We start from the raw sequence: 72,089 nt of genomic DNA, 5'->3' as shown, positions 1-72,089 counted from the left end.
GGGGGGATTAGGACAAACGTGACCAAGCGCCGCATTCAGCACTTGGCATATGTTGGGTATAAAAAAGTCGCAATTTCAGACATGCGAATGCGTGCAGAGAGCCAGAATTTGGCTCTAAAATATGGCTCAGGCCTCGAAATTGTGATATTTGGCATATTTCGAAAACTGCAGGGGAGTTTGTGCAAAATCTGACTCATTGCCGCTCTCAGGACTTGACATATGATGGGTATAAAAATCGTAATTTCAAACTGCGAATACGTGCATAGAGCCAGAATTTGGCTCCAAAATATGGCTCAGGCCTCGAAATTGGGATGTTTGGGATATTTTGAAAATTGCAGGGGGTTTTAGGACAAATATGACCAAACGAGCTTTCAGTACTTGGCATATGTTGGGTATAAAAAGTCGTAATTTCATACTGCGAATACGTGCAGAGAGCCAGAATTTGGCTCCTAAATATGGCTCAGGTCTCATAATAGGGACATTTGGGATATTTCGAAAACTGCAGGGGAGTTTGTGCAAATTGTGACTCACTGCCACTTTCAATACTTGGCATATGTTGTGTATAAAAAGTCGTAATTTCAAACTGCGAATACGTGCATAGAGCCAGAATTTAGCTCCAAAATATGGTTCAGGCCTCTAAATTGGGATGTTTGGTATATTTTGAAAACTGCAGGGAGGTTTGGGACAAATGTGACCAAACGCTGCTTTCAGGATTTGGCATATGTTGGGTATAAAATTCGTAATTTCAAACTGTGAATACGTGCAGAGAGCCTGAATTTGGCTCCAAAATATGGTTCAGGCCTCGAAATGGGGATGTTGGGGATATTTCGAAAACTGCAGGGGATTTTGTGCAAAATGTGACTCACTGCCACTTTCAGGACTTGGCATATGTTGGATATAAAAATTCGTAATTTCAAACTGCGAATACTTGCAGAGAGCCAGAATTTGGCGAAAAAATATGGCTCAGGCCTCGAAATTGGGATGTTTGGGATATTTTGAAAACTGCAGGGGAGTTTTTGCAAAATATGACTCACTGCCACTTTCAGGACTTGGCATATGTTGGGTATAAAAAGTCGTAATTTTAAACTTCGATTACGTGCAGAGAGCCAGAATTTGGCTCCTAAATATAGCTCAGGCCTCGAAATTGGGATATTTGCTATATTTTTTAACCTACAGGGGAGTTTGTGAAAAATGTGACTAACTGCCGCTTTCAGTACTTGGCATATGTTGGGTATAAAAGTCGTAATATCAAAATGCGAATACGTGCAAAGAGCCAGAATTTGGCTCCAAAATATGGCTCAGGCCTCGAAATTGGGACATTTGGCATATTTCGAAAACTGCAAAGGAATTTGTGCAAAATGTGACTCACTGCCGCTCTCAGGACTTGACATATGTTGGGTATAAAATTCGTTATTTCAAACTGCGAATACGTGCATAGAGCCAGAATTTGGCTCCAAAATATGGCTCAGGCCTCGAAATTGGGATTTTTGGGATATTTTGAAAACTGCAGGGGGTTTTGGGACAAATATGACCAAACGCCGCTTTCAGTACTTGGCATATGTTGGGTATAAAAAGTCGTAATTTCAAACTGCGAATACGTGCTGAGAGCCAGAATTTGGCTCCAAAATATGGCTCAGGCCTCGATATTGGGATGTTTGGGATATTTCGAAAACTGCAGGGAGGTTTGATACAAATGTGACCAAACGCCGCTTTCAGTACTTCGCATATGTTGGGTATAAAAAAAGACGTAATTTCAAACTGCGAATACGTGCAGAGAGCCAGAACTTAGCTCCAAAATATGGCTCAGGCATCGAAATTGGGATTTTTGGGATATTTTGAAAACTGCAGGGGGGATTGGGACAAATGTGTCCAAACGCCTTATTCAGTACTTGGCATATGTTGGGTATAAAAAAGTCGCAATTTCAAACTGCGAAAACGTACAGAGAGCCAGAATTTTGCACCAAAATATGGCTCAGGCCTCGAAATTGGAATATTTGGCATATTTCGAAAACTGCAGGGGAATTTGTGCAAAATGTGACTCACTTCCGCTTTCATGACTTGGCATTTGTTGGGTATAAAAAGTCGAAATATCAAACTGCGAATACGTACATAGAGCCAGAATTTGGCACCAAAATATGGCTCAGGCCTCATAATTGGGATGTTCGGGATATTTGGAAAACTCCAGGGAGGTTTGGGATAAATGTGACCAAACAACGTTTTCAGTACTTGGCATATGTTGGGTATAAAAAGTCGTAACTTCATACTGCGAATACGTGCAGAGAGCCTGAATTTGGCTCCAAAATATGGCTCAGGCCTCGAAATTGGGATGTTTTGGATATTTTGAAAACTGCAGGGGAGTTTGAGCAAAATGTGACTCATTGCCGCTTACAGTGCTTGGCATATGTTGGGTATAAAAAGTCGTAATTTCAAACTGCGAATACATGCAGAGAGCCTGAATTTGGCTCCAAAATATGGCTCGGGCCTCGAAATTGGGATGTTTGGGATATTTTGAAAACTGTGATGGGGTTTGGGACAAATATGACCAAACGCCGCTTTCATTACTTTGCATATGTTTTGTATAAAAATTTGTAATATCAACCTGCGAATACGTACATAGAGCCAGAATTTGGCTCCAAAATATGGCTCAGGCCTCAAAATTGGGATGTTTGGGATATTTTGAAAACTGCAGGGGGGATTGGGACAAATATGTCCGAATGCCGCTTTCAATACTTGGCATATGTTGGGTATAAAAAAGTCGTAATTTCAAACTGCGAATACATGCAGAGAGCCTGAATTTGGCTCCAAAATATGGCTCAGGCCTCGAAATTGGGATGTTTGGGATTTTTTTGAAAACTGCAGGGGAGTTTGTGCAAAATGTGTTTCACTGCCGCTTTCAGGACTTGGCATATGTTGGGAATAAAAAGTCGTAATTTCAAACTGAGAATACATGCTTAGAGCCAGAATTTGACTCCAAAATATGGCTCAGGCCTCGAAATTGGGATTTTGGGATATTTTGAAAACTGCAGGAAGGTTTGGGACAAATGTGACCAAACGCCGCTTTCATTACTTTGCATATGTTTCGTATAAAAATTCGTAATTTCAAACTGCGAATACGTGCAGAGAGCCAGAATTTGGCTCCAAAATATGGCTCAGGCCTCGATATTGGGGTGTTTTGGATATTTTGAAAACTGCAGGAAGGTTTGGGACAAATGTGACCAAACGCCGCTTTCAGTACTTCGCATATGGTGGATATAAAAAAGTCGTAATTTCAAACTGCGAATACGTGCAGAGAGCCTGAATTTGGCTCCAAAATATGGCTCAGGCCTCGAAATTGGGATGTTTGGGATATTTTGAAAACTGCAGGGGAGTTTGTGCAAAATGTGACTCACTGCCACTTTCAGTACTTGGCATATGTTGGGAACAAAAAAAGGTGTAACTTCAAACTGCGAATACGTGGAGAGAGCCAAAATTTGGCTCCAAAATATGGCTCAGGTCTCGAAATTGGGATGTTTGCGATTTTTTGAAAACTGCGGGGGGTTTGGGACAAATATGACCAAACGCCGCATTCATTACTTTGCATATGTTTCATATAAAAAGTCGTAATATCAAACTGCGAATACGTGCATAGAACCAGAATTTGGCTCCAAAATATGGCTCAGGCCTCGAAATTGGGATGTTTGGGATATTTTGAAAACTGCAGGGGGGATTGGGACAAATGTGTCCAATCGCCACTTTTAATACTTGGCATATGTTGGGTATAAAAAAAGGCGTAATTTCAAACTGCGAATACGTGCAGAGAGCCTGAATTTGGCTCCAAAATATGGCTCGGGCCTCGAAATTGGGATGTTTTGGATATTTTGAAAACTGTGGGGGGGGTTTGGGACAGATGTGACCAAACGCCGCTTTCATTAGTTTGAATATGTTTCGTATAAAAAGTCGTATTATCAAACTGCGAATATGTGCATAGAGCCGGAATTTGGCTCCAAAATATGACTCAGGCCTCGAAATTGAAATATTTGGGACATTTTTAAAACTACAGGGGAGTTTGTGCAAAATGTGACTAACTGCCGCTTTCAGTACTAGGCATATGTTTCGAATAAAAAGTCGTAATTTCAAACTACGAATACGTGCAGAAAGCCAGAATTTGTCTCCAAAATATGGCTGAGGCCTCGAAATTGGGATATTTGGGATATTTTCAAAACAGCAGGGGAGTTTGTGCAAATTATACCTCACTGCCGCTTTCAGGACATGGCATATGTTGGTTATAAAAAGTCGTAATATCAAACTGCGAATACGTGCATAGAGCAAGAATTTAGCTCCAAAATATGGCTCAGGCCTCGAAATTGGGATGTTTGAGACGTTTTGAAAACTGCAGGGAGGTTTGGGACAAATGTGACCAAATGCCGCTTTCAATACTTGGCATATGCTGGGTATAAAAAGTTTTAACTTCAAACTGCGAATACGTGCAGAGAGCCTGAATTTGGCTCCAAAATATGGCTCAGGCCTTGAAATTGGGATGTTTTGGATATTTTGAAAACTGCAGGGGAGTTTGTTCAAAATGTGACTCATTGTCGCTTTCAGTACTTGGCATATGTTGGGTATAATAAGTCGTAATTTCAAACTGAGAATACGTGCATAGAGCCTGAATTTGGCTCCAAAATATGGCTCAGGCCTCGAAATTGGGATGTTTGGGACAAATATGACCAAACGCCGCTTTCAGTACTTGGCATATGTTGGGAATAAAAAAAGACGAAATTTCAAACTGCGAATACGTGCAGAGAGCCTGAATTTGGCTGCAAAATATTCCTCAGGCCTCGAAATTGGGATGTTTGGGATATTTTGAAAACTGCAGGGGAGTTTGTGCAAAAAGTGACTCACTGCCACTTTCAGGATTTGGCATATGTTGGGTATAAAAAGTCGTAATTTCAAACTGCGAATACGTGCATAGAGCCAGAAGTTGGCTCCAAAATATGGCTCAGGCCTCGAAATTGGGATGTTTGGGATATTTTGAAAACTGCAGGGAGGTTTGGGACAAATGTGACCAAACGCCGCTTTCAATACTTGGCATATGTTGGGTATAAAAAGTCATAACTTCAAACTGCGAATACGTGCAGAGAGCCATAATTTGGCTCCAAAATATTCCTCAGGCCTCGAAATTGGGATGTTTGGGATATTTTGAAAACTGCTGGGGAGTTTGTGCAAAATGTGACTCACTGCCGCTTTCAGTACATGGCATATGTTGGGTATAAAAAGTCGTAATTTCAGACTGCGAATGCGTGCAGAGAGTCTGAATTTGGCTCAAAAATTTGACTCAGGCCTCGAAATTGGGATGTTTGGGATATTTTGAAAACTGCGTGAGGTTTGGGACAAATATGACCAAACGCTGCTTTCAGTACTTGGCATTTGTTGGGTATGAAAAGTCGTAATTTCAAACTGCGAATACGTGCAGAGTGCCAGAATTTGGCTCAAAAATATGGATCAGCTCTGGAAATTGGGATGTTTGGAATATTTTGAAAACTGCATTGGAGTTTGTGCAAAATGTGACTCACTGCCGCTTTCTGTACTTGACATATGTTGGGTATAAAAAGACGTAATATCAAACTGCGAATACGTGCATAGAGTCAGACTATGGCTCCAAAATATGGATCAGGGCTCGAAATTGGGATGTTTGGGATATTTTGAAAACTGCAGGGGAGTTTCGGACAAATATGACCAAACGCCGCTTTCAGTACTTCGCATAAGTTAGGTATAAAAAAGTCGTAATTTCAAACTGCGAATACGTGCAGAGAGCCAGAATTTGTCTACAAAATATTGCTCAGGCCTCAAAAATGGGATGTTTGGGATATTTTGAAAACTGCAGGGGAGTTTGTGCAAAATGTGACTCACTGCCGCTCTCAGTACTTGGCATATGTTGGATATAAAAAGTCGAAATTTCAAACTGTGAATACGTGAAGAGAGCCAGAATTTGGCTCCAAAATATGACTTAGGCCTCGAAATTTGGATATTTGGGATATTTCGAAAACTGCAGGGGAGTTGATGCAAAATGTGACTCACTGCCGGTTTCAGGACTTGGCATTTGTTGGGTATAAAAAGTCGTAATATCAAACTGCGAATACGTGCATAGAGCCAGAATTTGGCTCCAAAATATGGCTCAGGCCTCGAAATTGGGTTGTTTGGGATATTTTGAAAACTGCAGGAGGTTTGGGATAAATGTGACCAAACGACGCTTTCAGTGCTTGGCATATGTTAGGTATAAAAAAGTCGCAACTTCAAACTACGAATACGTGCAGAAAGCCAGAATTTGTCTCCAAAATATGGCTGAGGCCTCGAAATTGGGATATTTGGGATATTTTCAAAACTGCAGGGGAGTTTGTGCAAATTGTAACTCACTGCTGCTTTCAGGACATGGCATATGTTGGTTATAAAAAGTCGTAATATCAAACTGCGAACACGTGCATAGAGCAAGAATTTAGCTCCAAAATATGGCTCAGGCCTCGAAATTGGGATGTTTGAGACGTTTTGAAAACTGCAGGGAGGTTTGGGACAAATGTGACCAAATGCTGCTTTCAATACTTGCCATATGCTAGGTATAAAAAGTTGTAACTTCAAACTGCGAATACGTGCAGAGAGCCTGAATTTGGCTCCAAAATATGGCTCAGGCCTCGAAATTGGCATGTTTGGGACTTTTTTGAAAATTGCAGGGGAGTTTGTGCAAAATGTGACTCATTGCCGCTTTCAGTACTTGGCATATGTTGGGTATAATAAGTCGTAATTTCAAACTGCGAATACGTGCAGAGAGCCAGAATTTGGCTCCAAAATATGGCTCAGGCCTTTAAATTGGGATGTTTGGGATATTTTGAAAACTGCGGGGGAGTTTGGACAAAAATGACCAAACACCGCTTTCAGTATTTGGCATATGTTGGGTATAAAAGTCGTAATTTCAAACTGCGAATACGTGCCGAGAGCCAGAATTTGGCACCAAAATATGGCTCAGGCCTCGAAATTGGGATGTTTGGGATATTTTGAAAATTGCAGGGGGGATTGGGACAAATGTGACCAAACGCCGCTTTCAGTACTCGGCATATGTTGGGTATAAAAAAGTCGTAATTTCAGACTGATAATATGTGCAAAGAGCCAGAATTTGGCTCCAAAATATGGCACAGGCCTCGAAATTGGGATATATGGGATATTTTGAAAACTGCAGGGAAGTTTGTGCAAAATATGACTCACTGCCGCTTTCAGTACTTGGCATATGTTGGGTATAATAAGTCGTAATTTCAAACTGCGAATACGTGCAGAGAGCCTGAATTTGGCTCCAAAATATAGCTCAGGCCTCGAAATTGGGATGTGTGGGATTTTTTTGAAAACTGCAGGGGAGTTTGTGCAAAATGTGACTCATTGCCGCTTTAAGTACTTGGCATATGTTGATTATAATAATTCGTAATTTCAAACTGCGAATACATGCAGAGAGCCAGAATTTGGCTCCAAAATATGGCTCAGGCCTCGAAATTGGGATGTTTGGAATATTTTGAAAACTGCAGGGGAGTTTGTGCAAAATGAGACTCACTGCCGCTATCAGTACTTGGCATATGTTTGGTATAAAAATTCGTAATATCAAACTGAGAATACGTGCAGAGAGCCAGAATTTGGCTCCAAAAGATTGCTCAAGCCTCGAAATTGGGATATTTGGGATATTTCGAAAACTGCAGGGTAGTTTGTGCAAAATGTGACTCACTGCCACTTTCAAGACTTGGCATATGTTGGGTATAAAAAGTCGTAATTTCAAACTGCGAATACGTACAGAGAACCAGAATTTGGCTCCAAAATATAGCTCAGGCCTCGAAATTGGGATGTTAGGGATATTTTGAAAACTGCAGGGGGGATTGGTACAAATATGCCCAAACGCTGCTTTCAGTACTTGGCATATGTTGGGTATAAAAAAGTCGCAATTTCAAACTGCGAATACGTACAGAGAGCCAGAATTTGACACCAAAATATGGCTCAGGCCTCGAAATTGGGTTGTTTGGGATATTTTGAAAACTGCAGGGAGGTTTGGGATAAATGTGACCAAACGACGCTTTCAGTACTTGGCATATGTTAGGTATAAAAAATGTCGCAACTTCAAACTACGAATACGTGCAGAAAGCCAGAATTTGTCTCCAAAATATGGCTGAGGCCTCGAAATTGGAATATTTGGGATATTTTCAAAACTGCAGGGGAGTTTGTGCAAATTGTAACTCACTGCCGCTTTCAGGACATGGCATATGTTGGTTATAAAAAGTCGTAATATCAAACTGCGAATACGTGCATAGAGCAAGAATTTAGCTCCAAAATATCGCTCAGGCCTCGAAATTGGGATGTTTGAGACGTTTTGAAAACTGCAGGGAGGTTTGGGACAAATGTGACCAAATGCTGCTTTCAATACTTGCCATATGCTGGGTATAAAAAGTTGTAACTTCAAACTGCGAATACGTGCAGAGAGCCTGAATTTGGCTCCAAAATATGGCTCAGGCCTCGAAATTGGCATGTTTGGGACTTTTTTGAAAATTGCAGGGGAGTTTGTGCAAAATGTGACTCATTGCCGCTTTCAGTACTTGGCATATGTTGGGTATAATAAGTCGTAATTTCAAACTGCGAATACGTGCAGAGAGCCAGAATTTGGCTCCAAAATATGGCTCAGGCCTTTAAATTGGGATGTTTGGGATATTTTGAAAACTGCGGGGGAGTTTGGACAAAAATGACCAAACACCGCTTTCAGTATTTGGCATATGTTGGGTATAATAGTCGTAATTTCAAACTGCGAATACGTGCCGAGAGCCAGAATTTGGCACCAAAATATGGCTCAGGCCTCGAAATTGGGATGTTTGGGATATTTTGAAAATTGCAGGGGGGATTGGGACAAATGTGACCAAACGCCGCTTTCAGTACTCGGCGTATGTTGGGTATAAAAAATTCATAATTTCAGACTGATAATACGTGCAAAGAGCCAGAATTAGGCTCCAAAATATGGCACAGGCCTCGAAATTGGGATATATGGGATATTTTGAAAACTGCAGGGAAGTTTGTGCAAAATATGACTCACTGCCGCTTTCAGTACTTGGCAAATGTTGGGTATAATAAGTCGTAAATTTCAAACTGCGAATACGTGCAGAGAGCCTGAATTTGGCTCCAAAATATGGCTCAGGCCTCGAAATTGGGATGTGTGGGATTTTTTGGAAAACTGCAGGGGAGTTTGTGCAAAATGTGACTCATTGCGGCTTTAGGTACTTGGCATATGTTGATTATAATAAGTCGTAATTTCAAACTGCGAATACGTGCAGAGAGCCTGAATTTGGCTCCAAAATATGGCTCAGGCCTCGAAATTGGGATGTTTGGAATATTTTGAAAACTGCAGGGGAGTTTGTGCAAAATGAGACTCACTGCCGCTATCAGTACTTGGCATATGTTTGGTATAAAAATTCGTAATATCAAACTGAGAATACGTGCAGAGAGCCAGAATTTGGCTCCAAAAGATTGCTCAAGCCTCGAAATTGCTATATTTGGGATATTTCGAAAACTGCAGGGTAGTTTGTTCAAAATGTGACTCACTGCCACTTTCAAAACTTGGCATATGTTGGGTATAAAAAGTCGTAATTTCAAACTGCGAATACGTACAGAGAACCAGAATTTGGCTCCAAAATATAGCTCAGGCCTCGAAATTGGGATGTTTGGGATATTTTGAAAACTGCAGGGGGGATTGGAACAAATATGCCCGAACGCTGCTTTCAGTACTTGGCATATGTTGGGTATAAAAAAGTCGCAATTTCAAACTGCGAATACGTACAGAGAGCCAGAATTTGACACCAAAATATGGCTCAGGCCTCGAATTTTGGATATTTGGGATATTTCGAAAACTGCAGGGGAGTTGATGCAAAATGTGACTCACTGCCGGTTTCACGACTTGGCATTTGTTGGGTATAAAAAGTCGTAATATCAAACTGCGAATACGTGCATAGAGCAAGAATTTAGGTCCAAAATATGGCTCAGGCCTCGAAATTGGGATGTTTGAGACGTTTTGAAAACTACAGGGAGGTTTGGGACAAATGTGACCAAATGCCGCTTTCAATACTTGTCATATGTTGGGTATAAAAAGTTGTAACTTCAAACTGCGAATACGTGCAGAGAGCCTGAATTTGGCTCCAAAATATGGCTCAGGCCTCGAAATTGGGATGCTTGGGATATTTTAAAAACTGAAGGGGGGATTGGGACAAATGTAACCAAACGCCGCTTTCAGTACTTGGCATAAGTTGGGTATAAAAAATTCGCAATTTCTAACTGCGAATACGGGAGAAAACCAGAATATGGGTCCAAAATATGGCTCAGTCCTCGAAATTGGGATATTTGGGATATTTCGAAAACTGCAGGGGAGTTTGTGCAAAATGTAACTCACTGCCGCTTTCAGTACTTGGCATATGTTGGTTATAAAAAGTCGTAATTTCAAACTGCGAATACGTGAAGAGAGCCAGAATTTGGCTCCAAAATATGGCTTAGGCCTCGAAATTTGGATGTTTGGGATATTTTGAAAACTGCAGGGAGGTTTGGGACAAATGTGACAAAACGCCGCTTTCAGTACTTCGCATATGTTGGGTATAAAAAGTCATAATTTCAAACTGCGAATACGAGCAGAGAGCCAGAATTTGGCTCCAAAGTATGGCTCAGGCCTCGAAATTGGGATATTAAGGATATTTTGAAAACTGCAGGGGAGTTTGTGCAAAATGTGACTCACTGCTGCTTTCAGTACTTGGCATATGTTAGGTATAAAAAGTCGTAATTTCACACTGCGAATACGTGCATAGAGCCAGAATTTAGCTCCAAAATATGGCTCAGGACTCGAAATTGGGATGTTTGGGATATTTTGAAAACTGCATGGGGGTTTGGGACAAATGTGACCAAATGCCGCTTTCAGTACTTGGCATATGTTTGGTATAAAAAAGTCGTAATTTCAAACTGCGAATACATGCAGAGACCCAGAATTTGACTCCAAAATATGGCTCAGGATTCGAAATTTGGATATTTGGGATATTTTGAAAACTGCAGGGAGGTTTGGGACAAATGTGACTAAACGCCGCTTTCAGTACTTCGCATATGTTTGGTATAAAAAATTCGTAATTTCAAACTGCGAATACGTGCAGAGAACCAGAATTTGGCTCCAAAATATAACTCAGGCCTAGAAATTTGGATGTTTGGTATATTTTGAAAACTGCAGGGAGGTTTGGGACAAATGTGACCAATCGCTGCTTTCAATACTTCACATATGTTGGGTATAAAAATTCGCAATTTCTAACTGCGAATACGGGAGAAAACCAGAATATGGGTCCAAAATATGGCTCAGTCCTCGAAATTGGGATATTTGGGATATTTCGAAAACTGCAGGGGAGTTTGTGCAAAATGTAACTCACTGCCGCTTTCAGTACTTGGCATATGTTGGGTATAAAAAGTCGTAATTTCAAACTGCGAATACGTGAAGAGAGCCAGAATTTGGCTCCAAAATATGGCTTAGGCCTCGAAATTTGGATGTTTGGGATATTTTGAAAACTGCATTGAGGTTTGGGACAAATGTGACAAAACGCCGCTTTCAGTACTTCGCATATGTTGGGTATAAAAAATTCGTAATTTCAAACTGCGAATACGTAAAGAGAGCCAAAATATGGCTCAGGCTTTGAAATTGGGGAGTTTGGGATATTTTGAAAACTGTAGTGGAGTTTGTGCAAAATGTGACTCTGCCACTTTCAGTACTTGGCATATGTTTGGTATAAAAAAGTCGTAATTTCAAACTGCGAATACGTGCAGAGAGCCAAAATTTGGCTCCAAAGTATGGCTCAGTCCTCGAAATTGGGATATTTAGGATATTTTGAAAACTGCAGGGGAGTTTGTGCAAAATGTGACTCACTGCTGCTTTCAGTACTTGGCATATGTTGGGTATAAAAAGTCGTAATTTCACACTGCGAATACGTGCATAGAGCCAGAATTTAGCTGCAAAATATAGCTTGGGACTCGAAATTGGGATGTTTGGGATATTTTGAAAACTGCATGGGGGTTTGGGACAAATGTGACCAAATGCCGCTTTCAGTACTTGGCATATGTTGGGTATGAAAATTCGTAATTTCAAACTGCGAATACGTTCAGGGAGCCAGAATTAGGCTCCAAAATATGGCTCAGGCCTCGAAATTGGGATATTTGGGATATTTTGAAAACTGCAGGGGAGTTTGTGCAAAATATGACTCTGCCGCTTTCAGTACTTGGCATATGTTGTGTATAAAAAGTCGTAATTTCAAACTGAGAATATGTGCATAGAGCCAGAAATTAGCTCCAAAATATGACTCAGGCCTCGAAATTGGGATGTTTGGGATATTTTGAAAACTGCAGGGGGGTTTGGGACAAATGTGACCAATTGCCGCTTTCAGTACTTAGCATATTTTGCGTATGAAAAGGCGTAATTTTAAATTGCGAATACGTGCAGAGCCTGAATTTGGCTTCAAAATATGGCTCAGCCCTCGAAATTGGGATGTTTGGGATATTTAGAAAACTGCAGGGAGGTTTGGGATATTTTGAAAACTGCAGGGAGGTTTGGGACAAATGTGACCAAATGCCGCTTTCAGTACTTGGCATATGTTGAGTATAAAAAGTCGCATTTTCAAACAGCGATTACGTGCAGAGAGCCTGAATTTGGCTCCAAAATATGGCTCAGGCCTCGAAATTGGGATATTTGGGATATTTTGAAAACTGCAGGGGAGTTTATTGCAAAATGTGACTCAGTGCCGCTTTCAGTACTTGGCATATGTTGGGTATAAAAAGTCGTAATATCAAACTGCGAATACGTGCAAAGAGCCAGAATTTGGCTCCAAAATATGGCTAAGGCCTCGATTTTGGGGTTGTTTGGGATATTTTGAAAACTGCAGGGAGGTTTGAGACAAATGTGACCAAACGCCGCTTTCAGTATTTTGCATATGTTGGGTATAAAAAAGTCGTAATTTCAAGCAGCGAATACGTGCAAAGAGCCCGAATTTCGCTCCAAAATATGGCTCAGGCCTCGAAATTGGGATGTTTGGGATATTTTGAAAACTGCATTGGAGTTTGTGCAAAATGTGACTCACTGCCGCTTTCTGTACTTGACATATGTTCGGTATAAAAAGACGTAATATCAAACTGCAAATACGTGCATAGAGCCAGACTTTGGCTCCAAAATATGGATCAGGGCTCGAAATTGGGATGTTTAAGATATTTTGAAAACTGCAGGGGAGTTTGGCACAAATATGACCAAACGCCGCTTTCAGTACTTCGCATAAGTTGGGTATAAAAAAGTCGTAATTTCAAATTGCGAATACGTGCAGAGAGCCAGAATTTGGCTCCAAAATATGGCTCAGGCCTCGAAAATGGGATGTTTGGGATATTTTGAAAACTGCAGGGAGGTTTGAGACAAATGTGACTAAACGCCGCTTTTAGTACTACGCATATGTTGGGAATAAAAAATTCGTAATTTCAAACTGCGAATTCGTGCAGAGAGCCAGAATTGGGCTCCAAAATATGGCTCAGGCCTTTAAATTGGGATGTTTGGGATATTTTGAAAACTGCGGGGGAGTTTGGACAAAAATGACCAAACCCCGCTTTCAGTATTTGGCATATGTTGGGTATAAAAGTCGTAATTTCAAACTGCGAATACGTGCCGAGAGCCAGAATGTGGAACCAAAATATGGCTCAGGCCTCGAAATTGGGATGTTTGGGATATTTTGAAAATTGCAGGGGGGATTGGGACAAATGTGACCAAACGCCGCTTTCAGTACTTCGCATATGTTGGGTATAAAAAAAACGTAATTTCAAGCAGCGAATACGTGCAAAGAGCCCGAATTTCGCTCCAAAATATGGCACAGGCCTCGAAATTGGGATATTTGGGATATTTTGAAAACTGCAGGGGAGTTTGTGCAAAATATGACTCACTGCCGCTTTCAGTACTTGGCATATGTTGGGTATAAAAAGTTGTAATTTCACACTGCGAATACGTGCATAGAGCCAGAATTTAGCTGCAAAATATGGCTCAGGACTCGAAATTGGGCGGTTTGGGATATTTTGAAAACTATAGTAGAGTTTGTGCAAAATGTGACTCTGCCACTTTCAGTACTTGGCATATGTTTGGTATAAAAAAGTCGTAATTTCAAACTGCGAATACGTGCAGAGAGCCAAAATTTGGCTCCAAAGTATGGCTCAGGCCTCGAAATTGGGATATTTAGGATATTTGGAAAACTGCAGGGAAGTTTGTGGAAAATGTGACTCACTGCTGCTTTCAATACTTGGCATATGTTGGGTATAAAAAGTTGTAATTTCACACTGCGAATACGTGCATAGAGCCAGAATTTAGCTGCAAAATATGGCTCAGGACTCGAAATTGGGATGTTTGGGATATTTTGAAAACTGCATGGGGGTTTGGGACAAATGTGACCAAACGCCGCTTTCAGTATTTCACATATGTTGGGTATAAAAATTCGTAATTTCAAACTGCGAATACGTGCAGAGAGCCAGAATTTGGCTCTAAAATATGGCTCATGCTTAGAAATTGGGATGTTTGGGATATTTTGAAAATTGCAGGGGGGATTGGGACAAATGTGACCAAACGCCGCTTTCAGTATTTGGAATATGTTGGGTATAAAAATGTTGTAATTTCAAACTGCGAATACGTGCAGAGAGCCAGAATTAGGCTCCAAAATATGACTCAGGCCTCGAAAATGGAATATTTGGGATATTTTGAAAACTGCAGGGGAGTTTATTGCAAAATGTGACTCAGTGCCGCTTTTAGTACTTGGCATATGTTGGGTATAAAAAGTCGTAATATCAAACTGCGAATACGTGCAAAGAGCCAGAATTTGGCTCCAAAATATGGCTAAGGCCTCGATTTTGGGGTTGTTTGGGTTATTTTGAAAACTGCAGGGAGGTTTGAGACAAATGTGACCAAACGCCGCTTTCAGTATTTTGCATATGTTGGGTATAAAAAAGTCGTAATTTCAAGCAGCGAATACGTGCAAAGAGCCCGAATTTCGCTCCAAAATATGGCTCAGGCCTCGAAATTGGGATGTTTGGGATATTTTGAAAACTGCATTGGAGTTTGTGCAAAATGTGACTCACTGCCGCTTTCTGTACTTGACATATGTTCGGTATAAAAAGACGTAATATCACACTGCAAATACGTGCATAGAGCCAGACTTTGGCTCCAAAATATGGATCAGGGCTCGAAATTGGGATGTTTAAGATATTTTGAAAACTGCAGGGGAGTTTGGCACAAATATGACCAAACGCCGCTTTCAGTACTTCGCATAAGTTGGGTATAAAAAAGTCGTAATTTCAAATTGCGAATACGTGCAGAGAGCCAGAATTTGGCTCCAAAATATGGCTCAGGCCTCGAAAATGGGATGTTTGGGATATTTTGAAAACTGCAGGGAGGTTTGAGACAAATGTGACTAAACGCCGCTTTTAGTACTACGCATATGTTGGGAATAAAAAAATCGTAATTTCAAACTGCGAATTCGTGCAGAGAGCCAGAATTGGGCTCCAAAATATGGCTCAGGCCTTTAAATTGGGATGTTTGGGATATTTTGAAAACTGCGGGGGAGTTTGGACAAAAATGACCAAACCCCGCTTTCAGTATTTGGCATATGTTGGGTATAAAAGTCGTAATTTCAAACTGCGAATACGTGCAGAGAGCCAGAATTAGGCTCCAAAATATGACTCAGGCCTCGAAAATGGAATATTTGGGATATTTTGAAAACTGCAGGGGAGTTTGTGCAAAATGTGACTCACTGCCGCTTTCAGTACTTGGCATATGTTGGGTATAAAAAGTCCTAATATCAAACTGCGAAAACGTGCAGAGAACCAGAATTTGGTTCTAAAATATAACTCAGGCCACGAAATTGGGATGTTTGGGATATTTTGAAAACTGCAGGGAGGTTTGGAACATATGTGACCAAACGCCGCTTTCAGTACTTCACATATGTTAGGTATAAAAAAGTCGTAATTTCCAACTGCGAATACGTTTAGAGAGCCAGAATTTTGCTCCAAAATATGGCTCAGGCCTCGAAATTGGGATGTTTGGGATATTTTGAAAACTGCAGGGGAGTTTGTGCAAAATGTGACTCACTGCTGCTTTCAGTACTTGGCATATGTTGGGTATGAAAAGTCGTATTTTCAAACTGCAAATACGTGCATAGAGCCAGAATTTAGCTAAAAATATGGCTCAGGCCTCGAAATTGGGATGTTTGAGATATTTTGAAAACTGCAGGGGGGGTTTGGGACAAATGTGACCAAACACCGCTTTCAGTACTTGGCATAAGTTGGGTATGAAAAGTCGTAATTTCAAATTGCGAATATGTGCAGAGAGCATAAATTTGGCTCCAAAATATGGCTCAGGCCTCGAAATTGGAATGTTTGGGATTTTTTGAAAACTGCAGGGAGGTTTGGGACAAATGTGACCAAACGCCGCTTTCAGTACTTGGCATATGTTGGGTATAAAAAAGTCGTAATTTCAAACTGCGAATACGTGCATAGAGCCAGAATTTAGCTCCAAAATATGACTCAGGCCTCGAAATTGGGATGTTTAGGATATTTTGAAAACTGCAGGGGGGGTTTGGGACAAATGTGACCAATTGCCTCTTTCAGTACTTGGCATATTTTGGGTATGAAAAGTCGTAATTTCAAATTGCGAATACGTGCAGAGCCTGAATTTGGCTCCAAAATATGGCTCAGGCCTCGAAATTGGGATGTTTGGGATATTTTGAAAACTGCAGGGAGGTTTGGGATATTTTGAAAACTGCAGGGAGGTTTGGGACAAATGTGACCAAATGCCGCTTTCAGTACTTGGCATATGTTGGGTATAAAAAGTCGCATTTTCAAACAGCGATTACGTGCAGAGAGCCTGAATTTGGCTCCAAAATATGGCTCAGGCCTCGAAATTGGGATATTTGGGATATTTTGAAAACTGCAGGGGAGTTTGTTGCAAAATGTGACTCACTGCCGCTTTCAGTACTTCGCATATGTTGGGTATAAAAAGTCGTAATTTCAAACTGCGAAGACGTGCAGAGAGCCAGAATTTGGCTCCAAAATATGACTCAGGCCTCGAAATTGGGATGTTTGGGATATTTTGAAAATTGCAGGGGGGATTGGGCCAAATTTGACCAAACGCCGCTTTCAGTACTTAGCATATGTAGGGTATAAAAAATTCGTAATTTCAAACTGCGAATTCGTGCAGAGAGCCAGAATTAGGCTCCAAATTATGGCTCAGGCCTCGAAATTGGGATATTTGGGATATTTTGAAAACTGCAGGGGAGTTTGTGCAAAATGTGACTCACTGCCGCTTTCAGTACTTGGCATATGTTGGGTATAAAAAGTTATAATTTCAAATTGCGAATACGTGCAGAGAGCCAGAATTTGGCTCCAAAATATGGCTCAGGACTCGAAATTGGGATGTTTGTGATATTTTGAAAATTGCTGGGGGGATTGGGACAAATGTGACCAAACGCCACTTTCAGTACTTGGCATATGTTGGGTATAGAAAAGTCGTAATTTCAAACTGCGAATACGTGCATAGAGCCAGAATTTAGCTCCAAAATATGACTCAGGCCTCGAAATTGGGATGGTTGGGATATTTTGAAAACTGCAGGGGGGATTGGGACAAATGTGACCAAACGCCACTTTCAGTACTTGGCATAAGTTGGGTATAAAAAACCGTAATTTCAAACTGCGAATACGTGCATAGAGCCAGAATTTAGCTCCAAAATATGACTCAGGCCTCGAAATTGGGATGGTTGGGATATTTTGAAAACTGCAGGGGGGTTTGGGACAAATGTGACCAAATGCCGCTTTCAGTACTTGGCATATGTTGGGTATAAAAAGTCGTAATTTCAAACTGCGAATACGTGCATAGAACCAGAATTTCGCTCAAAAATATACCTCAGGCCTCGAAATTGGGATGTTTGGGATATTTTGAAAACTGCAGGGAGGTTTGGGACAAATGTGACCAAACGCCGCTTTCAGTATTTCACATATGTTGGGTATAAAAAGTCGTAATTTCAAACTGCGAATACGTGCAGAGAGCCAGAATTTGGTTCCAAAATATGGCTCAGGCTTAGAAATTGGGATGTTTGGGATATTTTGAAAATTGCAGGGGGGATTGGGACAAATGTGACCAAACGCCGCTTTCAGTATTTGGAATATGTTGGGTATAAAAATGTTGTAATTTCAAACTGCGAATACGTGCAGAGAGCCAGAATTAGGCTCCAAAATATGGCTAAGGCCTCGAAAGTGGGATATTTGGGATATTTTGAAAACTGCAGGGAAGTTTGTGCAAAATGTGACTCACTGCCGCTTTCAGTACTTGGCATATGTTGGGAATAAAAAGTCCTAATATCAAACTGCGAAAACGTGCAGAGAACCAGAATTTGGTTCTAAAATATAACTCAGGCCACGAAATTGGGATGTTTGGTATATTTTGAAAACTGCAGGGAGGTTTGGGACATATGTGACCAAACGCCACTTTCAGTACTTCACATATGTTAGGTATAAAAAAGTCGTAATTTCCAACTGCGAATACGTTTAGAGAGCCAGAATTTTGCCCCAAAATATGGCTCAGGACTCGAAATTGGGATGTTTGGGATATTTTGAAAACTGCAGGGGAGTTTGTGCAAAATGTGACTCACTGCCGCTTTCAGTACTTGGCATATGTTGGGTATAAAAAGTCGTAATTTCAAACTGCGAAGACGTGCAGAGAGCCAGAGTTTGGCTCCAAAATATGGCTCAGGCCTCGAAATTGGGATATTTGGGATATTTTGAAAACTGCAGGGGAGTTTGTTGCAAAATGTGACTCACTGCCGCTTTCAATACTTGGCATATGTTGGGTATGAAAAGTCGTAATTTCAAACTGCAAATACGTGCATAGAGCCAGAATTTAGCTAAAAATATGGCTCGGGCCTCGAAATTGGGATGTTTGAGATATTTTGAAAATTGCAGGGGGGTTTGGGACAAGTGTGACCAAACACTGCTTTCAGTACTTGGCATAAGTTGGGTATGAAAAGTCGTAATTTCAAACTGCGAATACGTGCAGAGAGCCTAAATTTGGCTCCAAAATATGGCTCAGGCCTCGAAATTGGAATGTTTGGGATATTTTGAAAACTGCAGGGAGGTTTGGGATATTTTGAAAACTGCATGGGGGGTTTGGGACAAATGTGACCAATTGCCGCTTTCAGTACTTGGGATATTTTGGGTATGAAAAGTCGTAATTTCAAATTGCGAATACGTGCAGAGCCTGAATTTGGCTCCAAAATATGGCTCAGCCTCGAAATTGGGATGTTTGGGATCTTTTGAAAACTGCAGGGAGGTTTGGAACAAATGTGACCAAATGCCGCTTTCAGTACTTGGCATATGTTGGGTATAAAAAGTCGCATCTTCAAACAGCGATTACGTGCAGAGAGCCTGAATTTGGCTCCAAAATATGGCTCAGGCCTCGAAATTGGGATATTTGGGATATTTTGAAAACTGCAGGGGAGTTTGTTGCAAAATGTGACTCACTGCCGCTTTCAGTACTTGGCATATGTTGGGTATAAAAATCGTAATTTCAAACTGCGAAGACGTGCAGAGAGCCAGAATTTGGCTCCAAAATATGACTCAGGCCTCGAAATTGGGATGTTTGGGATATTTTGAAAATTGCAGGGGGGATTAGGCCAAATTTGACCAAACACCGCTTTCAGTACTTAGCATATGTTGGGTATAAAAAATTCGTAATTTCAAACTGCGAATACGTGCAGAGAGCCAGAATTAGGCTCCAAATTATGGCTCAGGCCTCGAAATTGGGATATTTGGGATATTTTGAAAACTGCAGGGGAGTTTGTGCAAAATGTGACTCACTGCCGCTTCCAGTTCTTGGCATATGTTGGGTATAAAAAGTTGTAATTTCAAACTGCGAATACGTACAGAGAGCCAGAAATTGGCTCCAAAATATAGCTCAGGACTCGAAATTGGGATGTTTGGGATATTTTGAAAATTGCTGGGGGGATTGGGACAAATGTGACCAAACGCCACTTTCAGTACTTGGCATATGTTGGGTATAAAAAAGTCCTAATTTCAAACTGCGAATACGTGCATAGAGCCAGAATTTAGCTCCAAAATATGAGTCAGGCCTCGAAATTGGGATGGTTGGGATATTTTGAAAACTGCAGGGGGGATTGGGACAAATGTGACCAAACGCCACTTTCAGTACTTGGCATATGTTGGGTATAAAAAATCGTAATTTCAAACAGCGAATACATGCATAGAGCCAGAATTTAGCTCCAAAATATGACTCAGGCCTCGAAATTGAGATGGTTGGGATATTTTGAAAACTGCAGGGGGGTTTGGGACAAATGTGACCAAATGCCGTTTTTAGTCCTTGGCATATGTTGGGTATAAAAAGTCGTAATTTCAAACTGCGAATACGTGCATAGAACCAGATTTTCGCTCAAAAATATACCTCAAGCCTCGAAATTGAGATGTTTGGGATATTTTGACAACTGCAGCGAGGTTTGGGACAAATGTGACCAAACGCCGCTTTCAGTATTTCACATTTGTTGGGTATAAAAAGTCGTAATTTCAAACTGCGAATACGTACAGAGAGCCAGAATTTGGCTCCAAAATATAGCTCAGGCTTAGAAATTGGGATGTTTGGGATATTTTGAAAATTGCAGGGGGGATTGGGACAAATGTGACCAAACGCCGCTTTCAGTATTTGGAATATGTTGGGTATAAAAATGTTGTAATTTCAAACTGCGAATACGTGCAGAGCCAGAATTAGGCTCCAAAATATGGTTCAGGCCTCGAAATTGGGATATTTGGGATATTTTGAAAAATGCAGGGGAGTTTGTGCAAAATGTGACTCACTGCCGCTTTCAGTACTTAGCATATGTTGGGTATAAAAAAGTCGTAATTTCAAACAGCGATTACGTGCATAGAGCCAGAATTTAGCTCCAAAATATGACTCAGGCCTCGAAATTGGGATGGTTGGGATATTTTGAAAACTGCAGGGGGGATTGAGACAAATGTAACCAAACGCCACTTTCAGTACTTGGCAAATGTTGGGTATAAAAAATCGTAATTTCAAACTGCGAATACGTGCATAGAGCCAGAATTTAGCTCCAAAATATGACTCAGGCCTCGAAATTGGGATGGTTGGGATATTTTGAAAACTGTAGGGGGTTTGGGACAAATGTGACCAAATGCCGCTTTCAGTACTTGGCATATGTTCGGTATAAAAATGTTGTAATTTCAAACTGCGAATATGTGCAGAGAGCCAGAATTAGGCTCCAAAATATGGCTCTGGCCTCGAAATTGGGATATTTGGGATATTTTGAAAACTGCAGGTTAGTTTGTGCAAAATGTGACTCGCTGCCGCTTTCAGTACTTGGCATATGTTGGGTATAAAAAGTCCTAATATCAAACTGCATAAACGTGCAGAGAACCAGAATTTGGTTCTAAAATATAACTGAAACCACGAAATTGGGATGTTTAGGATATTTTGAAAACTGCAGGGGGGGTTTGGGACAAATGTGACCAATTGCCTCTTTCAGTACTTGGCATATTTTGGGTATGAAAAGTCGTAATTTCAAATTGCGAATACGTGCAGAGCCTGAATTTGGCTCCAAAATATGGCTCAGGCCTCGAAATTGGGATGTTTGGGATATTTTGAAAACTGCAGGGAGGTTTGGGATATTTTGAAAACTGCAGGGAGGTTTGGGACAAATGTGACCAAATGCCGCTTTCAGTACTTAGCATATGTTGGGTATAAAAAGTCGCATTTTCAAACAGCGATTACGTGCAGAGAGCCTGAATTTGGCTCCAAAATATGGCTCAGGCCTCGAAATTGGGATATTTGGGATATTTTGAAAACTGCAGGGGAGTTTGTTGCAAAATGTGACTCACTGCCGCTTTCAGTACTTCGCATATGTTGGGTATAAAAAGTCGTAATTTCAAACTGCGAAGACGTGCAGAGAGCCAGAATTTGGCTCCAAAATATGACTCAGGCCTCGAAATTGGGATGTTTGGGATATTTTGAAAATTGCAGGGGGGATTGGGCCAAATTTGACCAAACGCCGCTTTCAGTACTTAGAATATGTTGGGTATAAAAAATTCGTAATTTCAAACTGCGAATTCGTGCAGAGAGCCAGAATTAGGCTCCAAATTATGGCTCAGGCCTCGAAATTGGGATATTTGGGATATTTTGAAAACTGCAGGGGAGTTTGTGCAAAATGTGACTCACTGCCGCTTTCAGTACTTGGCATATGTTGGGTATAAAAAGTTATAATTTCAAATTGCGAATACGTGCAGAGAGCCAGAATTTGGCTCCAAAATATGGCTCAGGACTCGAAATTGGGATGTTTGTGATATTTTGAAAATTGCTGGGGGGATTGGGACAAATGTGACCAAACGCCACTTTCAGTACTTGGCATATGTTGGGTATAGAAAAGTCGTAATTTCAAACTGCGAATACGTGCATAGAGCCAGAATTTAGCTCCAAAATATGACTCAGGCCTCGAAATTGGGATGGTTGGGATATTTTGAAAACTGCAGGGGGGATTGGGACAAATGTGACCAAACGCCACTTTCAGTACTTGGCATAAGTTGGGTATAAAAAACCGTAATTTCAAACTGCGAATACGTGCATAGAGCCAGAATTTAGCTCCAAAATATGACTCAGGCCTCGAAATTGGGATGGTTGGGATATTTTGAAAACTGCAGGGGGGTTTGGGACAAATGTGACCAAATGCCGCTTTCAGTACTTGGCATATGTTGGGTATAAAAAGTCGTAATTTCAAACTGCGAATACGTGCATAGAACCAGAATTTCGCTCAAAAATATACCTCAGGCCTCGAAATTGGGATGTTTGGGATATTTTGAAAACTGCAGGGAGGTTTGGGACAAATGTGACCAAACGCCGCTTTCAGTATTTCACATATGTTGGGTATAAAAAGTCGTAATTTCAAACTGCGAATACGTGCAGAGAGCCAGAATTTGGTTCCAAAATATGGCTCAGGCTTAGAAATTGGGATGTTTGGGATATTTTGAAAATTGCAGGGGGGATTGGGACAAATGTGACCAAACGCCGCTTTCAGTATTTGGAATATGTTGGGTATAAAAATGTTGTAATTTCAAACTGCGAATACGTGCAGAGAGCCAGAATTAGGCTCCAAAATATGGCTCAGGCCTCGAAAGTGGGATATTTGGGATATTTTGAAAACTGCAGGGAAGTTTGTGCAAAATGTGACTCACTGCCGCTTTCAGTACTTGGCATATGTTGGGAATAAAAAGTCCTAATATCAAACTGCGAAAACGTGCAGAGAACCAGAATTTGGTTCTAAAATATAACTCAGGCCACGAAATTGGGATGTTTGGTATATTTTGAAAACTGCAGGGAGGTTTGGGACATATGTGACCAAACGCCACTTTCAGTACTTCACATATGTTAGGTATAAAAAAGTCGTAATTTCCAACTGCGAATACGTTTAGAGAGCCAGAATTTTGCCCCAAAATATGGCTCAGGACTCGAAATTGGGATGTTTGGGATATTTTGAAAACTGCAGGGGAGTTTGTGCAAAATGTGACTCACTGCCGCTTTCAGTACTTGGCATATGTTGGGTATAAAAAGTCGTAATTTCAAACTGCGAAGACGTGCAGAGAGCCAGAGTTTGGCTCCAAAATATGGCTCAGGCCTCGAAATTGGGATATTTGGGATATTTTGAAAAATGCAGGGGAGTTTGTGCAAAATGTGACTCACTGCCGCTTTCAATACTTGGCATATGTTGGGTATGAAAAGTCGTAATTTCAAACTGCAAATACGTGCATAGAGCCAGAATTTAGCTAAAAATATGGCTCGGGCCTCGAAATTGGGATGTTTGAGATATTTTGAAAATTGCAGGGGGGTTTGGGACAAGTGTGACCAAACACTGCTTTCAGTACTTGACATAAGTTGGGTATGAAAAGTCGTAATTTCAAACTGCGAATACGTGCAGAGAGCCTAAATTTGGCTCCAAAATATGGCTCAGGCCTCGAAATTGGAATGTTTGGGATATTTTGAAAACTGCAGGGAGGTTTGGGACAAATGTGACCAAACGCCGCTTTCAGTACTTGGCATATATTGGGTAAAAAAGTCGCAATTTCAAACAGCGAATACGTGCAGAGAGCCTGTACTTTGCTCCAACATATGGCTCAGGCCTCGAAATTGGGATATTTGGGATATTTTGAAAACTCTAGGGGAGTTTGTGCAAAATGTGACTCTGCCGCTTTCAGTACTTGGCATATGTTGGGTATAAAAAGTCGTAATTTCAAACTGCGAATACGTGCATAGAGCCAGAATTTGGCTCCAAAATATGACTCAGGCCTCGAAATTTGGATGTTTGGGATATTTTAAAAACTGCAGGGGGGTTTGGGACAAATGTGACCAATTGCCGCTTTCAGTACTTAGCATATGTTGGGTATAAAAAGTTGTAATTTCAAACTGCGAATACGTGCATAGAGCCAGAATTTAGCTCCAAAATATGACTCAGGCCTCGAAATTGGGATGGTTGGGATATTTTGAAAACTGCGGGGGGGTTTGGGACAAATGTGACCAAATGCCGTTTTTAGTACTTGGCATATGTTGGGTATAAAAAGTCGTAATTTCAAACTGCGAATACGTGCATAGAACCAGAATTTCGCTCAAAAATATACCTCAGGCCTCGAAATTGAGATGTTTGGGATATTTTGAAAACTGCAGGGAGGTTTGGGACAAATGTGACCTAACGCCGCTTTCAGTATTTCACATTTGTTGGGTATAAAAAGTCGTAATTTCAAACTGCGAATACGTGCAGAGAGCCAGAATTTGGCTCCAAAATATGGCTCAGGCTTAGAAATTGGGATGTTTGGGATATTTTGAAAATTGCAGGGGGGATTGGGACAAATGTGACCAAACGCCGCTTTCAGTATTTGGAATATGTTGGGTATAAAAATGTTGTAATTTCAAACTGCGAATACGTGCAGAGCCAAAATTAGGCTCCAAAATATGGCTCAGGCCTCGAAATTGGGATATTTGGGATATTTTGAAAAATACAGGAGAGTTTGTGCAAAATGTGACTCACTGCCGCTTTCAATACTTGGCATATGTTGGGTATGAAAAGTCGTAATTTCAAACTGCAAATACGTGCATAGAGCCAGAATTTAGCTAAAAATATGGCTCAGGCCTCGAAATTGGGATGTTTGAGATATTTTGAAAATTGCAGGGGGGTTTGGGACAAATGTGACCAAACATCGCTTTCAGTACTTGGCATAAGTTGGGTATGAAAAGTCGTAATTTCAAACTGTGAATACGTGCAGAGAGCCTAAATTTGGCTCCAAAATATGGCTCAGGCCTCGAAATTGGAATGTTTGGGATATTTTGAAAACTGCAGGGAGGTTTGGGATATTTTGAAAACTGCATGGGGGGTTTGGGACAAATGTGACCAATTGCCGCTTTCAGTACTTGGGATATTTTGGGTATGAAAAGTCGTAATTTCAAATTGCGAATACGTGCAGAGCCTGAATTTGGCTCCAAAATACGGCTCAGCCTCGAAATTGGGATGTTTGGGATCTTTTGAAAACTGCAGGGAGGTTTGGAACAAATGTGACCAAATGCCGCTTTCAGTACTTGGCATATTTTGGGTATAAAAAGTCGCATCTTCAAACAGCGATTACGTGCAGAGAGCCTGAATTTGGCTCCAAAATATGGCTCAGGCCTCGAAATTGGGATATTTGGGATATTTTGAAAACTGCAGGGGAGTTTGTTGCAAAATGTGACTCACTGCCGCTTTCAGTACTTGGCATATGTTGGGTATAAAAATCGTAATTTCAAACTGCGAAGACGTGCAGATAGCCAGAATTTGGCTCCAAAATATGACTCAGGCCTCGAAATTGGGATGTTTGGGATATTTTGAAAATTGCAGGGGGGTTTGGGACAAATGTGACCAAATGCCGCTTTCAGTACTTGGCATATGTTGGGTATGAAAAGTCGTAATTTCAAACTGCGAATATGTGCAGAGCCTGAATTTGGCTCCAAAATATGGCTCAGGCCCCGAAATTGGGATATTTGGGATATTTTGAAAACTGCAGGGGAGTTTGTGCAAAATGTGACTCACTGCCGCTTCCAGTTCTTGGCATATGTTGGGTATAAAAAGTTGTAATTTCAAACTGCGAATACGTACAGAGAGCCAGAAATTGGCTCCAAAATATAGCTCAGGACTCGAAATTGGGATGTTTGGGATATTTTGAAAATTGCTGGGGGGATTGGGACAAATGTGACCAAACGCCACTTTCAGTACTTGGCATATGTTGGGTATAAAAAAGTCCTAATTTCAAACTGCGAATACGTGCATAGAGCCAGAATTTAGCTCCAAAATATGAGTCAGGCCTCGAAATTGAGATGGTTGGGATATTTTGAAAACTGCGGGGGGGTTTGGGACAAATGTGACCAAATGCCGTTTTTAGTCCTTTGCATATGTTGGGTATAAAAAGTCGTAATTTCAAACTGCGAATACGTGCATAGAACCAGATTTTCGCTCAAAAATATACCTCAAGCCTCGAAATTGAGATGTTTGGGATATTTTGACAACTGCAGCGAGGTTTGGAACAAATGTGACCAAATGCCGCTTTCAGTACTTGGCATATTTTGGGTATAAAAAGTCGCATCTTCAAACAGCGATTACGTGCAGAGAGCCTGAATTTGGCTCCAAAATATGGCTCAGGCCTCGAAATTGGGATATTTGGGATATTTTGAAAACTGCAGGGGAGTTTGTTGCAAAATGTGACTCACTGCCGCTTTCAGTACTTGGCATATGTTGGGTATAAAAATCGTAATTTCAAACTGCGAAGACGTGCAGATAGCCAGAATTTGGCTCCAAAATATGAGTCAGGCCTCGAAATTGGGATGTTTGGGATATTTTGAAAATTGCAGGGGGGTTTGGGACAAATGTGACCAAATGCCGCTTTCAGTACTTGGCATATTTTGGGTATAAAAAGTCGCATCTTCAAACAGCGATTACGTGCAGAGAGCCTGAATTTGGCTCCAAAATATGGCTCAGGCCTCGAAATTGGGATATTTGGGATATTTTGAAAACTGCAGGGGAGTTTGTTGCAAAATGTGACTCACTGCCGCTTTCAGTACTTGGCATATGTTGGGTATAAAAATCGTAATTTCAAACTGCGAAGACGTGCAGATAGCCAGAATTTGGCTCCAAAATATGAGTCAGGCCTCGAAATTGGGATGTTTGGGATATTTTGAAAATTGCAGGGGGGTTTGGGACAAATGTGACCAAATGCCGCTTTCAGTACTTGGCATATGTTGGGTATGAAAAGTCGTAATTTCAAACTGCGAATATGTGCAGAGCCTGAATTTGGCTCCAAAATATGGCTCAGGCCCCGAAATTGGGATATTTGGGATATTTTGAAAACTGCAGGGGAGTTTGTGCAAAATGTGACTCACTGCCGCTTCCAGTTCTTGGCATATGTTGGGTATAAAAAGTTGTAATTTCAAACTGCGAATACGTACAGAGAGCCAGAAATTGGCTCCAAAATATAGCTCAGGACTCGAAATTGGGATGTTTGGGATATTTTGAAAATTGCTGGGGGGATTGGGACAAATGTGACCAAACGCCACTTTCAGTACTTGGCATATGTTGGGTATAAAAAAGTCCTAATTTCAAACTGCGAATACGTGCATAGAGCCAGAATTTAGCTCCAAAATATGAGTCAGGCCTCGAAATTGAGATGGTTGGGATATTTTGAAAACTGCGGGGGGGTTTGGGACAAATGTGACCAAATGCCGTTTTTAGTCCTTGGCATATGTTGGGTATAAAAAGTCGTAATTTCAAACTGCGAATACGTGCATAGAACCAGATTTTCGCTCAAAAATATACCTCAAGCCTCGAAATTGAGATGTTTGGGATATTTTGACAACTGCAGCGAGGTTTGGAACAAATGTGACCAAATGCCGCTTTCAGTACTTGGCATATTTTGGGTATAAAAAGTCGCATCTTCAAACAGCGATTACGTGCAGAGAGCCTGAATTTGGCTCCAAAATATGGCTCAGGCCTCGAAATTGGGATATTTGGGATATTTTGAAAACTGCAGGGGAGTTTGTTGCAAAATGTGACTCACTGCCGCTTTCAGTACTTGGCATATGTTGGGTATAAAAATCGTAATTTCAAACTGCGAAGACGTGCAGATAGCCAGAATTTGGCTCCAAAATATGAGTCAGGCCTCGAAATTGGGATGTTTGGGATATTTTGAAAATTGCAGGGGGGTTTGGGACAAATGTGACCAAATGCCGCTTTCAGTACTTGGCATATTTTGGGTATAAAAAGTCGCATCTTCAAACAGCGATTACGTGCAGAGAGCCTGAATTTGGCTCCAAAATATGGCTCAGGCCTCGAAATTGGGATATTTGGGATATTTTGAAAACTGCAGGGGAGTTTGTTGCAAAATGTGACTCACTGCCGCTTTCAGTACTTGGCATATGTTGGGTATAAAAATCGTAATTTCAAACTGCGAAGACGTGCAGATAGCCAGAATTTGGCTCCAAAATATGAGTCAGGCCTCGAAATTGGGATGTTTGGGATATTTTGAAAATTGCAGGGGGGTTTGGGACAAATGTGACCAAATGCCGCTTTCAGTACTTGGCATATGTTGGGTATGAAAAGTCGTAATTTCAAACTGCGAATATGTGCAGAGCCTGAATTTGGCTCCAAAATATGGCTCAGGCCCCGAAATTGGGATATTTGGGATATTTTGAAAACTGCAGGGGAGTTTGTGCAAAATGTGACTCACTGCCGCTTCCAGTTCTTGGCATATGTTGGGTATAAAAAGTTGTAATTTCAAACTGCGAATACGTACAGAGAGCCAGAAATTGGCTCCAAAATATAGCTCAGGACTCGAAATTGGGATGTTTGGGATATTTTGAAAATTGCTGGGGGGATTGGGACAAATGTGACCAAACGCCACTTTCAGTATTTGGCATATGTTGGGTATAAAAAATCGTAATTTCAAACAGCGAATACATGCATAGAGCCAGAATTTAGCTCCAAAATATGACTCAGGCCTCGAAATTGAGATGGTTGGGATATTTTGAAAACTGCGGGGGGGTTTGGGACAAATGTGACCAAATGCCGTTTTTAGTCCTTGGCATATGTTGGGTATAAAAAGTCGTAATTTCAAACTGCGAATACGTGCATAGAACCAGATTTTCGCTCAAAAATATACCTCAAGCCTCGAAATTGAGATGTTTGGGATATTTTGACAACTGCAGCGAGGTTTGGGACATATGTGACCAAACGCCGCTTTCAGTATTTCACATTTGTTGGGTATAAAAAGTCGTAATTTCAAACTGCGAATACGTACAGAGAGCCAGAATTTGGCTCCAAAATATAGCTCAGGCTTAGAAATTGGGATGTTTGGGATATTTTGAAAATTGCAGGGGGGATTGGGACAAATGTGACCAAACGCCGCTTTCAGTATTTGGAATATGTTGGGTATAAAAATGTTGTAATTTCAAACTGCGAATACGTGCAGAGCCAGAATTAGGCTCCAAAATATGGCTCAGGCCTCGAAATTGGGATATTTGGGATATTTTGAAAAATGCAGGGGAGTTTGTGCAAAATGTGACTCACTGCCGCTTTCAGTACTTGGCATATGTTGGGTATGAAAAGTCGTAATTTCAAACTGCAAATACGTGCATAGAGCCAGAATTTAGCTAAAAATATGGCTCAGACCTCGAAATTGGGATGTTTGAGATATTTTGAAAATTGCAGGGGGGTTTGGGACAAATGTGACCAAACACCGCTTTCAGTACTTGGCATAAGTTGGGTATGAAAAGTCGTAATTTCAAACTGCGAATACGTGCAGAGCCTGAATTTGGCTCCAAAATATGGCTCAGGCCTCGAAATTGGAATGTTTGGGATATTTTGAAAACTGCAGGGAGGTTTGGGACAAATGTGACCAAATGACGCTTTCAGAACTTGGCATATGTTGGGTATAAAAAGTCGCATTTTCAAACAGCGATTACGTGCAGAGAGCCTGAATTTGGCTCCAAAATATGGCTCAGGCCTCAAAATTGGGATATTTGGGATATTTTGAAAACTGCACGGGAGTTTGTTGCAAAATGTGACTCACTGCCGCTTTCAGTACTTGGCATATGTTGGGTATAAAAAGTCGTAATTTCAAACTGCGAAGACGTGCAGAGAGCCAGAATTTGGCTCCAAAATATGACTCAGGCCTCGAAATTGGGATGTTTGGGATATTTTGAAAATTGCAGGGGGAATTGGGCCAAATTTGACCAAACGCCGCTTTCAGTACTTAGCATATGTTGGGTATAAAAAAGTCGTAATTTCAAACAGCGAATACGTGCATAGAGCCAGAATTTAGCTCCAAAATATGACTCAGGCCTCGAAATTGGGATGGTTGGGATATTTTGAAAACTGCAGGGGGGATTGAGACAAATGTGACCAAACGCCACTTTCAGTACTTGGCAAATGTTGGGTATAAAAAATCGTAATTTCAAACTGCGAATACGTGCATAGAGCCAGAATTTAGCTCCAAAATATGACTCAGGCCTCGAAATTGGGATGGTTGGGATATTTTGAAAACTGTAGGGGGTTTGGGACAAATGTGACCAAATGCCGCTTTCAGTACTTGGCATATGTTCGGTATAAAAATGTTGTAATTTAAAACTGCGAATATGTGCAGAGAGCCAGAATTAGGCTCCAAAATATGGCTCTGGCCTCGAAATTGGGATATTTTGAAAACTGCAGGTTAGTTTGTGCAAAATGTGACTCGCTGCCGCTTTCAGTACTTGGCATATGTTGGGTATAAAAAGTCCCAATATCAAACTGCATAAACGTGCAGAGAACCAGAATTTGGTTCTAAAATATAACTGAAACCACGAAATTGGGATGTTTGGGATATTTTGAAAACTGCAGGGAGGTTTGGAACAAATGTGACCAAACGCCGCTTTCAGTACTTCACATATGTTAGATATAAAAAAGTCGTAATTTCCAACTGCTAAAATGTTTAGAGAGCCATTATTTTGCTCCAAAATATGGCTCAGGCCTCGAAATTGGGATGTTTGGGATATTTTGAAAACTGCAGGGAGGTTTGGGACAAATGTGACCAAACGCCGCTTTCAGTACTTGGCATATATTGGGTAAAAAAGTCGCAATTTCAAACAGCGAATACGTGCAGAGAGTCTGAAATTTGCTCCAACATATGGCTCAGGCCTCGAAATTGGGATATTTGGGATATTTTGAAAACTCTAGGGGAGTTTGTGCAAAATGTGACTCTGCCGCTTTCAGTACTTGGCATATGTTGGGTATAAAAAGTCGTAATTTCAAACTGCGAATACGTGCATAGAGCCAGAATTTAGCTCCAAAATATGACTCAGGCCTCGAAATTGGGATGTTTGGGATATTTTAAAAACTGCAGGGGGGTTTGGGATAAATTTGACCAATTGCCGCTTTCAGTATTTCACATATGTTGGGTATAAAAAGTCGTAATTTCAAACTGCGAATACGTGCAGAGAGCCAGAATTTGGTTCCAAAATATGGCTCAGGCTTAGAAATTGGGATGTTTGGGATATTTTGAAAATTGCAGGGGGGATTGGGACAAATGTGACCAAACGCCGCTTTCAGTATTTGGAATATGTTGGGTATAAAAATGTTGTAATTTCAAACTGCGAATACGTGCAGAGAGCCAGAATTAGGCTCCAAAATATGGCTCAGGCCTCGAAAGTGGGATATTTGGGATATTTTGAAAACTGCAGGGAAGTTTGTGCAAAATGTGACTCACTGCCGCTTTCAGTACTTGGCATATGTTGGGAATAAAAAGTCCTAATATCAAACTGCGAAAACGTGCAGAGAACCAGAATTTGGTTCTAAAATATAACTCAGGCCACGAAATTGGGATGTTTGGTATATTTTGAAAACTGCAGGGAGGTTTGGGACATATGTGACCAAACGCCACTTTCAGTACTTCACATATGTTAGGTATAAAAAAGTCGTAATTTCCAACTGCGAATACGTTTAGAGAGCCAGAATTTTGCCCCAAAATATGGCTCAGGACTCGAAATTGGGATGTTTGGGATATTTTGAAAACTGCAGGGGAGTTTGTGCAAAATGTGACTCACTGCCGCTTTCAGTACTTGGCATATGTTGGGTATAAAAAGTCGTAATTTCAAACTGCGAAGACGTGCAGAGAGCCAGAGTTTGGCTCCAAAATATGGCTCAGGCCTCGAAATTGGGATATTTGGGATATTTTGAAAAATGCAGGGGAGTTTGTGCAAAATGTGACTCACTGCCGCTTTCAATACTTGGCATATGTTGGGTATGAAAAGTCGTAATTTCAAACTGCAAATACGTGCATAGAGCCAGAATTTAGCTAAAAATATGGCTCGGGCCTCGAAATTGGGATGTTTGAGATATTTTGAAAATTGCAGGGGGGTTTGGGACAAGTGTGACCAAACACTGCTTTCAGTACTTGGCATAAGTTGGGTATGAAAAGTCGTAATTTCAAACTGCGAATACGTGCAGAGAGCCTAAATTTGGCTCCAAAATATGGCTCAGGCCTCGAAATTGGAATGTTTGGGATATTTTGAAAACTGCAGGGAGGTTTGGGACAAATGTGACCAAACGCCGCTTTCAGTACTTGGCATATATTGGGTAAAAAAGTCGCAATTTCAAACAGCGAATACGTGCAGAGAGCCTGTACTTTGCTCCAACATATGGCTCAGGCCTCGAAATTGGGATATTTGGGATATTTTGAAAACTCTAGGGGAGTTTGTGCAAAATGTGACTCTGCCGCTTTCAGTACTTGGCATATGTTGGGTATAAAAAGTCGTAATTTCAAACTGCGAATACGTGCATAGAGCCAAGATTTGGCTCCAAAATATGACTCAGGCCTCGAAATTTGGATGTTTGGGATATTTTAAAAACTGCAGGGGGGTTTGGGACAAATGTGACCAATTGCCGCTTTCAGTACATGGCATATTTTGGGTATGAAAAGTCGTAATTTCAAACTGTGAATACGTGCAGAGAGCCTAAATTTGGCTCCAAAATATGGCTCAGGCCTCGAAATTGGAATGTTTGGGATATTTTGAAAACTGCAGGGAGGTTTGGGATATTTTGAAAACTGCATGGGGGGTTTGGGACAAATGTGACCAATTGCCGCTTTCAGTACTTGGGATATTTTGGGTATGAAAAGTCGTAATTTCAAATTGCGAATACGTGCAGAGCCTGAATTTGGCTCCAAAATACGGCTCAGCCTCGAAATTGGGATGTTTGGGATCTTTTGAAAACTGCAGGGAGGTTTGGAACAAATGTGACCAAATGCCGCTTTCAGTACTTGGCATATTTTGGGTATAAAAAGTCGCATCTTCAAACAGCGATTACGTGCAGAGAGCCTGAATTTGGCTCCAAAATATGGCTCAGGCCTCGAAATTGGGATATTTGGGATATTTTGAAAACTGCAGGGGAGTTTGTTGCAAAATGTGACTCACTGCCGCTTTCAGTACTTGGCATATGTTGGGTATAAAAATCGTAATTTCAAACTGCGAAGACGTGCAGAGAGCCAGAATTTGGCTCCAAAATATGACTCAGGCCTCGAAATTGGGATGTTTGGGATATTTTGAAAATTGCAGGGGGGTTTGGGACAAATGTGACCAAATGCCGCTTTCAGTACATGGCATATGTTGGGTATGAAAAGTCGTAATTTCAAACTGCGAATATGTGCAGAGCCTGAATTTGGCTCCAAAATATGGCTCAGGCCCCGAAATTGGGATATTTGGGATATTTTGAAAACTGCAGGGGAGTTTGTGCAAAATGTGACTCACTGCCGCTTCCAGTTCTTGGCATATGTTGGGTATAAAAAGTTGTAATTTCAAACTGCGAATACGTACAGAGAGCCAGAAATTGGCTCCAAAATATAGCTCAGGACTCGAAATTGGGATGTTTGGGATATTTTGAAAATTGCTGGGGGGATTGGGACAAATGTGACCAAACGCCACTTTCAGTACTTGGCATATGTTGGGTATAAAAAAGTCCTAATTTCAAACTGCGAATACGTGCATAGAGCCAGAATTTAGCTCCAAAATATGAGTCAGGCCTCGAAATTGGGATGGTTGGGATATTTTGAAAACTGCAGGGGGGATTGGGACAAATGTGACCAAACGCCACTTTCAGTATTTGGCATATGTTGGGTATAAAAAATCGTAATTTCAAACAGCGAATACATGCATAGAGCCAGAATTTAGCTCCAAAATATGACTCAGGCCTCGAAATTGAGATGGTTGGGATATTTTGAAAACTGCGGGGGGGGTTTGGGACAAATGTGACCAAATGCCGTTTTTAGTCCTTGGCATATGTTGGGTATAAAAAGTCGTAATTTCAAACTGCGAATACGTGCATAGAACCAGATTTTCGCTCAAAAATATACCTCAAGCCTCGAAATTGAGATGTTTGGGATATTTTGACAACTGCAGCGAGGTTTGGGACATATGTGACCAAACGCCGCTTTCAGTATTTCACATTTGTTGGGTATAAAAAGTCGTAATTTCAAACTGCGAATACGTACAGAGAGCCAGAATTTGGCTCCAAAATATAGCTCAGGCTTAGAAATTGGGATGTTTGGGATATTTTGAAAATTGCAGGGGGGATTGGGACAAATGTGACCAAACGCCGCTTTCAGTATTTGGAATATGTTGGGTATAAAAATGTTGTAATTTCAAACTGCGAATACGTGCAGAGCCAGAATTAGGCTCCAAAATATGGCTCAGGCCTCGAAATTGGGATATTTGGGATATTTTGAAAAATGCAGGGGAGTTTGTGCAAAATGTGACTCACTGCCGCTTTCAGTACTTGGCATATGTTGGGTATGAAAAGTCGTAATTTCAAACTGCAAATACGTGCATAGAGCCAGAATTTAGCTAAAAATATGGCTCAGACCTCGAAATTGGGATGTTTGAGATATTTTGAAAATTGCAGGGGGGTTTGGGACAAATGTGACCAAACACCGCTTTCAGTACTTGGCATAAGTTGGGTATGAAAAGTCGTAATTTCAAACTGCGAATACGTGCAGAGCCTGAATTTGGCTCCAAAATATGGCTCAGGCCTCGAAATTGTAATGTTTGGGATATTTTGAAAACTGCAGGGAGGTTTTGGATATTTTGAAAACTGCATGGGGGGTTTGGGACAAATGTGACCAATTGCCGCTTTCAGTACTTGGCATATTTTGGGTATGAAAAGTCGTAATTTCAAATTGCGAATACGTGCAGAGCCTGAATTTGGCTCCAAAATATGGCTCAGGCCTCGAAATTGGGATGTTTGGGATCTTTTGAAAACTGCAGGGAGGTTTGGGACAAATGTGACCAAATGACGCTTTCAGAACTTGGCATATGTTGGGTATAAAAAGTCGCATTTTCAAACAGCGATTACGTGCAGAGAGCCTGAATTTGGCTCCAAAATATGGCTCAGGCCTCAAAATTGGGATATTTGGGATATTTTGAAAACTGCACGGGAGTTTGTTGCAAAATGTGACTCACTGCCGCTTTCAGTACTTGGCATATGTTGGGTATAAAAAGTCGTAATTTCAAACTGCGAAGACGTGCAGAGAGCCAGAATTTGGCTCCAAAATATGACTCAGGCCTCGAAATTGGGATGTTTGGGATATTTTGAAAATTGCAGGGGGAATTGGGCCAAATTTGACCAAACGCCGCTTTCAGTACTTAGCATATGTTGGGTATAAAAAAGTCGTAATTTCAAACAGCGAATACGTGCATAGAGCCAGAATTTAGCTCCAAAATATGACTCAGGCCTCGAAATTGGGATGGTTGGGATATTTTGAAAACTGCAGGGGGGATTGAGACAAATGTGACCAAACGCCACTTTCAGTACTTGGCAAATGTTGGGTATAAAAAATCGTAATTTCAAACTGCGAATACGTGCATAGAGCCAGAATTTAGCTCCAAAATATGACTCAGGCCTCGAAATTGGGATGGTTGGGATATTTTGAAAACTGTAGGGGGTTTGGGACAAATGTGACCAAATGCCGCTTTCAGTACTTGGCATATGTTCGGTATAAAAATGTTGTAATTTAAAACTGCGAATATGTGCAGAGAGCCAGAATTAGGCTCCAAAATATGGCTCTGGCCTCGAAATTGGGATATTTTGAAAACTGCAGGTTAGTTTGTGCAAAATGTGACTCGCTGCCGCTTTCAGTACTTGGCATATGTTGGGTATAAAAAGTCCCAATATCAAACTGCATAAACGTGCAGAGAACCAGAATTTGGTTCTAAAATATAACTGAAACCACGAAATTGGGATGTTTGGGATATTTTGAAAACTGCAGGGAGGTTTGGAACAAATGTGACCAAACGCCGCTTTCAGTACTTCACATATGTTAGATATAAAAAAGTCGTAATTTCCAACTGCTAAAATGTTTAGAGAGCCATTATTTTGCTCCAAAATATGGCTCAGGCCTCGAAATTGGGATGTTTGGGATATTTTGAAAACTGCAGGGAGGTTTGGGACAAATGTGACCAAACGCCGCTTTCAGTACTTGGCATATATTGGGTAAAAAAGTCGCAATTTCACACAGCGAATACGTGCAGAGAGTCTGAAATTTGCTCCAACATATGGCTCAGGCCTCGAAATTGGGATATTTGGGATATTTTGAAAACTCTAGGGGAGTTTGTGCAAAATGTGACTCTGCCGCTTTCAGTACTTGGCATATGTTGGGTATAAAAAGTCGTAATTTCAAACTGCGAATACGTGCATAGAGCCAGAATTTAGCTCCAAAATATGACTCAGGCCTCGAAATTGGGATGTTTGGGATATTTTAAAAACTGCAGGGGGGTTTGGGACAAATTTGACCAATTGCCGCTTTCAGTATTTCACATATGTTGGGTATAAAAAGTCGTAATTTCAAACTGCGAATACGTGCAGAGAGCCAGAATTTGGTTCCAAAATATGGCTCAGGCTTAGAAATTGGGATGTTTGGGATATTTTGAAAATTGCAGGGGGGATTGGGACAAATGTGACCAAACGCCGCTTTCAGTATTTGGAATATGTTGGGTATAAAAATGTTGTAATTTCAAACTGCGAATACGTGCAGAGAGCCAGAATTAGGCTCCAAAATATGGCTCAGGCCTCGAAAGTGGGATATTTGGGATATTTTGAAAACTGCAGGGAAGTTTGTGCAAAATGTGACTCACTGCCGCTTTCAGTACTTGGCATATGTTGGGAATAAAAAGTCCTAATATCAAACTGCGAAAACGTGCAGAGAACCAGAATTTGGTTCTAAAATATAACTCAGGCCACGAAATTGGGATGTTTGGTATATTTTGAAAACTGCAGGGAGGTTTGGGACATATGTGACCAAACGCCACTTTCAGTACTTCACATATGTTAGGTATAAAAAAGTCGTAATTTCCAACTGCGAATACGTTTAGAGAGCCAGAATTTTGCCCCAAAATATGGCTCAGGGCTCGAAATTGGGATGTTTGGGATATTTTGAAAACTGCAGGGGAGTTTGTGCAAAATGTGACTCACTGCCGCTTTCAGTACTTGGCATATGTTGGGTATAAAAAGTCGTAATTTCAAACTGCGAAGACGTGCAGAGAGCCAGAGTTTGGCTCCAAAATATGGCTCAGGCCTCGAAATTGGGATATTTGGGATATTTTGAAAAATGCAGGGGAGTTTGTCCAAAATGTGACTCACTGCCGCTTTCAATACTTGGCATATGTTGGGTATGAAAAGTCGTAATTTCAAACTGCAAATACGTGAATAGAGCCAGAATGTAGCTAAAAATATGGCTCGGGCCTCGAAATTGGGATGTTTGAGATATTTTGAAAATTGCAGGGGGGTTTGGGACAAGTGTGACCAAACACTGCTTTCAGTACTTGGCATAAGTTGGGTATGAAAAGTCGTAATTTCAAACTGCGAATACGTGCAGAGAGCCTAAATTTGGCTCCAAAATATGGCTCAGGCCTCGAAATTGGAATGTTTGGGATATTTTGAAAACTGCAGGGAGGTTTGGGACAAATGTGACCAAACGCCGCTTTCAGTACTTGGCATATATTGGGTAAAAAAGTCGCAATTTCAAACAGCGAATACGTGCAGAGAGCCTGTACTTTGCTCCAACATATGGCTCAGGCCTCGAAATTGGGATATTTGGGATATTTTGAAAACTCTAGGGGAGTTTGTTCAAAATGTGACTCTGCCGCTTTCAGTACTTGGCATATGTTGGGTATAAAAAGTCGTAATTTCAAACTGCGAATACGTGCATAGAGCCAGAATTTGGCTCAAAAATATGACTCAGGCCTCGAAATTTGGATGTTTGGGATATTTTAAAAACTGCAGGGGGGTTTGGGACAAATGTGACCAATTGCCGCTTTCAGTACTTGGCATATTTTGGGTATGAAAAGTCGTAATTTCAAATTGCGAATACGTGCAGAGCCTGAATTTGGCTCCAAAATATGGCTCAGGCCTCAAAATTTTGATGTTTGGGATATTTTGAAAACAGCAGGGAGGTTTGGGATATTTTGAAAACTGCAGGGAGGTTTGGGACAAATGTGACCAAATGCCGCTTTCAGTACTTGGCATATGTTGGGTATAAAAAAGTCGTAATTTCAAACTGCGAATACGTGCATAGAGCCAGAATTTAGCTCCAAAATATGACTCAGGCCTCGAAATTGGGATGGTTGGGATATTTTGAAAACTGTAGGGGGTTTGGGACAAATGTGACCAAATGCCGCTTTCAGTACTTGGCATATGTTCGGTATAAAAATGTTGTAATTTAAAACTGCGAATATGTGCAGAGAGCCAGAATTAGGCTCCAAAATATGGCTCTGGCCTCGAAATTGGGATATTTTGAAAACTGCAGGTTAGTTTGTGCAAAATGTGACTCGCTGCCGCTTTCAGTACTTGGCATATGTTGGGTATAAAAAGTCCCAATATCAAACTGCATAAACGTGCAGAGAACCAGAATTTGGTTCTAAAATATAACTGAAACCACGAAATTGGGATGTTTGGGATATTTTGAAAACTGCAGGGAGGTTTGGAACAAATGTGACCAAACGCCGCTTTCAGTACTTCACATATGTTAGATATAAAAAAGTCGTAATTTCCAACTGCTAATATGTTTAGAGAGCCATTATTTTGCTCCAAAATATGGCTCAGGCCTCGAAATTGGGATGTTTGGGATATTTTGAAAACTGCAGGGAGGTTTGGGACAAATGTGACCAAACGCCGCTTTCAGTACTTGGCATATATTGGGTAAAAAAGTCGCAATTTCAAACAGCGAATACGTGCAGAGAGTCTGAAATTTGCTCCAACATATGGCTCAGGCCTCGAAATTGGGATATTTGGGATATTTTGAAAACTCTAGGGGAGTTTGTGCAAAATGTGACTCTGCCGCTTTCAGTACTTGGCATATGTTGGGTATAAAAAGTCGTAATTTCAAACTGCGAATACGTGCATAGAGCCAGAATTTAGCTCCAAAATATGACTCAGGCCTCGAAATTGGGATGTTTGGGATATTTTAAAAACTGCAGGGGGGTTTGGGACAAATTTGACCAATTGCCGCTTTCAGTATTTCACATATGTTGGGTATAAAAAGTCGTAATTTCAAACTGCGAATACGTGCAGAGAGCCAGAATTTGGTTCCAAAATATGGCTCAGGCTTAGAAATTGGGATGTTTGGGATATTTTGAAAATTGCAGGGGGGATTGGGACAAATGTGACCAAACGCCGCTTTCAGTATTTGGAATATGTTGGGTATAAAAATGTTGTAATTTCAAACTGCGAATACGTGCAGAGAGCCAGAATTAGGCTCCAAAATATGGCTCAGGCTTCGAAAGTGGGATATTTGGGATATTTTGAAAACTGCAGGGAAGTTTGTGCAAAATGTGACTCACTGCCGCTTTCAGTACTTGGCATATGTTGGGAATAAAAAGTCCTAATATCAAACTGCGAAAACGTGCAGAGAACCAGAATTTGGTTCTAAAATATAACTCAGGCCACGAAATTGGGATGTTTGGTATATTTTGAAAACTGCAGGGAGGTTTGGGACATATGTGACCAAACGCCACTTTCAGTACTTCACATATGTTAGGTATAAAAAAGTCGTAATTTCCAACTGCGAATACGTTTAGAGAGCCAGAATTTTGCCCCAAAATATGGCTCAGGACTCGAAATTGGGATGTTTGGGATATTTTGAAAACTGCAGGGGAGTTTGTGCAAAATGTGACTCACTGCCGCTTTCAGTACTTGGCATATGTTGGGTATAAAAAGTCGTAATTTCAAACTGCGAAGACGTGCAGAGAGCCAGAGTTTGGCTCCAAAATATGGCTCAGGCCTCGAAATTGGGATATTTGGGATATTTTGAAAAATGCAGGGGAGTTTGTGCAAAATGTGACTCACTGCCGCTTTCAATACTTGGCATATGTTGGGTATGAAAAGTCGTAATTTCAAACTGCAAATACGTGCATAGAGCCAGAATTTAGCTAAAAATATGGCTCGGGCCTCGAAATTGGGATGTTTGAGATATTTTGAAAATTGCAGGGGGGTTTGGGACAAGTGTGACCAAACACTGCTTTCAGTACTTGGCATAAGTTGGGTATGAAAAGTCGTAATTTCAAACTGCGAATACGTGCAGAGAGCCTAAATTTGGCTCCAAAATATGGCTCAGGCCTCGAAATTGGAATGTTTGGGATATTTTGAAAACTGCAGGGAGGTTTGGGACAAATGTGACCAAACGCCGCTTTCAGTACTTGGCATATATTGGGTAAAAAAGTCGCAATTTCAAACAGCGAATACGTGCAGAGAGCCTGTACTTTGCTCCAACATATGGCTCAGGCCTCGAAATTGGGATATTTGGGATATTTTGAAAACTCTAGGGGAGTTTGTGCAAAATGTGACTCTGCCGCTTTCAGTACTTGGCATATGTTGGGTATAAAAAGTCGTAATTTCAAACTGCGAATACGTGCATAGAGCCAGAATTTGGCTCCAAAATATGACTCAGGCCTCGAAATTTGGATGTTTGGGATATTTTAAAAACTGCAGGGGGGTTTGGGACAAATGTGACCAATTGCCGCTTTCAGTACTTGGCATATTTTGGGTATGAAAAGTCGTAATTTCAAATTGCGAATACGTGCAGAGCCTGAATTTGGCTCCAAAATATGGCTCAGGCCTCAAAATTTTGATGTTTGGGATATTTTGAAAACAGCAGGGAGGTTTGGGATATTTTGAAAACTGCAGGGAGGTTTGGGACAAATGTGACCAAATGCCGCTTTCAGTACTTGGCATATGTTGGGTATAAAAAAGTCGTAATTTCAAACTGCGAATACGTGCAGAGAGCCAGAATTAGGCTCCAAATTATGGCTCAGGCCTCGAAATTGGGATATTTGGTTTGAAAACTGCAGGGGAGTTTATGCAAAATGTGACTCACTGCCGCTTTCAGTACTTGTCATATGTTGGGTATAAAAAGTTGTAATTTCAAACTGCGAATACGTGCAGAGAGCCAGAATTTGGGTACAAAATATGGCTCAGGACTCGAAATTTTGATGTTTGGGATATTTTGAAAATTGCAGGGGGGATTGGGACAAATGTGACCAAACGCCACCTTCAGTACTTGGCATATGTAGGGTATAAAAAAGTCGTAATTTCAAACTGCGAATACGTGCAGAGAACCAGAATTTGGCTCCAAAATATAACTCAGGCCTAGAAATTGGGATGTTTGGGATATTTTGAAAACTGCAGGGAGGTTTGGGACAAATGTGACCAAACGCTGCTTATAATACTTCACATATGCTGGGTATAAAAAGTTGTAATTTCAAACTGCGAATACGTGCATAGAGCCAGAATTTAGCTCCAAAATATGAGTCAGGCCTCGAAATTGGGATGGTTGGGATATTTTGAAAACTGCAGGGGGATTGGGACAAATGTGACCAAACGCCACTTTCAGTACTTGGCATATGTTGGGTATAAAAAATCGTAATTTCAAACAGCGAATACGTGCATAGAGCCAGAATTTAGCTCCAAAATATGACTCAGGCCTCGAAATTGGGATGGTTGGGATATTTTGAAAACTGCGGGGGGGTTTGGGACAAATGTGACCAAATGCCGTTTTTAGTACTTGGCATATGTTGGGTATAAAAAGTCGTAATTTCAAACTGCGAATACGTGCATAGAACCAGAATTTCGCTCAAAAATATTCCTCAGGCCTCGAAATTGAGATGTTTGGGATATTTTGAAAACTGCAGGGAGGTTTGGGACAAATGTGACCTAACGCCGCTTTCAGTATTTCACATTTGTTGGGTATAAAAAGTCGTAATTTCAAACTGCGAATACGTGCAGAGAGCCAGAATTTGGCTCCAAAATATGGCTCAGGCTTAGAAATTGGGATGTTTGGGATATTTTGAAAATTGCAGGGGGGATTGGGACAAATGTGACCAAACGCCGCTTTCAGTATTTGGAATATGTTGGGTATAAAAATGTTGTAATTTCAAACTGCGAATACGTGCAGAGCCAGAATTAGGCTCCAAAATATGGCTCAGGCCTCGAAATTGGGATATTTAGGATATTTTGAAAAATGCAGGAGAGTTTGTGCAAAATGTGACTCACTGCCGCTTTCAATACTTGGCATATGTTGGGTATGAAAAGTCGTAATTTCAAACTGCAAATACGTGCATAGAGCCAGAATTTAGCTAAAAATATGGCTCAGGCCTCGAAATTGGGATGTTTGAGATATTTTGAAAATTGCAGGGGGGTTTGGGACAAATGTGACCAAACATCGCTTTCAGTACTTGGCATAAGTTGGGTATGAAAAGTCGTAATTTCAAACTGTGAATACGTGCAGAGAGCCTAAATTTGGCTCCAAAATATGGCTCAGGCCTCGAAATTGGAATGTTTGGGATATTTTGAAAACTGCAGGGAGGTTTGGGATATTTTGAAAACTGCATGGGGGGTTTGGGACAAATGTGACCAATTGCCGCTTTCAGTACTTGGGATATTTTGGGTATGAAAAGTCGTAATTTCAAATTGCGAATACGTGCAGAGCCTGAATTTGGCTCCAAAATATGGCTCAGCCTCGAAATTGGGATGTTTGGGATCTTTTGAAAACTGCAGGGAGGTTTGGAACAAATGTGACCAAATGCCGCTTTCAGTACTTGGCATATGTTGGGTATAAAAAGTCGCATCTTCAAACAGCGATTACGTGCAGAGAGCCTGAATTTGGCTCCAAAATATGGCTCAGGCCTCGAAATTGGGATATTTGGGATATTTTGAAAACTGCAGGGGAGTTTGTTGCAAAATGTGACTCACTGCCGCTTTCAGTACTTGGCATATGTTGGGTATAAAAATCGTAATTTCAAACTGCGAAGACGTGCAGAGAGCCAGAATTTGGCTCCAAAATATGACTCAGGCCTCGAAATTGGGATGTTTGGGATATTTTGAAAATTGCAGGGGGGTTTGGGACAAATGTGACCAAATGCCGCTTTCAGTACTTGGCATATGTTGGGTATGAAAAGTCGTAATTTCAAACTGCGAATATGTGCAGAGCCTGAATTTGGCTCCAAAATATGGCTCAGGCCCCGAAATTGGGATATTTGGGATATTTTGAAAACTGCAGGGGAGTTTGTGCAAAATGTGACTCACTGCCGCTTCCAGTTCTTGGCATATGTTGGGTATAAAAAGTTGTAATTTCAAACTGCGAATACGTACAGAGAGCCAGAAATTGGCTCCAAAATATAGCTCAGGACTCGAAATTGGGATGTTTGGGATATTTTGAAAATTGCTGGGGGGATTGGGACAAATGTGACCAAACGCCACTTTCAGTACTTGGCATATGTTGGGTATAAAAAAGTCCTAATTTCAAACTGCGAATACGTGCATAGAGCCAGAATTTAGCTCCAAAATATGAGTCAGGCCTCGAAATTGGGATGGTTGGGATATTTTGAAAACTGCAGGGGGGATTGGGACAAATGTGACCAAACGCCACTTTCAGTACTTGGCATATGTTGGGTATAAAAAATCGTAATTTCAAACAGCGAATACATGCATAGAGCCAGAATTTAGCTCCAAAATATGACTCAGGCCTCGAAATTGAGATGGTTGGGATATTTTGAAAACTGCGGGGGGGGTTTGGGACAAATGTGACCAAATGCCGTTTTTAGTCCTTGGCATATGTTGGGTATAAAAAGTCGTAATTTCAAACTGCGAATACGTGCATAGAACCAGATTTTCGCTCAAAAATATACCTCAAGCCTCGAAATTGAGATGTTTGGGATATTTTGACAACTGCAGCGAGGTTTGGGACATATGTGACCAAACGCCGCTTTCAGTATTTCACATTTGTTGGGTATAAAAAGTCGTAATTTCAAACTGCGAATACGTACAGAGAGCCAGAATTTGGCTCCAAAATATAGCTCAGGCTTAGAAATTGGGATGTTTGGGATATTTTGAAAATTGCAGGGGGGATTGGGACAAATGTGACCAAACGCCGCTTTCAGTATTTGGAATATGTTGGGTATAAAAATGTTGTAATTTCAAATTGCGAATACGTGCAGAGCCAGAATTAGGCTCCAAAATATGGCTCAGGCCTCGAAATTGGGATATTTGGGATATTTTGAAAAATGCAGGGGAGTTTGTGCAAAATGTGACTCACTGCCGCTTTCAGTACTTGGCATATGTTGGGTATGAAAAGTCGTAATTTCAAACTGCAAATACGTGCATAGAGCCAGAATTTAGCTAAAAATATGGCTCAGACCTCGAAATTGGGATGTTTGAGATATTTTGAAAATTGCAGGGGGGTTTGGGACAAATGTGACCAAACACCGCTTTCAGTACTTGGCATAAGTTGGGTATGAAAAGTCGTAATTTCAAACTGCGAATACGTGCAGAGCCTGAATTTGGCTCCAAAATATGGCTCAGGCCTCGAAATTGGAATGTTTGGGATATTTTGAAAACTGCAGGGAGGTTTTGGATATTTTGAAAACTGCATGGGGGGTTTGGGACAAATGTGACCAATTGCCGCTTTCAGTACTTGGCATATTTTGGGTATGAAAAGTCGTAATTTCAAATTGCGAATACGTGCAGAGCCTGAATTTGGCTCCAAAATATGGCTCAGGCCTCGAAATTGGGATGTTTGGGATCTTTTGAAAACTGCAGGGAGGTTTGGGACAAATGTGACCAAATGACGCTTTCAGAACTTGGCATATGTTGGGTATAAAAAGTCGCATTTTCAAACAGCGATTACATGCAGAGAGCCTGAATTTGGCTCCAAAATATGGCTCAGGCCTCAAAATTGGGATATTTGGGATATTTTGAAAACTGCACGGGAGTTTGTTGCAAAATGTGACTCACTGCCGCTTTCAGTACTTGGCATATGTTGGGTATAAAAAGTCGTAATTTCAAACTGCGAAGACGTGCAGAGAGCCAGAATTTGGCTCCAAAATATGACTCAGGCCTCGAAATTGGGATGTTTGGGATATTTTGAAAATTGCAGGGGGAATTGGGCCAAATTTGACCAAACGCCGCTTTCAGTACTTAGCATATGTTGGGTATAAAAAAGTCGTAATTTCAAACAGCGAATACGTGCATAGAGCCAGAATTTAGCTCCAAAATATGACTCAGGCCTCGAAATTGGGATGGTTGGGATATTTTGAAAACTGCAGGGGGGATTGGGACAAATGTGACCAAACGCCACTTTCAGTACTTGGCATATGTTGGGTATAAAAAATCGTAATTTCAAACAGCGAATACATGCATAGAGCCAGAATTTAGCTCCAAAATATGACTCAGGCCTCGAAATTGAGATGGTTGGGATATTTTGAAAACTGCGGGGGGGGTTTGGGACAAATGTGACCAAATGCCGTTTTTAGTCCTTGGCATATGTTGGGTATAAAAAGTCGTAATTTCAAACTGCGAATACGTGCATAGAACCAGATTTTCGCTCAAAAATATACCTCAAGCCTCGAAATTGAGATGTTTGGGATATTTTGACAACTGCAGCGAGGTTTGGGACATATGTGACCAAACGCCGCTTTCAGTATTTCACATTTGTTGGGTATAAAAAGTCGTAATTTCAAACTGCGAATACGTACAGAGAGCCAGAATTTGGCTCCAAAATATAGCTCAGGCTTAGAAATTGGGATGTTTGGGATATTTTGAAAATTGCAGGGGGGATTGGGACAAATGTGACCAAACGCCGCTTTCAGTATTTGGAATATGTTGGGTATAAAAATGTTGTAATTTCAAACTGCGAATACGTGCAGAGCCAGAATTAGGCTCCAAAATATGGCTCAGGCCTCGAAATTGGGATATTTGGGATATTTTGAAAAATGCAGGGGGGTTTGTGCAAAATGTGACTCACTGCCGCTTTCAGTACTTGGCATATGTTGGGTATGAAAAGTCGTAATTTCAAACTGCAAATACGTGCATAGAGCCAGAATTTAGCTAAAAATATGGCTCAGACCTCGAAATTGGGATGTTTGAGATATTTTGAAAATTGCAGGGGGGTTTGGGACAAATGTGACCAAACACCGCTTTCAGTACTTGGCATAAGTTGGGTATGAAAAGTCGTAATTTCAAACTGCGAATACGTGCAGAGCCTGAATTTGGCTCCAAAATATGGCTCAGGCCTCGAAATTGGAATGTTTGGGATATTTTGAAAACGGCAGGGAGGTTTTGGATATTTTGAAAACTGCATGGGGGGTTTGGGACAAATGTGACCAATTGCCGCTTTCAGTACTTGGCATATTTTGGGTATGAAAAGTCGTAATTTCAAATTGCGAATACGTGCAGAGCCTGAATTTGGCTCCAAAATATGGCTCAGGCCTCGAAATTGGGATGTTTGGGATCTTTTGAAAACTGCAGGGAGGTTTGGGACAAATGTGACCAAATGACGCTTTCAGAACTTGGCATATGTTGGGTATAAAAAGTCGCATTTTCAAACAGCGATTACGTGCAGAGAGCCTGAATTTGGCTCCAAAATATGGCTCAGGCCTCAAAATTGGGATATTTGGGATATTTTGAAAACTGCACGGGAGTTTGTTGCAAAATGTGACTCACTGCCGCTTTCAGTACTTGGCATATGTTGGGTATAAAAAGTCGTAATTTCAAACTGCGAAGACGTGCAGAGAGCCAGAATTTGGCTCCAAAATATGACTCAGGCCTCGAAATTGGGATGTTTGGGATATTTTGAAAATTGCAGGGGGAATTGGGCCAAATTTGACCAAACGCCGCTTTCAGTACTTAGCATATGTTGGGTATAAAAAAGTCGTAATTTCAAACAGCGAATACGTGCATAGAGCCAGAATTTAGCTCCAAAATATGACTCAGGCCTCGAAATTGGGATGGTTGGGATATTTTGAAAACTGCAGGGGGGATTGAGACAAATGTGACCAAACGCCACTTTCAGTACTTGGCAAATGTTGGGTATAAAAAATCGTAATTTCAAACTGCGAATACGTGCATAGAGCCAGAATTTAGCTCCAAAATATGACTCAGGCCTCGAAATTGGGATGGTTGGGATATTTTGAAAACTGTAGGGGGTTTGGGACAAATGTGACCAAATGCCGCTTTCAGTACTTGGCATATGTTCGGTATAAAAATGTTGTAATTTAAAACTGCGAATATGTGCAGAGAGCCAGAATTAGGCTCCAAAATATGGCTCTGGCCTCGAAATTGGGATATTTTGAAAACTGCAGGTTAGTTTGTGCAAAATGTGACTCGCTGCCGCTTTCAGTACTTGGCATATGTTGGGTATAAAAAGTCCCAATATCAAACTGCATAAACGTGCAGAGAACCAGAATTTGGTTCTAAAATATAACTGAAACCACGAAATTGGGATGTTTGGGATATTTTGAAAACTGCAGGGAGGTTTGGAACAAATGTGACCAAACGCCGCTTTCAGTACTTCACATATGTTAGATATAAAAAAGTCGTAATTTCCAACTGCTAATATGTTTAGAGAGCCATTATTTTGCTCCAAAATATGGCTCAGGCCTCGAAATTGGGATGTTTGGGATATTTTGAAAACTGCAGGGAGGTTTGGGACAAATGTGACCAAACGCCGCTTTCAGTACTTGGCATATATTGGGTAAAAAAGTCGCAATTTCAAACAGCGAATACGTGCAGAGAGCCTGAAATTTGCTCCAACATATGGCTCAGGCCTCGAAATTGGGATATTTGGGATATTTTGAAAACTCTAGGGGAGTTTGTGCAAAATGTGACTCTGCCGCTTTCAGTACTTGGCATATGTTGGGTATAAAAAGTCGTAATTTCAAACTGCGAATACGTGCATAGAGCCAGAATTTAGCTCCAAAATATGACTCAGGCCTCGAAATTGGGATGTTTGGGATATTTTAAAAACTGCAGGGGGGTTTGGGACAAATTTGACCAATTGCCGCTTTCAGTACTTGGCATATTTTGGGTATGAAAAGTCGTAATTTCAAATTGCGAATACGTGCAGAGCCTGAATTTGGCTCCAAAATATGGCTCAGGCCTCAAAATTTTGATGTTTGGGATATTTTGAAAACAGCAGGGAGGTTTGGGATATTTTGAAAACTGCAGGGAGGTTTGGGACAAATGTGACCAAATGCCGCTTTCAGTACTTGGCATATGTTGGGTATAAAAAAGTCGTAATTTCAAACTGCGAATACGTGCAGAGAGCCAGAATTAGGCTCCAAATTATGGCTCAGGCCTCGAAATTGGGATATTTGGGATATTTTGAAAACTGCAGGGGAGTTTATGCAAAATGTGACTCACTGCCGCTTTCAGTACTTGTCATATGTTGGGTATAAAAAGTTGTAATTTCAAACTGCGAATACGTGCAGAGAGCCAGAATTTGGGTACAAAATATGGCTCAGGACTCGAAATTGGGATGTTTGGGATATTTTGAAAATTGCAGGGGGGATTGGGACAAATGTGACCAAACGCCACCTTCAGTACTTGGCATATGTAGGGTATAAAATTCGTAATTTCAAACTGCGAATACGTGCAGAGAACCAGAATTTGGCTCCAAAATATAACTCAGGCCTAGAAATTGGGATGTTTGGGATATTTTGAAAACTGCAGGGAGGTTTGGGACAAATGTGACCAAACGCTGCTTTCAATACTTCACATATGTTGGGTATAAAAAGTTGTAATTTCAACTGCGAATACGTGCATAGAGCCAGAATTTAGCTCCAAAATATGAGTCAGGCCTCGAAATTGGGATGGTTGGGATATTTTGAAAACTGCAGGGGGATTGGGACAAATGTGACCAAACGCCACTTTCAGTACTTGGCATATGTTGGGTATAAAAAATCGTAATTTCAAACAGCGAATACGTGCATAGAGCCAGAATTTAGCTCCAAAATATGACTCAGGCCTCGAAATTGGGATGGTTGGGATATTTTGAAAACTGCGGGGGGGTTTGGGACAAATGTGACCAAATGCCGTTTTTAGTACTTGGCATATGTTGGGTATAAAAAGTCGTAGTTTCAAACTGCGAATACGTGCATAGAACCAGAATTTCGCTCAAAAATATACCTCAGGCCTCGAAATTGAGATGTTTGGGATATTTTGAAAACTGCAGGGAGGTTTGGGACAAATGTGACCAAACGCCGCTTTCAGTATTTCACATTTGTTGGGTATAAAAAGTCGTAATTTCAAACTGCGAATACGTGCAGAGAGCCAGAATTTGGCTCCAAAATATGGCTCAGGCTTAGAAATTGGGATGTTTGGGATATTTTGAAAATTGCAGGGGGGATTGGGACAAATGTGACCAAACGCCGCTTTCAGTATTTGGAATATGTTGGGTATAAAAATGTTGTAATTTCAAACTGCGAATACGTGCAGAGCCAGAATTAGGCTCCAAAATATGGCTCAGGCCTCGAAATTGGGATATTTGGGATATTTTGAAAAATGCAGGAGAGTTTGTGCAAAATGTGACTCACTGCCGCTTTCAATACTTGGCATATGTTGGGTATGAAAAGTCGTAATTTCAAACTGCAAATACGTGCATAGAGCCAGAATTTAGCTAAAAATATGGCTCAGGCCTCGAAATTGGGATGTTTGAGATATTTTGAAAATTGCAGGGGGGTTTGGGACAAATGTGACCAAACACCGCTTTCAGTACTTGGCATAAGTTGGGTATGAAAAGTCGTAATTTCAAACTGCGAATACGTGCAGAGAGCCTAAATTTGGCTCCAAAATATGGCTCAGGCCTCGAAATTGGAATGTTTGGGATATTTTGAAAACTGCAGGGAGGTTTGGGATATTTTGAAAACTGCATGGGGGGTTTTCGACAAATGTGACCAATTGCCGCTTTCAGTACTTGGGATATTTTGGGTATGAAAAGTCGTAATTTCAAATTACGAATACGTGCAGAGCCTGAATTTGGCTCCAAAATATGGCTCAGGCCTCAAAATTGGGATGTTTGGGATCTTTTGAAAACTGCAGGGAGGTTTGGGACAAATGTGACCAAATGCCGCTTTCAGTACTTGGCATATGTTGGGTATAAAAAGTCGCATTTTCAAACAGCGATTACGTGCAGAGAGCCTGAATTTGGCTCCAAAATATGGCTCAGGCCTCGAAATTGGGATATTTGGGATATTTTGAAAACTGCAGGGGAGTTTGTTGCAAAATGTGACTCACTGCCGCTTTCAGTACTTGGCATATGTTGGGTATAAAAAGTCGTAATTTCAAACTGCGAAGACGTGCAGAGAGCCAGAATTTGGCTCCAAAATATGACTCAGGCCTCGAAATTGGGATGTTTGGGATATTTTGAAAATTGCAGGGGGGATTGGGCCAAATTTGACCAAACACCGCTTTCAGTACTTAGCATATGTTGGGTATAAAAAATTCGTAATTTCAAACTGCGAATACGTGCAGAGAGCCAGAATTTGGCTCCAAAATATGGCTCAGGACTCGAAACTTGGATGTTTGGGATATTTTGAAAATTGCTGGGGGGATTGGGACAAATGTGACCAAACGCCACTTTCAGTACATGGCATATGTTGGGTATAAAAAAGTCCTAATTTCAAACTGCGAATACGTGCATAAAGCCAGAATTTAGCTCCAAAATATAAGTCAGGCCTCGAAATTGGGATGGTTGGGATATTTTGAAAACTGCAGGGGGGATTGGGACAAATGTGACCAAACGCCACTTTCAGTACTTGGCATATGTTGGGTATAAAAAATCGTAATTTCAAACAGCGAATACGTGCATAGAGCCAGAATTTAGCTCCAAAATATGACTCAGGCCTCGAAATTGGGATGGTTGGGATATTTTGAAAACTGCGGGGAGGTTTGGGACAAATGTGACCAAATGCCGTTTTTAGTACTTGGCATATGTTGGGTATAAAAAGTCGTAATTTCAAACTGCGAATACGTGCATAGAACCAGAATTTCGCTCAAAAATATACCTCAGGCCTCGAAATTGAGATGTTTGGGATATTTTGAAAACTGCAGGGAGGTTTGGGACAAATGTGACCAAACGCCGCTTTCAGTATTTCACATTTGTTGGGTATAAAAAGTCGTAATTTCAAACTGCGAATACGTGCAGAGAGCCAGAATTTGGCTCCAAAATATGGCTCAGGCTTAGAAATTGGGATGTTTGGGATATTTTGAAAATTGCAGGGGGGATTGGGACAAATGTGACCAAACGCCGCTTTCAGTATTTGGAATATGTTGGGTATAAAAATGTTGTAATTTCAAACTGCGAATACGTGCAGAGCCAGAATTAGGCTCCAAAATATGGCTCAGGCCTCGAAATTGGGATATTTGGGATATTTTGAAAAATGCAGGGGAGTTTGTGCAAAATGTGACTCACTGCCGCTTTCAGTACTTGGCATATGTTGGGTATGAAAAGTCGTAATTTCAAACTGCAAATACGTGCATAGAGCCAGAATTTAGCTAAAAATATGGCTCAGGCCTCGAAATTGGGATGTTTGAGATATTTTGAAAATTGCAGGGGGGTTTGGGACAAATGTGACCAAACACCGCTTTCAGTACTTGGCATAAGTTGGGTATGAAAAGTCGTAATTTCAAACTGCGAATACGTGCAGAGAGCCTAAATTTGGCTCCAAAATATGGCTCAGGCCTCGAAATTGGAATGTTTGGGATATTTTGAAAACTGCAGGGAGGTTTGGGATATTTTGAAAACTGCATGGGGGGTTTGGGACAAATGTGACCAATTGCCGCTTTCAGTACTTGGCATATTTTGGGTATGAAAAGTCGTAATTTCAAATTGCGAATACGTGCAGAGCCTGAATTTGGCTCCAAAATATGGCTCAGGCCTCGAAATTGGGATGTTTGGGATCTTTTGAAAACTGCAGGGAGGTTTGGGACAAATGTGACCAAATGCCGCTTTCAGTACTTGGCATATGTTGGGTATAAAAAGTCGCATTTTCAAACAGCGATTACGTGCAGAGAGCCTGAATTTGGCTCCAAAATATGGCTCAGGCCTCGAAATTGGGATATTTGGGATATTTTGAAAACTGCAGGGGAGTTTGTTGCAAAATGTGACTCACTGCCGCTTTCAGTACTTGGCATATGTTGGGTATAAAAAGTCGTAATTTCAAACTGCGAAGACGTGCAGAGAGCCAGAATTTGGCTCCAAAATATGACTCAGGCCTCGAAATTGGGATGTTTGGGATATTTTGAAAATTGCAGGGGGGATTGGGCCAAATTTGACCAAACGCCGCTTTCAGTACTTAGCATATGTTGGGTATAAAAAAGTCGTAATTTCAAACTGCGAATACGTGCATAGAGCCAGAATTTAGCTCCAAAATATGACTCAGGCCTTGAAATTGGGATGGTTGGGATATTTTGAAAACTGCAGGGGGGATTGAGACAAATGTGACCAAACGCCACTTTCAGTACTTGGCATATGTTGGGTATAAAAATTCGTAATTTCAAACTGCGAATACGTGCATAGAGCCAGAATTTAGCTCCAAAATATGACTCAGGCCTCGAAATTGGGATGGTTGGGATATTTTGAAAACTGTAGGGGGTTTGGGACAAATGTGACCAAATGCCGCTTTCAGTACTTGGCATATGTTCGGTATAAAAATGTTGTAATTTCAAACTGCGAATATGTGCAGAGAGCCAGAATTAGGCTCCAAAATATGGCTCAGGCCTCGAAATTGGGATATTTGGGATATTTTGAAAACTGCAGGGGAGTTTGTGCAAAATGTGACTCGCTGCCGCTTTCAGTACTTGGCATATGTTGGGTATAAAAAGTCCTAATATCAAACTGCGAATACGTGCATAGAGCCAGAATTTAGCTCCAAAATATGACTCAGGCCTCGAAATTGGGATGGTTGGGATATTTTGAAAACTGTAGGGGGTTTGGGACAAATGTGACCAAATGCCGCTTTCAGTACTTGGCATATGTTCGGTATAAAAATGTTGTAATTTCAAACTGCGAATATGTGCAGAGAACCAGAATTTGGTTCTAAAATATAACTGAGGCCACGAAATTGGGATGTTTGGGATATTTTGAAAACTGCAGGGAGGTTTGGGACAAATGTGACCAAACGCCGCTTTTAGTACTTCACATATGTTAGATATAAAAAAGTCGTAATTTCCAACTGCGAATACGTTTAGAGAGCCAGAATTTTGCTCCAAAATATGGCTCAGGCCTCGAAATTGGGATGTTTGGGATATTTTGAAAACTGCAGGGGAGTTTGTGCAAAATGTGACACACTGCCGCTTTCAGTACTTGGCATATGTTGGTTATGAAAAGTCGTAATTTCAAACTGCAAATACGTGCATAGAGCCAGAATTTAGCTAAAAATATGGCTCAGGCCTCAAAATGGGGATGTTTGAGATATTTTGAAAACTGCAGGGGGGTTTGGGACAAATGTGACCAAACGCCGCTTTCAGTACTTGGCATATGTTGGGTATGAAAAGTCGCAATTTCAAACTGCGAATACGTGCAGAGAGCCTAAATTTGGCTCCAAAATATTGCTCAGGCCACGAAATTGGAATGTTTGGGATATTTTGAAAACTGCAGGGAGGTTTGGGACAAATGTGGCCAAACGCCGCTTTCAGTACTTGGCATATATTGGGTAAAAAAGTCGCAATTTCAAACAGCGAATACGTGCAGAGAGCCTGAACTTTGCTCCAACATATGGCTCAGGCCTCGAAATTGGGATATTTGGGATATTTTGAAAATTGCAGGGGAGTTTGTGCAAAATGTGACTCACTGCCGCTTTCAGTTCTTGGCATATGTTGGGTATAAAAAGTTGTAATTTCAAACTGCGAATACGTGCAGAGAGTCAGAATTTGGCTCCAAAATATGGCTCAGGACTCGAAACTGGGATGTTTGGGATATTTTGAAAATTGCTGGGGGTATTGGGACAAATGTGACCAAACGCCACTTTCAGTACTTGGCATATGTTGGGTATAAAAAAGTCCTAATTTCAAACTGCGAATACGTGCATAGAGCCAGAATTTAGCTCCAAAATATGAGTCAGGCCTCGAAATTGGGATGGTTGGGATATTTTGAAAACTGCAGGGGGGATTGGGACAAATGTGACCAAACGCCACTTTCAGTACTTGGCATATGTTGGGTATAAAAAATCGTAATTTCAAACAGCGAATACGTGCATAGAGCCAGAATTTAGCTCCAAAATATGACTCAGGCCTCGAAATTGGGATGGTTGGGATATTTTGAAAACTGCGGGGGGGTTTGGGACAAATGTGACCAAATGCCGTTTTTAGTACTTGGCATATGTTGGGTATAAAAAGTCGTAATTTCAAACTGCGAATACGTGCAAAGAACCAGAATTTCGCTCAAAAATATATCTCAGGCCTCGAAATTGAGATGTTTGGGATATTTTGAAAACTGCAGGGAGGTTTGGGACAAATGTGACCAAACGCCGCTTTCAGTATTTCACATTTGTTGGCTATAAAAATTCGTAATTTCAAACTGCGAATACGTGCAGAGAGCCAGAATTTGGCTCCAAAATATGGCTCAGGCTTAGAAATTGGGATGTTTGGGATATTTTGAAAATTGCAGGGGGGATTGGGACAAATGTGACCAAACGCCACTTTCAGTATTTGGAATATGTTGGGTATAAAAATGTTGTAATTTCAAACTGCGAATACGTGCAGAGCCAGAATTAGGCTCCAAAATATGGCTCAGGCCTCGAAATTGGGATATTTGGGATATTTTGAAAAATGCAGGGGAGTTTGTGCAAAATGTGACTGCCGCTTTCAGTACTTGGCATATGTTGGGTATGAAAAGTCGTAATTTCAAACTGCAAATACGTGCATAGAGCCAGAATTTAGCTAAAAATATGGCTCAGCCCTCGAAATTGGGATGTTTGGGATATTTTGAAAATTGCAGGGGGGTTTGGGACAAATGTGACCAAACACCGCTTTCAGTACTTGGCATAAGTTGGGTATGAAAAGTCGTAATTTCAAATTGCGAATACGTGCAGAGCCTGAATTTGGCTCCAAAATATGGCTCAGGCCTCGAAATTGGGATGTTTGGGATCTTTTGAAAACTGCAGGGAGGTTTGGGACAAATGTGACCAAATGCCGCTTTCAGTACTTGGCATATGTTGGGTATAAAAAGTCGCATTTTCAAACAGCGATTACGTGCAGAGAGCCTGAATTTGGCTCCAAAATATGGCTCAGGCCTCGAAATTGGGATATTTGGGATATTTTGAAAACTGCAGGGGAGTTTGTTGCAAAATGTGACTCACTGCCGCTTTCAGTACTTGCAATATGTTGGGTATAAAAAGTCGTAATTTCAAACTGCGAAGACGTGCAGAGAGCCAGAATTTGGCTCCAAAATATGACTCAGGCCTCGAAATTGGGATGTTTGGGATATTTTGAAAATTGCAGGGGGGATTGGGCCAAATTTGACCAAACACCGCTTTCAGTACTTAGCATATGTTGGGTATAAAAAATTCGTAATTTCAAACTGCGAATACGTGCAGAGAGCCAGAATTTGGCTCCAAAATATGGCTCAGGACTCGAAACTTGGATGTTTGGGATATTTTGAAAATTGCTGTGGGGATTGGTACAAATGTGACCAAACGCCACTTTCAGTACTTGGCATATGTTGGGTATAAAAAAGTCATAATTTCAAACTGCGAATACGTGCATAGAGCCAGAATTTAGCTCCAAAATATGACTCAGGCCTCGAAATTGGGATGGTTGGGATATTTTGAAAACTGCAGGGGGGATTGAGACAGATGTGACCAAACGCCACTTTCAGTACTTGGCATATGTTGGGTATAAAAAATCGTAATTTCAAACTGCGAATACGTGCATAGAGCCAGAATTTAGCTCCAAAATATGACTCAGGCCTCGAAATTGGGATGGTTGGGATATTTTGAAAACTGTAGGGGGTTTGGGACAAATGTGACCAAATGCCGCTTTCAGTACTTGGCATATGTTCGGTATAAAAATATTGTAATTTCAAACTGCGAATATGTGCAGAGAGCCAGAATTAGGCTCCAAAATATGGCTCAGGCCTCGAAATTGGGATATTTGGGATATTTTGAAAACTGCAGGGGAGTTTGTGCAAAATCTGACTCACTGCCGCTTTCAGTACTTGGCATATGTTGGTTATGAAAAGTCGTAATTTCAAACTGCAAATACGTGCATAGAGCCAGAATTTAGCTAAAAATATGGCTCAGGCCTCGAAATGGGGATGTTTGAGATATTTTGAAAACTGCAGGGGGGTTTGGGACAAATGTGACCAAACACCGCTTTCAGTACTTGGCATAAGTTGGGTATGAAAAGTCGCAATTTCAAACTGCGAATACGTGCAGAGAGCCTAAATTTGGCTCCAAAATATGGCTCAGGCCACGAAATTGGAATGTTTGGGATATTTTGAAAACTGCAGGGAGGTTTGGGACAAATGTGACCAAACGCCGCTTTCAGTATTTCACATTTGTTGGGTATAAAAATTCGTAATTTCAAACTGCGAATACGTGCAGAGAGCCAGAATTTGGCTCCAAAATATGGCTCAGGCTTAGAAATTGGGATGTTTGGGATATTTTGAAAATTGCAGGGGGGATTGGGACAAATGTGACCAAACGCCACTTTCAGTATTTGGAATATGTTGGGTATAAAAATGTTGTAATTTCAAACTGCGAATACGTGCAGAGCCAGAATTAGGCTCCAAAATATGGCTCAGGCCTCGAAATTGGGATATTTGGGATATTTTGAAAAATGCAGGGGAGTTTGTGCAAAATGTGACTGCCGCTTTCAGTACTTGGCATATGTTGGGTATGAAAAGTCGTAATTTCAAACTGCAAATACGTGCATAGAGCCAGAATTTAGCTAAAAATATGGCTCAGCCCTCGAAATTGGGATGTTTGGGATATTTTGAAAATTGCAGGGGGGTTTGGGACAAATGTGACCAAACACCGCTTTCAGTACTTGGCATAAGTTGGGTATGAAAAGTCGTAATTTCAAATTGCGAATACGTGCAGAGCCTGAATTTGGCTCCAAAATATGGCTCAGGCCTCGAAATTGGGATGTTTGGGATCTTTTGAAAACTGCAGGGAGGTTTGGGACAAATGTGACCAAATGCCGCTTTCAGTACTTGGCATATGTTGGGTATAAAAAGTCGCATTTTCAAACAGCGATTACGTGCAGAGAGCCAGAATTTGGCTCCAAAATATGGCTCAGGCCTCGAAATTGGGATATTTGGGATATTTTGAAAACTGCAGGGGAGTTTGTTGCAAAATGTGACTCACTGCCGCTTTCAGTACTTGCAATATGTTGGGTATAAAAAGTCGTAATTTCAAACTGCGAAGACGTGCAGAGAGCCAGAATTTGGCTCCAAAATATGACTCAGGCCTCGAAATTGGGATGTTTGGGATATTTTGAAAATTGCAGGGGGGATTGGGCCAAATTTGACCAAACACCGCTTTCAGTACTTAGCATATGTTGGGTATAAAAAATTCGTAATTTCAAACTGCGAATACGTGCAGAGAGCCAGAATTTGGCTCCAAAATATGGCTCAGGACTCGAAACTTGGATGTTTGGGATATTTTGAAAATTGCTGTGGGGATTGGTACAAATGTGACCAAACGCCACTTTCAGTACTTGGCATATGTTGGGTATAAAAAAGTCATAATTTCAAACTGCGAATACGTGCATAGAGCCAGAATTTAGCTCCAAAATATGACTCAGGCCTCGAAATTGGGATGGTTGGGATATTTTGAAAACTGCAGGGGGGATTGAGACAGATGTGACCAAACGCCACTTTCAGTACTTGGCATATGTTGGGTATAAAAAATCGTAATTTCAAACTGCGAATACGTGCATAGAGCCAGAATTTAGCTCCAAAATATGACTCAGGCCTCGAAATTGGGATGGTTGGGATATTTTGAAAACTGTAGGGGGTTTGGGACAAATGTGACCAAATGCCGCTTTCGGTACTTGGCATATGTTCGGTATAAAAATATTGTAATTTCAAACTGCGAATATGTGCAGAGAGCCAGAATTAGGCTCCAAAATATGGCTCAGGCCTCGAAATTGGGATATTTGGGATATTTTGAAAACTGCAGGGGAGTTTGTGCAAAATCTGACTCACTGCCGCTTTCAGTACTTGGCATATGTTGGTTATGAAAAGTCGTAATTTCAAACTGCAAATACGTGCATAGAGCCAGAATTTAGCTAAAAATATGGCTCAGGCCTCGAAATGGGGATGTTTGAGATATTTTGAAAACTGCAGGGGGGTTTGGGACAAATGTGACCAAACACCGCTTTCAGTACTTGGCATAAGTTGGGTATGAAAAGTCGCAATTTCAAACTGCGAATACGTGCAGAGAGCCTAAATTTGGCTCCAAAATATGGCTCAGGCCACGAAATTGGAATGTTTGGGATATTTTGAAAACTGCAGGGAGGTTTGGGACAAATGTGACCAAACGCCGCTTTCAGTACTTGGCATATATTGGGTAAAAAATTCGCAATTTCAAACAGCGAATACGTGCAGAGAGCCTGAACTTTGCTCCAACATATGGCTCAGGCCTCGAAATTGGGATATTTGGGATATTTTGAAAACTCTAGGGGAGTTTGTGCAAAATGTGACTCTGCCGCTTTCAGTACTTGGCATATGTTGGGTATAAAAAGTCGTAATTTCAAACTGCGAATACGTGCATAGAGCCAGAATTTAGCTCCAAAATATGACTCAGGCCTCGAAATTGGGATGTTTGGGATATTTTAAAAACTGCAGGGGGGTTTGGGACAAATGTGACCAATTGCCGCTTTCAGTACTTGGCATATTTTGGGTATGAAAAGTCGTAATTTCAAATTGCGAATGCGTGCAGAGCCTGAATTTGGCTCCAAAATATGGCTCAGGCCTCGAAATTTTGATGTTTGGGATATTTTGAAAACAGCAGGGAGGTTTGAGATATTTTGAAAACTGCAGGGAGGTTTGGGACAAATGTGACCAAATGCCGCTTTCAGTACTTGGCATATGTTGGGTATAAAAAAGTCGTAATTTCAAACTGCGAATACGTGCAGAGAGCCAGAATTAGGCTCCAAATTATGGCTCAGGCCTCGAAATTGGGATATTTGGGATATTTTGAAAACTGCAGGGGAGTTTATGCAAAATGTGACTCACTGCCGCTTTCAGTACTTGTCATATGTTGGGTATAAAAAGTTGTAATTTCAAACTGCGAATACGTGCAGAGAGCCAGAATTTGGGTACAAAATATGGCTCAGGACTCGAAATTGGGATGTTTGGGATATTTTGAAAATTGCAGGGGGATTGGGACAAATGTGACCAAACGCCACTTTCAGTACTTGGCATATGTTGGGTATAAAAAAGTCGTAATTTCAAACTGCGAATACGTGCAGAGAACCAGAATTTGGCTCCAAAATATAACTCAGGCCTAGAAATTGGGATGTTTGGGATATTTTGAAAACTGCAGGGAGGTTTGGGACAAATGTGACCAAACGCTGCTTTCAATACTTCACATATGTTGGGTATAAAAAGTTGTAATTTCAAACTGCGAATACGTGCATAGAGCCAGAATTTAGCTCCAAAATATGACTCAGGCCTCGAAATTGGGATGGTTGGGATATTTTGAAAACTGAAGGGAGGTTTGGGACAAATGTTACCAAACGCCGCTTTCAGTACTTGGCATATGTTGGGTATAAAAAAAGTCGTAATTTCAAACTGCGAATATGTGCAGAGCCTGAATTTGGCTCCAAAATATGGCTCAGGCCTCGAAATTGGGATATGTGGGATATTTTGAAAACTGCAGGGGAGTTTGTGCAAAATGTGACTTTGCCGCTTTCAGTACTTGGCATATGTTAGGTATAAAAAGTCGTAATTTCAAACTGCGAATACGTGCATAGAGCCAGAATTTAGCTCCAAAATATGACTCAGGCCTCGAAATTGGGATGGGATGGATATTTTGAAAATTGCAGGGAGGTTTGGTACAAATGTGACTAAACGCCGCTTTTAGTACTTCGCATATGTTGGGTATAAAAAATTCGTAATTTCAAACTGCGAATACGTGCAGAGAACCAGAATTTGGCTCAAAAATATACCTCAGGCCTCGAAATTAGGATGTTTGGGATATTTTGAAAACTGCAGGGAGGTTTGGGACAAATGTGACCAAACGCCGCTTTCAGTATTTTACATATGTTGGGTATAAAAATTCGTAATTTCAAACTGCGAATACGTGCAGAGAGCCAGAATTTGGCTCCAAAATATGGCTCAGGCTTAGAAATTGGGATGTTTGGGATATTTTGAAAATTGCAGGGGGGATTGGGACAAATGTGACCAACGCCACTTTCAGTGTTTGGAATATGTTCGGTATAAAAATGTTGTAATTTCAAACTGCAAATATGTGCAGAGAGCCAGAATTAGGCTCCAAAATATGGCTCAGGCCTCGAAATTGGGATATTTGGGATATTTTGAAAACTGCAGGGGAGTTTGTGCAAAATGTGACTCGCTTCCGCTTTCAGTACTTGGCATATGTTGGGTATAAAAAGTCCTAATATCAAACTGCATAAACGTGCAGAGAACCAGAATTTGGTTCTAAAATATAACTCAGGCCACGAAATTGGGATGTTTGGGATATTTTGAAAACTGCAGGGAGGATTGGGACAAATGTGACCAAACGCCGCTTTCAGTACTTCACATATGTTAGGTATAAAAAAGTCGTAATTTCCAACTGCGAATACGTTTAGAGAGCCAGAATTTTGCTCCAAAATATGGCTCAGGCCTCGAAATTGGGATGTTTGGGATATTTTGAAAACTGCAGGGGAGTTTGTGCAAAATGTGACTCACTGCCGCTTTCAGTACTTGGCATATGTTGGTTATGAAAATTCGTAATTTCAAACTGCAAATACGTGCATAGAGCCAGAATTTAGCTAAAAATATGGCTCAGGCCTCGAAATGGGGATGTTTGAGATATTTTGAAAACTGCAGGGGGGTTTGGGACACATGTGACCAAACACCGCTTTCAGTACTTGGCATAAGTTGGGTATGAAAAGTCGTAATTTCAAACTGCGAATACGTGCATAGAGCCTAAATTTGGCTCCAAAATATGGCTCAGGCCTCGAAATTGGAATGTTTAGGATATTTTGAAAACTGCAGGGAGGTTTGGGACAAGTGTGACCAAACGCCGCTTTCAGTACTTGGCATATATTGGGTATAAAAAGTCGCAATTTCAAACAGCGATTACGTGCAGAGAGCCTGAACTTTGCTCCAACATATGGCTCAGGCCTCGAAATTGGGATATTTGGGATATTTTGAAAACTCTAGGGGAGTTTGTGCAAAATGTGACTCTGCCGCTTTCAGTACTTGGCATATGTTGGGTATAAAAAGTCGTAATTTAAAACTGCGAATACGTGCATAGAGCCAGAATTTAGCTCCAAAATATGACTCAGGCCTCGAAATCGGGATGTTTGGGATATTTTAAAAACTGCAGGGGGGTTTGGGACAAATGTGACCAATTGCCGCTTTCAGTACTTGGCATATTTTGGGTATGAAAAGAAGTAATTTCAAATTGCGAATACGTGCAGAGCCTAAATTTGGCTCCAAAATATGGCTCAGGCCTCGAAATTTTGATGTTTGGGATATTTTGAAAACAGCAGGGAGGTTTGGGATATTTTGAAAACTGCAGGGAGGTTTGGGACAAATGTGACCAAATGCCGCTTTCAGTACTTGGCATATGTTGGGTATAAAAAAGTCGTAATTTCAAACTGCGAATACGTGCAGAGAGCCAGAATTAGGCTCCAAATTATGGCTCAGGCCTCGAAATTGGGATATTTGGGATATTTTGAAAACTGCAGGGGAGTTTATGCAAAATGTGACTCACTGCCGCTTTCAGTACTTGTCATATGTTGGGTATAAAAAGTTGTAATTTCAAACTGCGAATACGTGCAGAGAGCCAGAATTTGGGTACAAAATATGGCTCAGGACTCGAAATTGGGATGTTTGGGATATTTTGAAAATTGCAGGAGGGATTGGGACAAATGTGACCAAACGCCACTTTCAGTACTTGGCATATGTTGGGTATAAAAAAGTCGTAATTTCAAACTGCGAATGCGTGCAGAGAACCAGAATTTGGCTCCAAAATATAACTCAGGCCTAGAAATTGGGATGTTTGGGATATTTTGAAAACTGCACGGAGGTTTGGGACAAATGTGACCAAACGCTGCTTTCAATACTTTACATATGTTGGGTATAAAAAGTTGTAATTTCAAACTGCGAATACGTGCATAGAGCCAGAATTTAGCTCCAAAATATGACTCAGGCCTCGAAATTGGGATGGTTGGGATATTTTGAAAACTGCAGGGGGGTTTGGGACAAATGTGACCAAGTGCCGCTTTCAGTACTTGGCATATGTTGGGTATAAAAAGTCGTAATTTCAAACTGCGAATATGTGCAGAGCCTGAATTTGGCTCCAAAATATGGCTCAGGCCTCGAAATTGGGATGTTTGGGATATTTTGAAAACTGAAGGGAGGTTTGGGACAAATGTTACCAAACGCCGCTTTCAGTACTTGGCATATGTTGGGTATAAAAAAGTCGTAATTTCAAACTGCGAATATGTGCAGAGCCTGAATTTGGCTCCAAAATATGGCTCAGGCCTCGAAATTGGGATATGTGGGATATTTTGAAAACTGCAGGGGGGGATTGGGACAAATGTGACCAAACGCCACTTTCAGTATTTGGAATATGTTGGGTATAAAAATGTTGTAATTTCAAACTGCGAATACGTGCAGAGCCAGAATTAGGCTCCAAAATATGGCTCAGGCCTCGAAATTGGGATATTTGGGATATTTTGAAAAATGCAGGGGAGTTTGTGCAAAATGTGACTGCCGCTTTCAGTACTTGGCATATGTTGGGTATGAAAAGTCGTAATTTCAAACTGCAAATACGTGCATAGAGCCAGAATTTAGCTAAAAATAAAGCTCAGGCCTCGAAATTGGGATGTTTGGGATATTTTGAAAATTGCAGGGGGGTTTGGGACAAATGTGACCAAACACCGCTTTCAGTACTTGGCATAAGTTGGGTATGAAAAGTCGTAATTTAAAATTGCGAATACGTGCAGAGCCTGAATTTGGCTCCAAAATATGGCTCAGGCCTCGAAATTGGGATGTTTGGGATCTTTTGAAAACTGCAGGGAGGTTTGGGACAAATGTGACCAAATGCCGCTTTCAGTACTTGGCATATGTTGGGTATAAAAAGTCGCATTTTCAAACAGCGATTACGTGCAGAGAGCCTGAATTTGGCTCCAAAATATGGCTCAGGCCTCGAAATTGGGATATTTGGGATATTTTGAAAACTGCAGGGGAGTTTGTTGCAAAATGTGACTCACTGCCGCTTTCAGTACTTGCAATATGTTGGGTATAAAAAGTCGTAATTTCAAACTGCGAAGACGTGCAGAGAGCCAGAATTTGGCTCCAAAATATGACTCAGGCCTCGAAATTGGGATGTTTGGGATATTTTGAAAATTGCAGGGGGGATTGGGCCAAATTTGACCAAACACCGCTTTCAGTACTTAGCATATGTTGGGTATAAAAAATTCGTAATTTCAAACTGCGAATACGTGCAGAGAGCCAGAATTTGGCTCCAAAATATGGCTCAGGACTCGAAACTTGGATGTTTGGGATATTTTAAAAATTGCTGTGGGGATTGGGACAAATGTGACCAAACGCCACTTTCAGTACTTGGCATATGTTGGGTATAAAAAATCGTAATTTCAAACTGCGAATACGTGCATAGAGCCAGAATTTAGCTCCAAAATATGACTCAGGCCTCGAAATTGGGATGGTTGGGATATTTTGAAAACTGTAGGGGGTTTGGGACAAATGTGACCAAATGCCGCTTTCAGTACTTGGCATATGTTCGGTATAAAAATGTTGTAATTTCAAACTGCGAATATGTGCAGAGAGCCAGAATTAGGCTCCAAAATATGGCTCAGGCCTCGAAATTGGGATATTTGGGATATTTTGAAAACTGCAGGGGAGTTTGTGCAAAATGTGACTCACTGCCGCTTTCAGTACTTGGCATATGTTGGTTATGAAAAGTCGTAATTTCAAACTGCAAATACGTGCATAGAGCCAGAATTTAGCTAAAAATATGGCTCAGGCCTCGAAATGGGGATGTTTGAGATATTTTGAAAACTGCAGGGGGGTTTGGGACAAATGTGACCAAACACCGCTTTCAGTACTTGGCATAAGTTGGGTATGAAAAGTCGCAATTTCAAACTGCGAATACGTGCAGAGAGCCTAAATTTGGCTCCAAAATATGGCTCAGGCCACGAAATTGGAATGTTTGGGATATTTTGAAAACTGCAGGGAGGTTTGGGACAAATGTGACCAAACGCCGCTTTCAGTACTTGGCATATATTGGGTAAAAAATTCGCAATTTCAAACAGCGAATACGTGCAGAGAGCCTGAACTTTGCTCCAACATATGGCTCAGGCCTCGAAATTGGGATATTTGGGATATTTTGAAAACTCTAGGGGAGTTTGTGCAAAATGTGACTCTGCCGCTTTCAGTACTTGGCATATGTTGGGTATAAAAAGTCGTAATTTCAAACTGCGAATACGTGCATAGAGCCAGAATTTAGCTCCAAAATATGACTCAAGCCTCGAAATTGGGATGTTTGGGATATTTTAAAAACTGCAGGGGGGTTTGGGACAAATGTGACCAATTGCCGCTTTCAGTACTTGGCATATTTTGGGTATGAAAAGTCGTAATTTCAAATTGCGAATACGTGCAGAGCCTGAATTTGGCTCCAAAATATGGCTCAGGCCTCGAAATTTTGATGTTTGGGATATTTTGAAAACAGCAGGGAGGTTTGAGATATTTTGAAAACTGCAGGGAGGTTTGGGACAAATGTGACCAAATGCCGCTTTCAGTACTTGGCATATGTTGGGTATAAAAAAGTCGTAATTTCAAACTGCGAATACGTGCAGAGAGCCAGAATTAGGCTCCAAATTATGGCTCAGGCCTCGAAATTGGGATATTTGGGATATTTTGAAAACTGCAGGGGAGTTTGTGCAAAATGTGACTCTGCCACTTTCAGTACTTGGCATATGTTGGGTATAAAAAATCGAAATTTCAAACTGCGAATACGTGCATAGAGCCAGAATTTAGCTCCAAAATATAACTCAGGCCTCGAAATTGGGATGTTTGGGATATTTTAAAAACTGCAGGGGGGTTTGCGACAAATGTGACCAATTGCCGCTTTCAGTACTTGGCATATTTTGGGTATGAAAAGTCGTAATTTCAAATTGCGAATACGTGCAAAACCTGAATTTGGCTCCAAAATATGGCTCAGGCCTCGAAATTGGGATGTTTGGGATATTTTGAAAACAGCAGGGAGGTTTGGAATATTTTGAAAACTGCAGGGAGGTTTGGTATATTTTGAAAACTGCAGGGAGGTTTGGTATATTTTGAAAACTGCAGGGAGGTTTGGGACAAATGTGACCAAATGCCGCTTTCAGTACTTGGCATATGGTGGGTATAAAAAAGTCGTTATTTCAAACTGCGAATATGTGCAGAGAGCCAGAATTAGGCTCCAAATTATGGCTCAGGCCTCGAAATTGGGATATTTGGGATATTTTGAAAACTGCAGGGGAGTTTGTGCAAAATGTGACTCACTGCCTCTTTCAGTACTTGTCATATGTTGGGTATAAAAAGTTGTAATTTCAAACTGCGAATACGTGCAGAGAGCCAGAATTTGGGTACAAAATATGGCTCAGGCCTCGAAATTGGAATGTTTAGGATATTTTGAAAACTGCAGGGAGGTTTGGGACAAGTGTGACCAAACGCCGCTTTCAGTACTTGGCATATATTGGGTATAAAAAGTCGCAATTTTAAACAGCGAATACGTGCAGAGAGCCTGAACATTGCTCCAACATATGGCTCAGACCTCGAAATTGGGATATTTGGGATATTTTGAAAACTGCAGGGGAGTTTGTGCAAAATGTGACTCTGCCACTTTCAGTACTTGGCATATGTTGGGTATAAAAAATCGAAATTTCAAACTGCGAATACGTGCATAGAGCCAGAATTTAGCTCCAAAATATAACTCAGGCCTCGAAATTGGGATGTTTGGGATATTTTAAAAACTGCAGGGGGGTTTGCGACAAATGTGACCAATTGCCGCTTTCAGTACTTGGCATATTTTGGGTATGAAAAGTCGTAATTTCAAATTGCGAATACGTGCAAAACCTGAATTTGGCTCCAAAATATGGCTCAGGCCTCGAAATTGGGATGTTTGGGATATTTTGAAAACTGCAGGGAGGTTTGGAATATTTTGAAAACTGCAGGGAGGTTTGGTATATTTTGAAAACTGCAGGGAGGTTTGGTATATTTTGAAAACTGCAGGGAGGTTTGGGACAAATGTGACCAAATGCCGCTTTCAGTACTTGGCATATGGTGGGTATAAAAAAGTCGTTATTTCAAACTGCGAATATGTGCAGAGAGCCAGAATTAGGCTCCAAATTATGGCTCAGGCCTCGAAATTGGGATATTTGGGATATTTTGAAAACTGCAGGGGAGTTTGTGCAAAATGTGACTCACTGCCTCTTTCAGTACTTGTCATATGTTGGGTATAAAAAGTTGTAATTTCAAACTGCGAATACGTGCAGAGAGCCAGAATTTGGGTACAAAATATGGCTCAGGACTCGAAATTGGGATGTTTGGGATATTTTGAAAATTGCAGGGGGGATTGGAACAAATGTGACCAAACGCCAGTTTCAGTACTTGGCATATGTTGGGTATAAAAAAGTCGTAATTTCAAACTGCGAATACGTGCAGAGAGCCAGAATTTGGGTACAAAATATGGCTCAGGCCACGAACCAGAATTTGGGGAGGCAAAGAAGCCATATTTTGCCTGAGCCATATTTTGGAGCCAAATTCAGGCTCTGCACATGTTCGCAGTTTGAAATTACGACTTTTTTATACCCAACATATGCCAAGTACTGAAAGCGGCGTTTGGTAACATTTGTCCCAAACCTCCCTGCAGTTTTCAAAATATCCCAAACATCCCAATTTCGAGGCCTGAGCCATATTTTGGAGCCAAATTCAGGCTCTGCACATATTCGCAGTTTGAGATTACGACTTTTTATACCCAACATATGCCAAGTACTGAAAGCGGCATTTGGTCACATTTGTCCCAAACCCCCCTGCAGTTTTCAAAATATCCCAACCATCCCAATTTCGAGGCCTGAGTCATATTTTGGAGCTAAATTCTGGCTCTATGCACGTATTCGCAGTTTGAAATTACAACTTTTTATACCCAACATATGTGAAGTATTGAAAGCAGCGTTTGGTCACATTTGTCCCAAACCTCCCTGCAGTTTTCAAAATATCCCAAACATCCCAATTTCTAGGCCTGAGTTATATTTTGGAGCCAAATTCTGGTTCTCTGCACGTATTGGCAGTTTGAAATTACGACTTTTTTATACCCAACATATGCCAAGTACTGAAAGTGGCGTTTGGTCACACTTGTCCCAATCCCCCCTGCAATTTTCAAAATATCCAAAACATCCCAATTTCGAGTCCTGAGCCATATTTTGTACCCAAATTCTGGCTCTCTGCACGTATTCGCAGTTTGAAATTACAACTTTTTATAACCAACATATGACAAGTACTGAAAGCGGCAGTGAGTCACATTTTGCATAAACTCCTCTGCAGTTTTCAAAATATCCCAAATATCCCAATTTCGAGGCCTGAGCCATAATTTGGAGCCTAATTCTGGCTCTCTGCACGTATTCGCAGTTTGAAATTACGACTTTTTTATACCCAACATATGCCAAGTACTGAAAGCGGCATTTGGTCACATTTGTCCCAAACCTCCCTGCAGTTTTCAAAATATCCCAAACCTCCCTGCTGTTTTCAAAATATCCCAAACATCCCAATTTCGAGGCCTGAGCCATATTTTGGAGCCAAATTCAGGCTCTGCACGTATTCGCAATTTGAAATTACGACTTTTCATACCCAAAATATGCCAAGTACTGAAAGCGGCAATTGGTCACATTTGTCAAAACCCCCCTGCAGTTTTTAAAATATCACAAACATCCCAATTTCGAGGCCTGAGTCATATTTTGGAGCTAAATTCTGGCTCTATGCACGTATTCGCAGTTTGAAATTACGACTTTTTATACCCAACATATGCCAAGTACTGAAAGCGGCAGAGTCACTTTTGCACAAACTCCCCTGGAGTTTTCAAAATATCCCAAATATCCCAATTTCGAGGCCTGAGCCATATGTTGGAGCAAAGTTCAGGCTCTCTGCACGTATTCGCTGTTTGAAATTGCGACTTTTTATACCCAATATATGCCAAGTACTGAAAGCGGCGTTTTGTCACATTTGTCCCAAACCTCCCTGCAGTTTTCAAAATATCCCAAACATTCCAATTTCGAGGCCTGAGCCATATTTTGGAGCCAAATTTAGGCTCTCTGCACGTATTCGCAGTTTGAAATTGCGACTTTTCATACCCAACTTATGCCAAGTACTGAAAGCGGTGTTTGGTCACATTTGTCCCAAACCCCCCTGCAGTTTTCAAAATATCTCAAACATCCCCATTTCGAGGCCTGAGCCATATTTTTAGCTAAATTCTCGCTCTATGCACGTATTTGCAGTTTGAAATTACGACTTTTCATAACCAACATATGCCAAGTACTGAAAGCGGCAGTGAGTCACATTTTGCACAAACTCCCCTGCAGTTTTCAAAATATCCCAAACATCCCAATTTCGAGGCCTGAGCCATATTTTGGAGCAAAATTCTGGCTCTCTAAACGTATTCGCAGTTGGAAATTACGACTTTTTTATACCTAACATATGTGAAGTACTGAAAGCGGCGTTTGGTCACATTTGTCCCAAACCTCCCTTCAGTTTTCAAAATATCCCAAACATCCCAATTTCGTGGCCTGAGTTATATTTTAGAACCAAATTCTGGTTCTCTGCACGTTTATGCAGTTTGATATTAGGACTTTTTATACCCAACATATGCCAAGTACTGAAAGCGGCAGCGAGTCACATTTTGCACAAACTCCCCTGCAGTTTTCAAAATATCCCAAAAATCCCAATTTCGAGGCCTGAGCCATATTTTGGAGCCTAATTCTGGCTCTCTGCACATATTCGCAGTTTGAAATTACGACTTTTTATACCCAACATATGCCAAGTACTGAAAGCGGCATTTGGTCACATTTGTCCCAAACCCCCCTGCAGTTTTCAAAATATCCCAACCATCCCAATTTCGAGGCCTGAGTCATATTTTGGAGCTAAATTCTGGCTCTATTCACGTATTCGCAGTTTGAAATTACAACTTTTTATACCTAACATATGTGAAGTATTGAAAGCAGCGTTTGGTCACATTTGTCCCAAACCTCCCTGCAGTTTTCAAAATATCCCAAACATCCCAATTTCTAGGCCTGAGTTATATTTTGGAGCCAAATTCTGGTTCTCTGCACGTATTCGCAGTTTGAAATTACGACTTTTTTATACCCAACATATGCCAAGTACTGAAAGTGGCGTTTGGTCACATTTGTCCCAATCCCCCCTGCAATTTTCAAAATATCCCAAACATCCCAATTTCGAGTCCTGAGCCATATTTTGTACCCAAATTCTGGCTCTCTGCACGTATTCGCAGTTTGAAATTACAACTTTTTATAACCAACATATGACAAGTACTGAAAGCGGCAGTGAGTCACATTTTGCATAAACTCCTCTGCAGTTTTCAAAATATCCCAAATATCCCAATTTCGAGGCCTGAGCCATAATTTGGAGACTAATTCTGGCTCTCTGCACGTATTCGCAGTTTGAAATTACGACTTTTTTATACCCAACATATGCCAAGTACTGAAAGCGGCATTTGGTCACATTTGTCCCAAACCTCCCTGCAGTTTTCAAAATATCCCAAACCTCCCTGCTGTTTTCAAAATATCCCAAACATCCCAATTTCGAGGCCTGAGCCATATTTTGGAGCCAAATTCTGGCTCTGCACGTATTCGCAATTTGAAATTACGACTTTTCATACCCAAAATATGCCAAGTACTGAAAGCGGCAATTGGTCACATTTGTCCCAAACCCCCCTGCAGTTTTTAAAATATCCCAAACATCCCAATTTCGAGGCCTGAGTCATATTTTGGAGCTAAATTCTGGCACTATGCACGTATTCGCAGTTTGAAATTACGACTTTTTATACCCAACATATGCCAAGTACTGAAAGCGGCAGAGTCACATTTTGCACAAACTCCCCTGGAGTTTTCAAAATATCCCAAACATCCCAATTTCGAGGCATGAGCCATATGTTGGAGCAAAGTTCAGGCTCTCTGCACGTATTCGCTGTTTGAAATTGCTACTTTTTATACCCAATATATGCCAAGTACTGAAAGCGGCGTTTTGTCACATTTGTCCCAAACCTCCCTGCAGTTTTCAAAATATCCCAAACATTCCAATTTCGAGGCCTGAGCCATATTTTGGAGCCAAATTTAGGCTCTCTGCACGTATTCGCAGTTTGAAATTGCGACTTTTCATACCCAACTTATGCCAAGTACTGAAAGCGGTGTTTGGTCACATTTGTCCCAAACCCCCCTGCAGTTTTCAAAATATCTCAAACATCCCCATTTCGAGGCCTGAGCCATATTTTTAGCTAAATTCTCGCTCTATGCACGTATTTGCAGTTTGAAATTACGACTTTTCATATCCAACATATGCCAAGTACTGAAAGCGGCAGTGAGTCACATTTTGCACAAACTCCCCTGCAGTTTTCAAAATATCCCAAACATCCCAATTTCGAGGCCTGAGCCATATTTTGGAGCAAAATTCTGGCTCTCTAAACGTATTCGCAGTTGGAAATTACGACTTTTTTATACCTAACATATGTGAAGTACTGAAAGCGGCGTTTGGTCACATTTGTCCCAAACCTCCCTTCAGTTTTCAAAATATCCCAAACATCCCAATTTCGTGGCCTGAGTTATATTTTAGAACCAAATTCTGGTTCTCTGCACGTTTATGCAGTTTGATATTAGGACTTTTTATACCCAACATATGCCAAGTACTGAAAGCGGCAGCGAGTCACATTTTGCACAAACTCCCCTGCAGTTTTCAAAATATCCCAAAAATCCCAATTTCGAGGCCTGAGCCATATTTTGGAGCCTAATTCTGGCTCTCTGCACATATTCGCAGTTTGAAATTACGACTTTTTATACCCAACATATGCCAAGTACTGAAAGCGGCATTTGGTCACATTTGTCCCAAACCCCCCTGCAGTTTTCAAAATATCCCAACCATCCCAATTTCAAGGCCTGAGTCATATTTTGGAGCTAAATTCTGGCTCTATGCACGTATTCGCAGTTTGAAATTACAACTTTTTATACCTAACATATGTGAAGTATTGAAAGCAGCGTTTGGTCACATTTGTCCCAAACCTCCCTGCAGTTTTCAAAATATCCCAAACATCCCAATTTCTAGGCCTGAGTTATATTTTGGAGCCAAATTCTGGTTCTCTGCACGTATTCGCAGTTTGAAATTACGACTTTTTTATACCCAACATA

This window comes from Procambarus clarkii, chromosome 69 (assembly GCF_040958095.1).
Source record: "Procambarus clarkii isolate CNS0578487 chromosome 69, FALCON_Pclarkii_2.0, whole genome shotgun sequence".
NCBI lineage: Eukaryota > Metazoa > Arthropoda > Malacostraca > Decapoda > Cambaridae > Procambarus > Procambarus clarkii.
The sequence above is the reverse complement of the archived record's forward strand: the minus strand, read 5'-3'. Positions refer to the sequence as shown.